This window comes from Notolepis coatsorum, assembly GCF_963971535.1.
Source record: "Notolepis coatsorum genome assembly, chromosome: 15".
NCBI classification, from domain to species: Eukaryota; Metazoa; Chordata; class Actinopteri; order Aulopiformes; family Paralepididae; genus Notolepis; species Notolepis coatsorum.
Window position 1 is genome coordinate 79,002,891 of NC_140179.1, and position 72,089 is coordinate 79,074,979.

General features: G+C 43.3%; 3 protein-coding genes across 3 annotated transcripts in view; 1 reads left to right on the forward strand and 2 right to left on the reverse strand.

Moving 5' to 3' along the window:
- Nucleotides 1–4,426: 4,426 nt before the first annotated feature.
- LOC311241768 (tetraspanin-7-like) lies at nucleotides 4,427–6,812 on the reverse strand. Its single transcript, XM_084330675.1, has one exon. It carries the CDS (start codon nucleotides 6,731–6,733, stop codon nucleotides 5,645–5,647), a length of 1,089 nt encoding a protein of 362 aa, XP_084186801.1. The 5' UTR covers nucleotides 6,734–6,812; the 3' UTR covers nucleotides 4,427–5,644.
- Nucleotides 6,813–16,400: 9,588 nt separating this feature from the next.
- On the reverse strand, nucleotides 16,401–40,743 carry LOC311241843 (uncharacterized protein). The gene is made up of 10 exons (XM_084330776.1): nucleotides 40,611–40,743; nucleotides 39,663–39,868; nucleotides 39,273–39,374; nucleotides 39,078–39,173; nucleotides 30,636–30,746; nucleotides 29,641–29,758; nucleotides 25,350–25,970; nucleotides 22,912–23,050; nucleotides 22,746–22,804; nucleotides 16,401–18,593 (listed from the first exon to the last, which is right to left on the reverse strand). Exons 1-10 carry the CDS (start codon nucleotides 40,642–40,644, stop codon nucleotides 17,056–17,058), a joined length of 3,024 nt encoding a protein of 1,007 aa, XP_084186902.1. The 5' UTR covers nucleotides 40,645–40,743; the 3' UTR covers nucleotides 16,401–17,055.
- Nucleotides 40,744–64,160: 23,417 nt separating this feature from the next.
- Nucleotides 64,161–72,089, forward strand: part of LOC311241418 (sortilin) — a 67,808-nt gene continuing 59,879 nt past the window's right edge. Inside the window, 3 exon segments of the mRNA XM_084330236.1 lie at nucleotides 64,161–64,534; nucleotides 65,438–65,500; nucleotides 68,739–68,815. Of these exon segments, the coding sequence (XP_084186362.1) occupies nucleotides 64,196–64,534; nucleotides 65,438–65,500; nucleotides 68,739–68,815 (479 nt within the window). The 5' untranslated portion in view covers nucleotides 64,161–64,195.

The window sequence follows — 72,089 nt, forward strand, 5'->3', positions numbered from 1 at the left end:
ACACACACACACACACACACACACACACACACACACACACACACACACACACACACACACACACACACACACACACACACACACACACACACATACATACATAATGTAGCAGCCTGAATATGTGGCTATTATTCAGAAGTGCTGACTTGCCTTGAGAGAGGTATTATCCATGGTACTAACCCAGACGTGGGTGATGAGTCAAGCACATTGAAGTATATTATCCCTGGTACTAACCCAGAGGTGGGTGTATAATATAAGTGTCTATAAGGTATTGAGTTACAAATTGAGTAATAGTAGGACTTCATTTTATTTGACCCATTCCTATTAAATCTTTGGAACTGAACAGTACAATTAACATAAAGAATTAGATGGGGTTCTGTGTGCGTGTCCATTCCTGAGCCTATTATTAACTCTTTTGGTGTGGGTAACGTTAATACAATTAACCCCTTCCTATCCAACGTTCCCCTTCCAGTCATTAAGGTTTCTAGTGGTCATCAAGGGAGGGTACTGCTTGCGGGGGGAACGAATCTATTTATTCATCTATCAGTCACTAGGTGTGGGAGGGTTACGGAGGTATTGGGGGAAGTGAGAGCAAGTTGGGGAGTACTGCTGACCGCCCCGGAGAGGCGAGGAAGACCAGAGTACCAGACCAGGTTGGTAAATCCCGGGCCCCATCCACTCTCACTGCCGGCCTCCAGTTTGACGATCCAGGCCCAAAGACGAGGGTGCAGTCAGACGGAGCTCTACTGTGTCCTGCTACCCAGTGACGGTGCACACCCGTTCCCACAAAGCAGGGATAATCCACCCTGCTACACATACATACATACATACATACATACATACATACATACATACATACATACATACATACATACATACATACATACATACATACATACATACATACATACATACATACATACATACATACATACATACATACATACATACATACATACTGTTGGCATTGGATATTGGGCCAATTCCAGGCTAAAATAGGCATTTAGTGTGATACTTTCCCCAATACTAAAAACTAATAGTACCAAGAGAGAAATTCCCCAATAGTAGCTAGCAACCAAGAGCCACATGCATGTCAGAAATCAAAGAAAATCATTGGGATTTTCTGCATCCTTTTACAAATAAATCACTATCTCTAATGGTGAACAAATATTTGCATCAATCATTTTAGTTCTCAGTCTATGACTCAGAAGTTATTTTAGAAAAAGGCAGTGTTTCACTTCCTTATGCAGTGATGTGTAAGAGTCTTCCTCTAACCAGATCTAATCACATTCGCCCCCTGCTGTTGAAATGAGATGTCATTTGCAATTATTACTCATAAATTGAATACTGCGTCTGGCCAGAGCTCTCAGTTGCAATAGCCTCCAGCTGCAGCACCGGAGCGATCCTCTCACGAGGCGCTATGGCAGCCACAGAGAGCGCGCGCTGATTGGCGGAAAGTACGGAAGTTTCTCTTAAGGGTTAGGTTTAGGCCCTCATCTAAGAGAGGTTAAGGCTAGAGTGACAGTCAGGGCTGGTAATCCTTCCTGTAACAAAGCAACATAGGACCTCAACCATAGAGGTTAGGGTTAGGGTTGGGGAAGTATTTTACTGTATTGTACCCATTCTGCAATCTGTTAATAAAGTTTTCAATCAATCAATTCCTGGCTGCGACCCTCTCTCCAACCGCACGTCTCAACCGAGCTTGGTCAAGGGGGAGTCAAGTCAAGTCAAGAGTTTTATTTGTCACGGCATACGAGTATACAATGAAATGCGGGTGGTCTTGCCCGCAACGATGTGCATAATACAATAGTAATAAACTAATAACATAATAGAATCCAATAGAACGACATTGTGCAATAAAACAAGTAAACAGAGTAGGGCATATCGGTATATGTACATAAGTTATTTACAGAGCATGGTAGGACATGCTAGGTCCTGTGGTAGTGCAGTACACTGTTAGCTACGGATGAGGCACTGGGTCTTTATGTACATGCTATATTATACAATCTCAAGTTATACTATACTATTCTTAAAGTGACCTTTCCTTAGTGGCCATAAGTGTGGGCGTGTGCAGCATGAGTGTGTGCTTGCTCATGTTAAAGTGGCTGCTAGTGTGTGAGCGTGTACAGTGTGTGTCGTGTGTGTGCTCATGTGTGCTTGTGTGTGGAGAGTTCAGTGTTCAAGGCTCTGATGGCCTGGGGGAAGAAGCTGAGCCGAAGTCTCTCTGTCCTAGTAGCTGGTGTTCGCAGGCGTCTGCCTGACCTCAGCAGCGTGAACAGGCTAGGCTAGGGGCTAGGCCCAATGTGGAGTGACGTCCCCTCTCCGCCAATCAGCACGCGCTCTCTGTGGTAGAGAAACTTCCGTACTCTCCGCCAATCAGCGCGCACTCTCTGTGGCTGCCACAGCGTCTAGTGAGGGGATCGCTCCGGAGCCGCAGCTGGACGCTACTCCTCAGTTGGAATCGACTAGTTGTGTGACACGGAGACAATAAACACTTTGGCATACTTCCAGTATGGGCATTCTCATAAAATAAAACCGCCAGCCTGCATCCGAGGCCCTTAAAATGCAGATGGGAGGTCTGTTGCATGGCCATCTGTGGGGATAAAGGATAAAGTCACCTCTTTACTGCTTGAAAAGCTAGGAAACGCTTGTTGTGCATCTGCACGCCAAATCACAATGTTTGCGGGTTGTCCACCCATCCTCGTGAACGCGATATCTCAGGAACGCCGTGAGGGAATTTCTTCTAATTTGGCACAAATGTCCACTCCTAGACAGACAGTACAGTCTAGGTTAACCACGCCCCCATGTGTAAGCCCCACCCCTTTTGTATATTGTGAACTGTCACGGGTGGCATCATTGGACTCAGCAGGGACATCCGCTTACATTGGTCTACATTTGCCTCGCTCTCTCTACACTTAAGCCCTGCTCCCTTTCATATCTCGTTAACCACTTGTCATAGTGGTTAGTGGACTCAGTGGGGAGATCCGCTTTGATTGGTCTATGTTTACCTCCGTCTGCTACTCTTAATACTGGCTACTGGTTGGCAGAGGCATACAACCATGAGGCAGTATTCCTAGTTTTAACCCTTTCACTACCACACTACAGAAGGTTAACCCTTTACTATCACACTACAGACCGTTAACCGTCTGTAGTGTGATAGTAAAGGGTTAACCTTCTGTAGTGTGGTAGTGAAAGGGTTAACCATTTGGTAGTGTGGTAGTGAAAGGGTTAAAACCTCAAATTAGATTCCAAAGGTGTCAGTCATTTGAGGCTAACAAACACTAGTCTGTCCAAAGTAAGATCACATCACACATAATGAATTCAATTAGTCATGTTGTCAAGCGACAGGTACTGTTTGTTTATTTTAGATCAAACATTACACAGTGTTTCTTTTTTCTCACCTGTGAATGTGTTGAATTGTTCACGCTCTTAAAAGACCCGTGTTGGAATACCACAGGTGGTGTTGTCCCCCACTGACCAAGGTTGTCCGTAACTGAACACATAATGACTGTGTTGGGAAGCAAAGCTATTTTCAACAACCCCCCACCCCCCCCCTGTAACACTTGTTATTCCAACTCATCTGTTTTAAAGAGTGTACTTATTAGACCAAGTCAACAACACGAGAATGCAGAGAACCAATGGACCTTGACATTCTTATTATAGTGTCTATTCACTGTCACCCTATATACATTTTCATTTCCCTGCTCATATATGTCTTTCGTTTTTTTCCATGCCTCATGTTGCTAAATATCCAAACAGATGATACACATTATAGTATGTGGAATATATAACACAAGCACAACACCGTTACAAGAGGAAACTAGATGTAATCAGTAATATGGACAAAGGGATAGATTACGATGAGTACAATTATTTAGCAGCGATGTTGATCCGGGTTAAGTACAATCATTCAACTGTGAAGGGGGGGGGGGGGGGGGGGGGCATTCTGTCAGAGACGGTATAACTTCAGTTCAATGGAAATGGAAAATATCAAAGAATGTCAACGCGTGGAACATATCAAGTTCATGGATATTAAATGCCTCTGTGTGAATCCATACTTTACAAATTATGATAGTTCTACATGAGTAAAAAGTAGAGGATGAGACCATTTTCTTTTAGACTATTGCCTACTGGTTCATGCTTCTACTGGCCTGCAGCACTAGATCTTATGCTTTGGGTCGTAATGGTTTATTTTCAGTGTATGTTCTGTGATCAAATGAAGGCATGGTGTTAATCTGTCAACATACAACATTGCAAAGAGGCAAGTGGCACATTTTCTATGAAGAACCTCAAAGATGAACCAGGGTTTTACCAAGTTTGACATACCAATAATCTGACTAAATCTCTCTCTAAGAAAAAGCTATACTTTAAAAAAATTATTGTTTACATTGTAGTACAATAAAATAAGTAAAATGTCACAGGAATGATATCACACATCTTCCTTCCTATCCCCAGGTGTACAATCTCACATGTGAAATAGATGATGATAGATTGATGACTGAACATTTGTACAATGATGTAGGTCAGGGGTCTCAAACTCGCGGCCCGCGGGCCAATTGCGGCCCACTGGATGATATTTTGCGGCCCCCCAGAGTTCCAAAAATAAAAAATAAAAATAAAATTCCAAAAAAAGTTTTTTTTTTTTTTTGTAGTCATGTCATCACAAACACTGGCATTTAAATGGTACAAATAAAACAATTCCTGCACCAGAATGCAGGAAATGAAGTCTTTGTAACACAAAATCTCCTGGTGGGGGACCCCCCGCTTAAAAAGTGGCCTGACTGGGGCTATATTTTGCACTATATTTCCTGGCCTGAATGATTTCCCCAGTCCGGCCCTGGTTAAAAGCCTCCAATGCTTATTAGTGTGTGTGCGTTTGAACGTTTGCATGTTTCAACCATACATTTCCATAAAAATAAAAATAAATACATGAAACCCTTTTTGTGTGGAATATTTGATGCGGCCCAGCCTCACCCAGACTCTACCTCCAGCGGCCCCCAGGTAAATTGAGTTTGAGACCCCTGATGTAGGTTGAAGGTTGAAGGTTTTTATTTAGACACAAAACATATACAGATTATTATTCTATTATACATTTTTGTCAAGGATAGGAACGAAAAAGGCGCAGTGACTTATTTACATCATTGTCCTTGGATGTCAAGGATGCTTGAAACAGACACATACAACTCATTACAGGAAATTAATCACAATTATCACATTTGCATAGTAATAATGGCACAACCCTAAATTTAACGTGAACCTGAAAGGGTTTTAAATGCTTTCATACCACTTATTGCACTGCGCGTATTACTTATGAATGGATGTAAGAAAAAAAAGAAATAGCATCTGTTTAACACAACCAACCTTAATCCTGGGCTAACAGCACTGCCCATCGCCAACTGAAGAAGAAAGCTGCCAGTGAACATTAATGAAAAAGAAACATTGAGTAGAGGAAGGAAATCCTGTATGAAATAGGAATTGATTTAACTCATTGAAGAATCCAAGTGGGAATTGACACCTATTTACATTGTAATAATATCCACAATGTATTAACACATAACATTGTTCAGTCCAAATAATAATAATAATAATCATCTACAAACTGTTTGATCCCTGGTGTGGATTGTTCCAATTTCCCCATTGATCATCAATGTGCCACATGTTGTCTCGGTGCCAGTCTGTTGGCGAGCAGGCAGGCCAGGGCGATGCCCCCGATCTGAGTGAGGGCTAACCCCAACACCGTGGCGGCGATGTGGAAGACGTTGTCATTGACAAAACTAAACACTTTCTGGAAACAGCCATGGGGATGGATCCCTACGGCAACCGCCTCTTCGCTGCCTCCCGCCGTCAGGGCGCGGTTCATGCACCCCTTGCGCCTCACGCAGCAGCTGTCTGGCAGCATTGCCGAGGTACCATTCGACAGGGGCGAGAAAGCCGCATCCTGATTGGCCCAGTCGGAGGTCAGCCAGTCGCGCCAACCCTCCGCGCCGCAGCACTCCAGGACCCTCTGCAGGCTGTCGAGAGCGTCGGCGCGGCCCTCGTCTTCCGCGTAACCCGCCACCGCGCGCTGGAGCCCGCTGCGGAACCCACCGGCAATCTCCTCGTGGTAGAAGAGGCCCGACAGTCCCGCGGCCAAGCCGCCGACGAGCGCGGCCAGCTGGAAGAAGCCGTACGCCCGGAGGACGCAGGGCAGGTTGGCGGCCACCCCCAGGCAGCCCAGGAAGCCCCAGGCGGTGACGGCGGCGCCCGTGGCCAGCAGGATGAATGGGGCGTTGGGGTAGCGGTTGGCAGACAGCAGCGTGTAGTCGACCAGCGAGGCCTGCGCCCACACGCCCAGGGTGAACACGGCCAGCCCGGCCGCCCAGAAGAGGCAGCTGAACGCCAGCAGGCCGAGGCGCAGCAGGTGCATGACGCCCACCGGCCGGCAGCAGGGGGAGGGGGCGACCGCGGGCGGAGGATCGGGGGGCGCCAGGGGGGCCTCGGAGAACAGGGACAGAGAGAGGCGCTGCTGCTGCTGCTGCATGTGGAGCTGCTCCGGCTGCTCCCGGTAGGGGGACGGGTACCCCGGGACGGCCGAGGGGCGACGGGGAACGGGAGGAGGCGCCAGGAGGAGGTCAAGGCCCCTCGGAGAAGACAGTCTCCTGGCGGCTAGCTTCTCACACTCCCAGCCCAGATCACGTCCGCCGCTGGGACTCAGCCGAGCGGGCAAGGAGTCGTACGGGAGTGCAGAGCTCATGGTGCCGTCTCCAGGCTTTATCTACTTCCCTCTCTCTCTCTTTAACACACTCCCTCTCTCTCTCTTTCTTTCTCTATCTATCTACGTCCTCTCTCTCTCGTTCCCCTGCAACCCCCCCCTCCCAATTCTTAATGACTGGTCGTTAATCCGCCACCAATGCCGCCTGCGCCTTACCGGACTGTAAATCTCGTTGATGGGCGTCACGTTGTGGTGTTATCTGCATCCGCAGCTCCCCTTTTTTCCGCCTTATTTATCTGTTTATTTCTGTCATTCTTTCCACCCGCACGGGCACCGATACTCCCCCCGAGTCCTATGTTGACGGGCCGGCCACATCCTTACACTGGCTTGTGCTCTGGCTCCCCCTCTCTCTCTCTGGTCAAGCTCAGAGGTATATCTGTGGTGGGACAGACGCACACACCCTCTCTCGGCGTGGAGGAGACACTTTTACTATGTTTTAGTAGTTTTTTTTTTTTTTTACTATGGTCCATTTGTGACATCAATGAGCCGGCAAAAAGTACCATTTGACCGATATATCGATATTTTTTATTTTCTTTCTCCACTTCCTCAGACCTCATCTTTTTATGACTAGACAACAAAACTAAAAAAGACAGCGCTTTTGCCATACATTTTCAGATGATGCTGTGGACATGGCTTTGTGGATCAATATCAGTTTATGATGATGCCAGAGTTTTCCCCACAAAAAAAGTGATGTACAGTATATTCTGTGTGCTGTGCATTTCACAAAATCTGAATCAAACTAGGGCTGAACAAGTTGGAAAAAATATCACATTGTGATTATTATTATTACTTTATTAATTTAATCCCCTTGTGGGTAATTCAGGTGTAGCATGGGGGAGGAGAGGTACAGGCAGAAGAGGTAATAATAGCAATGGTAATAGTAATGAATATAGAACATAATGACAGAACATAGTAATAATATTGATAGTAGTGGAATGGCAGGATTAAATCAGTAATAATAGCGATGATGGTATACACCATAACGGAGTAGCACACTGCACCAGAGTCTGTGCAGGGTTTAGTATTAAGAGTCAGACAGCAATATCATTTGCAATATTAGAGGAAATAGTGGAATGATAATCTTTGCGTCATTATTCAAATTTTCATTGAAAAAACAACGTTTCCTTAAGTCTGTAGAATAGGATTTGTAGGTCGAACATCTAGCATCACAATGCCTAATTTGTAAATTCTTATGGTATTTTGACACGGTTTACCAAATATTGCAGCCACCTGCGATTTTGATATTGCACTAGTCTAGTTGTTCAGCACTGAACCAACCATGCATTAAAACTTCATTCCACACCCTTTCTGTTTCACTACAAAGGGAAAGTGCAAACGGATGACACCATATTAAAAAAATAAATAAAAATTCATAATAATAACGTGACGTTATGTAGATTTCGTTGTGCTACTTCGTTGGAACTGCTTTTATTGGGAATTTCTGTCTGGGTTCTATTTCATTCTATCAAAGTGAAATGAAAATCTAATTTTTCGGATCAGATAACTCTAACCTACATCATTTTGGATTTCAAAATGGTCGATTTTACCATTTGAACCCATTGGTATTGTATTACAAAATTGCCAAATTTATCCATCCCCTTTCAAAGATTAAAAAATATATGGGAAATCATTTGGAACATCATTTTGGATTTCAAAATTGCCGATTTTACCATACCCTTTTACCAGGTCAGCTCCTGCCCCCTCCCCTCTGCCAACCCCTCTGTCAGTGGAAGAAAGCTAATGCTCTTTTCAAGTCACCTGTTGTCAATAAAAAGGTGACCATCATGACCAAGCTCAAGGAGATGTGGAAGCAGGCAGTGAGCTTTTATCTTGGGAGAAGCAAACTTGAGAGTTTAATTGTCAAGTTGGACAAGTTATTTGATATTTTAACTTGCAAGTGCCAGATGACTAGTTGTGAGGGGGCAGGTTGTGAGGGTTGTGTGATGCAAGCCCACATTAACTGTTGCTGCAGCAAAGACAAAAAGATTCCTGTGAAAGATATTGCCTACATCAAGGGACAGAGGGAAAAGGTTGGAAGTAAAGGACCACACCAAATGGCTGGAGCTGATCTGCCTGAGCACAAGAGACAGGTGAAAACATTGGAAAGGCAGGGGATAGAAAAGAAGGCAGAGAAAAGGAGAAGGGGCAAAGAAGAAAGCTTTGCAGCAGCAGACAAAGTCGCCAGGAAGGATGTTGAGAGCTTCCTTACAGTCCCTGAAGTTGAGCTCATTCCTGAAACTGACCCTGCAGCTTCAGCAAAGCTACGGAAAAATTATGATGAGATTCCAAACATCGCCCTTGCTAGTGTAAGGTATGGCATAGGTCTAAGGCCAACTGCAGCTATAGCAACTGCAGCTCTGATTGATGCAGGACTCATCTTAGAAGATGACACAAGTAAAGTGATTGATAAGAATGAGGTTAAGAGAGCACAAGAAAAGTTGATGCAAGAGCTGGGGGAAGAGTTTGAGGAGAAGTGCAGGGAGGAGGGGGGGATCTCCTGTATCCTCTTTGATGGGCGGATTGACATGACCAATGTGATGATGGAAGCTGAGGGCAGTGACCAATCTTTTCCTGCAAAGATCAAGGAAGAACACTATAGTGTTGCTAGTGAGCCTGGCAGCAACTATCTGTTCCACTTTACACCAGAGAAAGCAACTAAAGAGGAGTCCCATGCAGAGAAGATTGCTAAGGTCCTGTTTGCCTGGCTGAAAGAGAGAGGTTCTGATAAGACCTTGTGGGCCATTGGAGGAGACTCAACCAATGTCAACACTGGAGTGAAGGCAGGTGTGGCTTCCAGCATTGGTGGCTTAATCAGCTGGTCAGAAGATGTGCCAGAGCCACCTCTCACCTGCTCCCTAAGCACCTCCGAGGTGAAGAACTTCATCAACACCCCCATGGAGGTTCTCGACTGGCCTTGCCACACACAAAGCATCGAGAGGGTTGTTAAAATGGTGACTGAGGCCTCTGCGAAGTACTTTTCACAAGAAAAAAGGGATGGAGGGATCAGGGCTCAGGAGACCAGCAGGAGGCTGATGTCCAAGAATGAATCCAAGCAGGACTTGTGCAACCTGATCAAATTTAAGAAGATAGAGGATTGATGGAGCCCCATGGATTTTCTCAATACATTGAGACGTTTGTTAAAATGGTTACAGAGGTTTCTGCTGAGTAGTTCTGGAAAGAGCTCACCTATTTATGGCTGAAGTTGACTTTAAGTTTGTGTTTGTAGGTTGGTGGCTAAAGCTGTACAGTAGGAGACCTTGCTGTCCAAGAATGAGTCCAATCAAGATATTGGAACCTGGCAAAGTTCAAGAAGTCAGGAGATCGAGATTTAGCACTTAGGTGTTTGTGTGCATTACAAATACAATTTATTATTGTTATTATTATTATTATTATTATTATTATTATTATTATTATTATTATTATTATTATTATTATTATTATTATTATTATTATTGATCTTTGGAGTTGTATCCAGTTATATACAGTTCACTTGTTAATACATTTGATGGCTTTGTCATTATAAATGATTTCCCATATATTTTTTAATCTTTAAAAGGGGATGGGTACATTTGGCAATTTTGTAATACAATACCAATGGGTTCAAATGGTAAAATCAGCCATTTTGAAATCCAAAATTATGCAGGTTAGAGTTATCCTATCCCAAAAATGAACTCATATTTGAATTCCCCATTAAGAAACACATCATTTAGACACCTTGCATCAGGCCCGGACTGGCCATCGGGAGCACCGGGAGTTTTCCCGGTGGCCTGGCCTGCACAGATAAAAAAAAAATATATATATATATACATATACATATATACAGCATATGTATTGTATTGTATTTATTATGGGTAAATCTTTTAATCTACATTTATTTTGATTTAAGTACTGGACTGTCATTATTGTTATTATTATGTCAATCATAGTCCTGTGATTTATTGTGGATTTCTACTGTTTATGTATTGTGTGTCTGGTTTTATGTAAAAAAAGGGTAAATAAAAAACATTTGTTAAAAAAAAAAGAAACACACAGATCATTCAAACACACTTTCAAAACATGGTTAAGAAATAACTACACATGTGAACACAACAGCCATGCAGAACTCTAACCCATTATGCTTGCCTGTACCTAATATGTAGAATTATTGTTTGTTTGTACATTGTCTGTACATGTATGATGTAAATATTTTGCATGATGTGTTTTTAACCTGTTCTTAAGGAATTGTTTGACAGACAATGAGAATGACTGTTGTTTAAAAGAAGACATACGATGGTCTCTTCCAACATGCCTAGACATGTCTAGACAGAGGTTAACAGGAGAATGTTTCTCTTCTCACGTGCTTATACTTAAGACGCCAAATATGTATAAAGACATAAGTAATTACAATGTACAGTATATAATACTGGATAACTACATTTACAAGGAAAATGCTATTGAAGTGAACCAGGGTATCCTAAAAGGGTAGAATGTGTGTTGCAATGATGAATATGCTTTTGAATTAATAACAAGAATGGGATTATAATTGAATGTATTAAAGTAATGTAACTAATTGGACTGAATGATTATACAATGATGATACAATGATGATACAATGATTGATTGATTATTCTGTGGAATAAATAAACGTTGTTGAAAGACAACCGGGAGGACCCAGAGTCAGTAACATCGTGTCTGCACCTTCCTTTGTCAAATGACTGTTTCATAGGTTGAACATATATCTGCTATCAGGTGCCATATCCTGGTACCTGTAACACCTGCACCCCTCCTCTCCCTCTCTCCTGTTGCTGCTCTGACACCCAAAGTCACCCACACAGGGATGAATAAAGAAGATCCATCCTATCTGATCTTATCTTACCCTCCTATGCCGTTTGCCCCTGATGAAGGTTGTGTGGCGTGATTAAAGGAACAGGCGTGGCCCGACTGTCCAGAGCCTTCTCCTGTGATATTCTTCTTCTTCACTCTTCCGTGCACCTCAGCGTGTTCCATCAGGCTGTCCCCGAAGCCTGTTTTCGGGATTCAAACTTCGTTAGGGTTTTTCGAATGAACGTTTGAACCTTCGTTTTTAATAAAAATAAATAAATAAATATTCAAACTTTCTTTTCTTTTTCAAAATAACGTTTTTTTTTTTTTATAAATATTTTCAAACTAAATCCTCAATTTGAATAAAGTGATTAATCTGATTAAATGAGAATATTTTTTTAATACTATAATATTAGTGTAGCCTAATCTTTATCTGCAACTGTAAAGAAAAACCCCATGATTTTTTTTCTTTTTTTTAATAAAAAATTTGAATGTTGATTTCCTGTTCCATCCGTCACGAGTGCGTGGCCTTCTCAAAAGGATCACCTCGACCCTCCTAAATCCACACAGAGGATCCATTTACACCGACACTTTTTTACAGCCCATAATGTGAATAGTTTTAATTATCATCATCTCTAGAACCACTTTCTCGAGTTGTGCAAACTGACTCCCATTAGCGTTTTTTTTTTTACGTCCGCAGAAACATCCGTGATTATATGTCAGCTCTGCTGGCGCAGGTCAGGTCATCGCGACCGGTCCTGTCTGAAAGCTCTTACCGTCTGTTACTCACTAAAGCACTTTGACTCTGTGACTTGGAGCGTTGGACGTTTGGAAGTCGGAATGACATGCCAGTGAGTCATGCAGCGGCAGAGACACACCGTACTGGACTACAGATGTCGTCGGCGTTGCATTATTGTTCAGATATTAACACCACACAGTATGTCGATGAGCTTTCCCCTTTTCGTTCTGCATTCAGTGGGCTGTACTCGCGTCTAGGGATGGGTACCGAATTCGGTACTTTTAAAGGTACTTACCGAAACACGTCAGTACTACCGAGTATCGATTCACGTGAGATACCGTTGTCGGTACTGGATTTTTTTTTTTTTTTTTTTTTTTTTTAATTTTTTTAACACTTTTTTTTAATTTCTTTTTTTACGCTTTTCTTTTCATGTCAACGTTCACACGCACAATATACGCTTACCTAGGATTTGACTTGATTCAACAACAAAGCAGTTGGGGCAATGGCAAGCCGAAAACAGTCGAAAGTGTGGTTATTTGAAGTTTGGATTTTTCCCCCCACAACTGAGGTAGGTAGATTACATTTTTAGAGACTAAAGTAACGAAAAAAGGTACCGTTGGGTACCGGTATCGATTCACAGGTACCGGTACCGTATCGGTTCAAATGTGAACGGTACCCATCCCTACTCGCGTCCCCCTCGGCTACGGTATATCATTTGAGAGATACTGTGCAATGTGGAACTTTCAGACAGAGATACAAATAGTTCAAATCTAAAATTAGAATTTGCATTCAGTTCAGTTCAGTTCAGTACATTTTTTATTTCGGATATTGGACACATAACAATGGTCATTCCATAAATCGGCAACGTTTTACCAGCTGCTATTGCATTTTTATTTTTTTTACATTTACATTCCTGTGCATTACACTGCACTATACACATATATACCTGCAGATGTCTACATATATACACACCTACCCATATTCATGTCTATAGCATTGCTCTGTACTATAATATACATATATACACATACATATATATTCACCCAGCACAGCCTATGTCCTTGCTCCCCTGTCAGAAAGCAGTGCTAAGACACCAGTATGCTGATGAATTAAAAACCATGAATATACAGTATGATATTAACGTGTGTCTGGCGACCAGGGCACTCGCCATGCCTTGGCAAATAAAAAATTAAGATTTAAAAAATTTAAATAACAAATTTAATAAAAAATTTGAATGTTGATTTAGAATTCGAATGTCGAACATTATGAACAAAGCTTCGAAGCTCTGAACTATTCGGTACAGCCCTAGTATGTTTTGATATTGTCAATTATCTCACTTTTACTAGGTGACTTTTACTAGGTGACTAACTCAAATATGCCAAAAATTTTATTAAGGAAAATTTACAGACGTTTTTTAATCAAAGAGCAGCAGAGACAAGTGATACAGGGACACAGGTAAGGTCTTACAATGGCTTAGTGATGATAACAGTGCAGTTCAGCATTCAGTAACCCATACTTTTTGTGAACGTGTTTTTGATACTACATTCTAATTGAACACACACCTCAAAACCGTACCTAAGGAAAATTACCCCCCCCCCCCCCCTTGGCCCCACCCTCCCTCCTCGCCATACCTTAGCTTTTACTGAATTGACGCCACTGCTGACGACAGAAGTGAGGTGCTCCAGTGTACATACCGGGGTTTCCTAGTCTAGTTCTGTGTGTTTCATGTCCGCATAATGATGACACATGTAGTTTCACAGTGGGACAACCCTCTCCAGAGTCCCTAACTTTGTCCAGAGGTCTAAATGGTAACATCACCAGTGTGGTTAGTGGTAACGAGGCTTATGGAACCCAATCTGAAGCCATGCGTGTAAGAAAGATATGCCTAGGCTATACAGTACTAGTACAACTCATACAAATGGCTTCTTCATTGAAAAAAAGTATTACAATAATTCACACACTATGTAATATACTATATATATATACAGTATATACAGCAAATAATTCGATATAAATTATATTTCAGTGGTTTGCATAGGGATAATTAAATTCCAATAGTAAATATTAGGCTCCATTGTGGTTTGAACTATACACGAGCGCTTTAGTGGGCTTCCTCAGAGTACAGTCAGTCTTCCTCTGGTGTGTTTCACAGCTCTCTGTAGATAAGACTAAGGCACATGAGGCCGGGCCTATTGGCTCTCACCTCTGACATCACTGCACCAGGGAGACAGGACTTTTACTGCAGCTGGAGTTGCCTTCTGAAGTTGTTTTGTGTTGTGTTGTGTGTGTGTGTGTGTGTGTGTGCGTGCGTGTGCCTTGCTGGAGAATGCCCTAATACGGCTTGAGCAGCTTTTGTTTAGGACTGAAATATTGCCTCCCCAATTCCCTGAACAGAGTGACAAGGGCATATGCTGGCCCTTCTCTCTGTGTGTGTGTGTGTGTGCGTGCGTGCGAGTGAGAGAGATACAGAGAGAGAGATGGGGAGATGGGCCCTCGTTAGTGCATGTGTCTATGCTCCCATTTGTGGCTTGTGACCTTGTTTACATGTTACTGGTTAATTGCCAGCTGGTGGTTGCTTGCATGTATACTAGGGGTGGGGGGGAATATTTTGCGTGCCAATATTACATGGACACAGTCAAGTATCAATATAAAAAGAAAATTATAATAATTAATTTTTATAATTTCCCCTTGACAATCCCATTTTACTGCAATAAAAGATGATTGGAATGATGTGACCAGACTGAAAGCGTTATCTTTTATTAGATGAAACAGATTTTCATTGCAACGTTTTCTCGTGGGGACATAATTTGTAGTTGGAAAAAAGGTAAATCGCAATATATCACAGGCAGAGCGGTCGTCTGATAATCGGAAGGTTCCGGAAGGTTTGATTTAAGCTCCTCCTCCGTCATCGGTGTGTGAGTGAATGTGTGTGAATTGGTGAGTGAATGTGTGAGTGAAGTGTTAGTGAATGTGTGAGTGAATGTGTGAGTGAATGTGTGAGTGAATGTGTGAGTGAATGTGTGAGTGAATGTGTGAGTGAATGTGTGAGTGAATGTGTGAGTGAATGGGTGAATGTGAGGTGTAAGTTGTAAAGAGCTTTGGATAAAAAGCACTATATAAATGGAGTGTATTTTCCAATTAGTCTTTGAAAACGCCGTCTGGTGGCTAACACTCTCTCACACACACACACACACACATAATGTGAGTGTATTTCCCAGTGAGTGTATTTCCCAATAGGCTGTAGTGGAAGTAGCGTAGAATTAATTAGTGTGATGATTATTGCCATATCACGCCCGCAATGGTAGGATAAAGTATGTCATAGGAATGATGACGGGTTGACTTCAGGGTTTGAATATCCACAGAAACGAAGACCGTGTTCATGATGTTTGTAACTAATGACACGTTGGTCTATAAACAACAGCTCACTGACTCGTTACAGTTTTATATGCGTTCTGGACGGAACAGGAAGAGGAACATCAGCAGGTCACATGCTGCTCTGCGAGGTTTAACCGTTCTACCTCTGATGAACATGAACTATAGCAAAAAACCTCTTAGTATTCTTGTGTTTTTTTTTGTACACACTAGAGATTTACCACAGAAATATTGTATTCATAGATTTCTTGTGTATTTCTTTTTTTCTCCATACACGCTATAAATTTACTGGAGAAATACTGAAGTGATTCACCCCCGGTTTCAAAGTGACAACAATAACATTCCAAAAGGACCCAAGTGTATGTAGTTAAATAGTTGACAAGAAATACATTTGGGTCCAAACTGTTCCCTAGCAACAGAATTCCAGTGACACTGTCTATGGTGGAATATTACAAAAATTAATGGAGAATCACTATATAGTGCTCCGGTGTTTTTTCATACAAGTATACTACTATAGCGATTCACTATAGGTTGGTGCATACAAAAACCCTATGGATTTACTAGTTCATTTTGAACGGCACTGCTGTGCCTTTAAAATACGAGGTTACAATACAATCAAAGAGGCAAAAAGTCCTATTACGTTTGAGTTTTAATAGAGAATTACAAGAATCTACGTCTTCCTCTCCAGATGTGCTACACTTCAGTGTGCAAGAGGCCCTAGCTGTAAAATAGCTGGTTCCCATAAAATTGCATTTATGCAGCACCAAAGATTCCAGTCAAATGTATTTCCATTTAAGAAAAATAAAATATATAAGAAAATGTTTTATTCCATAGAAACTGTAGTAAAGGAATATCTTTTCCCATATGGTTTGCCAGCAACATATTTACTACATGCAATTATTCTATCTTATGACACCATTAAATCAAAACAAGATCATTTTGGAGGCACTGAAAACCAAAGGCTAAGCATAGTATCAACTAAATTGTGGACCCTGCCTTTGTAAACAACATAATTACTCTGGTAGATTTCTAGCTTCAAACTGTGTTTCCAGGGACCCAATGACCCAATTCCTCTGAGGGCAGTTTGTTTGATGAAAATATGCCTTCGGATTTCTTAATTCTTTCGACAAAACGACATACTGTAGTCCACCTTTAACAATTGAAACATAGTTAGCTTTAATCCTGATTGATTATTTTCTTCTTTATTTATTTATTTTTTTAATTTTTTGTTATCTTTGAACTTGATGAATGTACATTTAAAGCCATCTGGAACAAGACACTGTACATTATTATTGAATCAGTTCCTCTCAATATACATTGGTATGTAGCATGTAGTAATTTCTAAAGGCTTATCGTAATCCTTATCTCATAAGCTTCTAATTTCAAAATCAAGTCACTCTATTTGCACAGTAATTTCAGTGGTCAAAGACGGGGCTGCCCCTCCCCCCTCCGTATGATTCTCCATGTGTTTCTTCAGCTTAGCCTTGGACGTGAACGTCTTCATACACTGCTCACAGTGCGGTCTCGGCGGCTTCATCCCGGCGTGGCAGCGTTTGTGTCGCGCCAGCTCCGAGGAGCTCTTGAACTTGTGTTCGCACACAGTGCAGGGGTACGGACGCTCCCCGGTGTGCGTACGTTCGTGTAGCTGCACCTCGCCGAGGGTGAGGAAAGTCTTCTCGCAGTAGGAACAAGGGAAGGGCCTCTCGCCCGTGTGTATGAGGTTGTGTCTGGTCAGTGCGTACGGCTTGGTGAAGCCCTTCCCGCAGTAGGCGCAGGGGTACGGGCGGACGCCGGTGTGGGAGACAATGTGTTCCTGTTGGGTCTTCTTCCTCTTGAAGCGCTTGTCACACTGGTTGCAAGAGAAGGGCCTGTCGTCCACGTGGGACCGGTGGTGCTTCGAGAGCTCCCCCTGGGAGAGGAAGCCCTTTCCGCACTGCGAGCAGAGGAACGGTTTCTCCCCCGTGTGCATCCGCTCGTGTCTCGCCAGGATGGACACCAACGTGAACCTCTTGGGGCAGTGGGAACACTGGAACGGTCGCTCGCCCGTGTGAACCTTGAGGTGCTTCATGAGCATGAAGCGGAGGGAGAAGCGCTTGCTGCACTGGTCGCAGGGGTACGGACGTTCGCCCGTGTGGGTGGCCAGGTGCCTCTTGACGTCGGACCGGCGGGTGTACGTCTTGTCGCAGTGCGGGCACTTGAACTGGCGTTTGACCAGGTGGGTCTGCCGGTGCTGCGAGCGTGCGAGCAGCGAGTCGAAGCCTTCGCCGCACTGGTGGCAGACGTAGCACAGGCTGCCGCCGTGGCTCTTCCTGTGCTCCAGGAGCTCGGCGGACGTGGGGAAGCTCTGGCTGCAGATGGAGCACATCTGAGGGAGCTTGGTTTCGCCCGAGTGGGACTTCTTGTGGTGGACGGTCAGAGAGCGGAGGTTGACAAAAGTGTTCCCGCACAGCTGGCAAGGGAAAGAGATGGGCGTCCCGTGGTGCTTGCTCTCGTGTTTGGCCAGGTCCCACGAGTGCTGGAAGGTACGGTCGCACTGGGAGCAATGGAACGGTCTCTCCCCCGTGTGCGTGAGCTGGTGTCTCCGTACGTCCGACGTGCGGGTGAACACCTTGCCGCATGTTTCACACGTCAGCGCTTTCCTTTTGCCCGGGGTGTGAGAGAGATCACCGGTGCCGTCTGTGCCGGTTTGGCTATCGGGCTGTTTTTTGACCACGTCTCCTTCGGGGAAAACTTTAATTGAAGTGAATATTTCGTCGGTGCCGGAAGGAGACGGCGTAAACACAACTCCCTTTGGTTTCGCCGCTATTAGCGTCTTGTACTCCTCCGTGAGAATGGTTTGCATGTGGATGTGAGGAAGACTTTCCTCCTCCGAGCTATGGAAGGGACACTGTGGGCAGGTGAAGATGATCGAGGTAGTCTCCCCAGATTCATCTGAAATGAAAAATACAGAGCGTGTGAAGATAGCTCTGACACCGTTACCTCTTCAAAACCCACCTGTTCACACTTGCCTTCACGCAACACGGCCCTGCTCCCAAGTAGCCCACCCCCTTCCCCCCTAACTCTTTTCTTTTAAGCCACAGATCCCGTTTTTTAGTTGTTCGTTTGTTATTGTTAATTTTCTTGTTACCACTTCATCCAATTGGACGGCACCTTGCTTCCTTTTTTTTTATCTTATTATTTTTTTTTTTTTTTTACTATACACATAATTTTTTTTCACATTTTGATCTACCCATTCTTTTATATCGCTTCTCTCTCCGTGTACAGTGTCCTTGAGTCTGAGAAAGGCGCTTCTCTCTTCAAATCCAATTTATTATTATTATAGCTGCCTTTGGTCTCTTAAAAACAGTAAATCTACAATAACACTGTCACATCTATTAACGATAACGTATTAACAATAATAAGGGCAGGGTGGCCAGGTGGTTTAGAGAAACATGTTCGATCCCCTATGACAGCCAATATTGTCCATCCCCGTCACTGTTTCCTTGATGAAGATCATTGAACCCCTAGGTGTCTGGCCCTGTGCACGGACCTGGAATGGACACCTCCACCAATGCCCTTGAACTGCAACTACCAACACCCAAGATACAGTGGATTTCCTCCCTTATGCCATATTGTATTATCCAATACTCCATTTTATTAATATAGATGCATAGATACATTAATATAGATACATTATCGTATTTTCTATGAGTTGAGTGGATACGTGACCGGAGACCATCCTGATTCCTGAGCATATTTTATTCAAAACGTATATATATCATTTTTTGTATAATCTTATCTCCTGTGCTGACACAAACACTAACATTAGCTATATATCAGTAGCTGTAACAGAATAAATTCATTATTTAAGTTTCAACAGCGTCAAATTCTTTTGTTATTTTAGTAATGAAAATATAATTTCATAAAGAACGTTCCATGTTCTGTCATCTAATATTATATTATTCATAAATAATCACTGTATGTAAAGACTTTTCCACGTTCTCTCATCTAATATTCAATTCCATTACTTTTAGGTTCTTGCCGCAGTATCGTTTTAGAACCGTTATCGTGATACTTCCGATATCGGTATCGAAGTCAACATTTTGGTATCGTGACACAACACTATATTGTATACAGGATTCCCACAGACATTGCTAAATGAAATGGTAGGGGCACTATTTTTCATTTTAAAAGGGGCATTTAAAAAGGATACAATTCACTTTTAAATGCTGTTGTTTTATTAAAAATAAAATAAGTTTAAAATACTTATTTCTTCAAAAAGAAACAAATATATTATTTAACGTTAGTTCGCGTGTGTGTGTCGTGGGCCAACTACAGCATCGCAAAAACTACAGTTTCTAACTTTCATAACCCATCATAACAACAAATAAGTTAGATTGATGTTTAGCCAATGTTTACAAACTGAAACCAAACTTTGAATGCATCAAAATGGATTAAAAACAACATAAAATAATACTTTTGTCAGAAACTCGTCATTCAATCTGAGAATGAAAACATCTTTCCAATCCTATGGTTGTCAGAGGTGGGGCATCCCCTTTGTTTACATTTAAAGATTCCAGATTGCACCTTTAACTCATTGGCTGCCAGCTATTATCCTTATCCTGTGGTAGCTACTGCCACCGCTGTAAACGATGGGAGTTAGTCACCTTGTTTGTAGAGCTAAATCTATATTCTATATTATAGCCATGGATACAATACTATCAGGGTTTCCCATTAATTACCTAAACTGTGGCGGTCTTAATTAGTCCCGCCACAGTTGTATAATGAACCAAAAAGAAAAAGTTATTAAAAAATATATATATCTCTTTTTTTTACTATTTAAAAAAAAATATATAAATATATAATATAAATGTATCAGTAGTATTGGCAGTGGTAGTAGTCGTAATAGTAATCCACTATATTTTGTTATTTTCTATTAAATAATTTAATTTATTTTAGTGCTTCCCAATCCTCTCCTCGAAGCACCCCAGCCGTTCCATGTATTTGTTAAATTCCACCACCAGCACACCTGATTCAACTAATAAAGGGCTAGTTAAGTTGAATCAGGTGTGCTGGTGGTGGAATTTAACAAATACATTGAACGGCTGGGGTGCTTCGAGGAGAGGATTGGGAAGCACTGCATCTAGTCGATTTTGTGTTTTGAGCACAAAGTTCATCATAGATCTAGCCTCTTTATTTTGCTCTCAAAGTGCACCAGATTGATGCATTTAACTTTAAAATGTACAAACAAACAAAAAAACGGAGGTTCAGCCCCCATAGTCTCTGAAAATCCTGTGGGAAACACTGACTATACATTTGACATGGAGTTTCTTCCGGTCAAGATGCAAAAGAGAGAGAATTTTTCCATCCATACGTTCCCGTGTTATACCATGGTGAATATAAGCATGGTTTTAGAGCGGCCTAGGGTAATTCATGAGTTATAGCCCTACACGTCAACTACATTGTAGACGCTGCAGTTTCTTGCCTGAACCCGCTATTGTTCCGGAATCAAATCTACAATATAGGTATTATGTTCCATCATGAATCCATGAAAAGGGGGGGGGGGGGGGGGGCGTTTCTGATTATTTGATTGTCAGTAACGGCATTCGCATTGAACACTAAAAACAGTTATCAGCCCGATCGGTGTAAAAGCATTGCAGGATCAAGCTAGAATTGACGTCAAATCGCCCTTACCTGTGGTCGGGAGTAATCCAAAAAGAATATACCAAATTTCTTGATCGCCATCTGGTAGATCCAATGTCCATTTGCTTGACGGCATAATCGACCATAACATATGGATCGGGCATATTTGACGGGCTTCAATGTAACCGGCAGAACCGTTCGCCTCGCCCGAGAAGGAAAACTAAAACCCGTGACCTGGGGCCATCCCACAGCCCAGGATACAATGTTAGAAATGGTGCTCGATACCGCCGTCTAGCGTGATGCGGCCGGTATTGCACCTAGGCATTCTCAATGCGATTCCCAATGTTAACGCCAAGTCAGTGGGCCTGTAATGAATAGAAATATAGAATAAAAGAAATAACAATCAAATAACGTATATATACGTGGTTGGCGTTCAACAGTTGTCGGACAAACACGTATATAAACGTTGTCGGCATCCAATGAGTTAACACATTGGGCGCCAAAGACGAGTTAACTCGCTTTTTGGCGCCATGCGTTGAGCGCCAAAGACGAGTAAACTCGTTTTTAGATCCCTTTTTCTATTTTTTTTATTCATTACAGGTTCACGGACCTCTGTGTTACCATAGGAAATCATTCTGAGATTCGGAGAGTGCAATACCGGCCGCATCCTGCTAGATGGCAGTATCGCCCACCCTTTGAAACCTTATTTCACACTGTGTGTCACATCGAATTTCATCCAGGCGGAGAATTTTGGTCCAGGCAAGGCTAACGCTTCACCCAAGCAACTTGAAACGCATCTAGCACACTCGATCCATAAGCCAAATTATGTCCGGGACCAGATGGACATCAATACTGGAAATCGCGATCAGACAATTGGAATATTCTTTTTGGGATACCTCCTAGTAAAGGTAAGGACTATATCACATCAATCCTACTTTGATCCAATAATGATTTCACATCGATCGCAACGATCATATGTAACATACTCCAAAACGTATGCCGTTGCTGACGATCAAAGCATCAGAAAACGACCCCACCCCCACCCCCTTTCATGCATTCATGGTGAAACATAATAGCCATTATATACCTTTGAATTGGAAATAGTAGCGTGTCCAGGCGAGCAACGCAAACGCTTTTAGCTAAATTCACGTATTGCTCCATAACAGTTACCAGGAATTAGCCAGGATCACTCTGAAACTACAATATTCACCACGGTATAACACGCGAACGTATACATGAAAAAAATTATTCTTTTTCACATGTTGAACGATGGATAGTTAATGTCAAATGAGCCATAGTATTGTCTCCATAGCTATAATATAGAATATAGATATAGCCCTGCAAACACTGCAACGCACAGTGAAAATCCCTATCCTTTACAGCGGTGGCACACTGAGTACAAAGATGGCTAAAGCGGCTGGCGCCCAAAGTGTTAAGGCCAGAAAATAGTCTTTTGGTTACCTGTGTTTATTCCTTTGATGGCTACGACAGAGGGGGCAACAGAACTGTCAGCCTGCTTCCTGTGGAAATCATTTTAAAAACAATTTTATCTAGCAAATCGTTAATTTCCCATAAACATAAAAAGTAGAAAGGGATTATGCAATCAAAATACAACAACTGATCATACGTTTCCAGCTCTGCATAATGCTCTTCCGATGAGGTCGTGAATTTACACGACTGCTGCCCACTTGTGGAAGTTTTCGTGTTAAAACGTGTAGATCTGCGCACATTAGTCGGGGAGGTCGGCTGTTGGGTTTGAGAGACCGCTAGGAGAGTAAAACAAGGAGCAGTCAAGGCAGTGTCATAATAGGGAGGTGTAGTGGTTATGTCATTGTTGTTTCCCGCGCGGTCCACCCCACTTGAAATTGCAATGTATTCTCAATGGACACATTTCTAAATCGTCTCGTTTAAAACAAGTAAAGCATGAACATTGGCATGGTGTACCTTTCTGTGTGTATTCATCCACAATCTATAGCTCGCAATTAATCGTAAAAGTAGCAAAATAAGTAACAACGTTACACAATGGCCGTGACATGTATTAGGCGACAGCACTGAACGACTGGTAAGTGTAGTTCTTTTTTAACAACAAATTAAACAACCTTTTAACTAACTTTATTTCAACCAGAAATGCTTAAACAATAATGTTAGTGATAGAAGGGAACTCATTTTGTGCAAAAATGGAAAGCTTGCCAATGTTCATGAGGCAGAATTGTTACAATAGCCGATAATACATTTTCCCAATGATAAATCTCTAAACGGGTGGACCGCGTGGGGAACTAAAGTGACGTCAGACTACACCTCCCTATAGCGGAAGCTTACAAATGTAAACAAATTCATAGGACCAACTGGTGTGTTCATCTGTTAACACTTTGAGTGCCAGCCACGAGAAATCTCGTTAGTTCATGCCATACGTTGAGTGCCAATGACGAGAAATCTCGTTATTTAATCGTTATTTTTTTTATTAGCGATTTCCATTAATTTTTCATCAATCTAGCCCCACGTTACCATTGGGACTGGCTTTGAGCTCGAACAGGGAAAATACCGCCCCCTATCGTCTCCCGGATGGTAATGCACCCATTGGATTGGACTGAATGAAAATGCATGGGGAAAAGAAAATCCGGAATCCACATTTTACTTCTCAGGCATGTAACCCGAGCCGATTGCAGTCATTGTGGTCCCTCAGAACAGCGTGGAATGTGTTTCGAGCACCCAGCGTTGGATCAATAAACACGATTGATATTTGGAATGGCGATCAGGAATTGGAATAATCTTTTTGGAGAACATCTGATCTGAGGTTTATGATGTTTATGAGTTTATGATGAATTGAAAATGGGGGACCCTGATGTAAACAAGACGAAAGTCTTTCTCTGGTCTGCATCCCCTTAACAATTGTATGTATTGAGCTGTACTGTACTGTACCCATTCTGCAATCTGTTAATAAACTTTTCAATCAATCAATCAATCAGGTAAGGAATCTATTTTACCAGTCTTGGGGTAATCAGAGTTTTTTTTCACATATATATCAACATGTCCCCTATATGTGTATGTGTGTGTGTGTGCTGATCAGCGTTTTTGTGTATTCCACTAAAGGGCGATTCCTGCGGAATCTCTTTTTTTCTGGAAATTTCCAAAAACAAGCGTTTTTCAAAATGGTATAAAACGGAAATGTACAGATGAAAAAACGATCCGTTTCGTACATGTTGACTGCAAGCAAGTCATTGATAAGCGATGGTCGTATTAGACACATAGCCATAATTTAAGATATAGTTTATGCATTCGCAAAATGTGCTCGTCCTCTCATCGATTAGAGGGGTGGCACTCAAGCGCTAAATCGTGCGCCCCCTGCTGGCACTCAAAGTGTTAAGGGAGATTAACATTGTCAATTCATGCTAGCAGGTGATAACGTTTCATGGTGGTTTGTTAAAAGTAACACGATAGAACCAAATTAGTTTCATCACTTGTTCATCTACAAGCCAGATTATATTTAACACAGATGTCCCTTTAACTGCAAAACTACTTCTGCCCTTTTCCAAATTCCATAACTCCCAATTCAAGCAATTCCTCGTCTTCCCTGCACTAAATGATAGACTTATTATATTATCATTTAAAATAAATAAATAAATAAATAAAAAGGGGGCAGTAGTGGGGGCTGGATCTAGGCTAAGATTTGAATGTGTTAATTTGACTCCTATTCATTCCAGGTGTGATGATTCTAGTCCCATGTAGAGCAATCCATCCACATAAATGGAATTACAGTAGAACAGTGTTTTTTGAACTATTGGTCAGGACCCAAAAATGGCTTTACAGGCCGGTTTTGGGTTGGTTTGCTATGTGACCAGTGCGACTATATTTGAATGAGCCTGGGTCCCAGGGCTAGGCTAAGGTTTTAGAATCCATGAACTATAGGATACATAGCAGCTGTTGACTTAGAATCTCTTTATTTGCCAAGTAAATTTAGCATATACCAGGAATTTGTCCTCTAACTAATTTGTTCTAACGCCAGTGCCTTGGTCAAGGCCAGTGGCAGGAGTGTACGTTGTATGCATGTGTCTTTCATGGCAATACCTCCTTCCTTTCCGTGAGAAACAGGGACTTCAATGGAGGCATCCGTCATCTCTTGCTCCAAAAAAGAGGATTCATCTTCATCATCATCCCTCATTTGTGTGGAGGACTCCGTGACGCTCTCCGTTTGCTCGTCAAGTTGTTTGTGCGCTTGAGTTGTTGTTGCTGTTGTTCCTTCACCCGCCACCATCTCATCGTTCAAAGTCTCAACATTTGAATCATCAGTATGGCCTGCCGGTACATCTTCATCTGTGGTTTCCTTCTTTATTACAAAAGCCTTCGTCAGAGTTTCCAGTGCTTTGGCAACATTTACGGTTTCCTCCGCCCTCGAGCTCGCCGTCTCCGCCTCTTCACAGCCGTCCCCGTCTTCGCTCACGGACGCCGTCTCCGGTTGAGAGAGATCCGCTTGTTCCGTTGACTCGACTATCTCCTCGCCCGCTCCGACCTCTACTTCAGTGTAAACCGTCACTACGCTATACTGATCTGCTCCGACAAAGGTAAGTGGATTCAGTATGTTGGCATAGTTGTGCATTGATTCCAGTCCGATAGAAGCGGTTGTTTTTTGGGAGGGAGGGATGGATAATGCTGACATAATGCAGCTACCAATAGTGGATGAGGGTCCATCTAGCAAAGACAAAATAAACATTAAACAGTCAATATTTTTAAGCAAAAACAAGAGCAAAGTTTCCTACTGTAATCGGAAAATATTATCACATCTATAGATCCGTGTTAAATCTCTGTACAGCCTTGACTTTAATATAGGTTAACTAGGCCAGGGGTTCCCAAAGTGGGGGTCGTGACCCTGCCGTGCGGGGGGGGGGGGGGGGGGGGGTCGCCAGATGATATATTTTTTTTTATTTTTTTTGATTTCCCAAAAAAAAACAAAAAAATTTTTTAATGCAGTCAGGCCACTGAACTTAGAAGCAGGCCAGGCCAATAGTTAGATAACCTAGGTTGGGAACAACCAGGAGATCACTGCAACCCACACAAGTTGGAGAACTGTCTCTCTCTCTCTCGCTCACACACACAAAAGGAGCCGCATGTGATTGGTGGAAAAAATGTAAATCCATCAAAATCAGTGTTGTTGCTAATCATACATATGCTAGCCTGTTTTTTAACAATAATTTGTGATGCCATCACAAACACTGGCATTTAAAGGGTACAAATAAAAAAATACCTACACTAGAATGCAGGAAATGAAGTACCCCCCACTTAAAAAGTGGCCTGACTGGGGCTATATTTCGCACTATATTTCCTGGCCTGAATGATTTCCCCAGTCCGGCCCTGGTTAAAAGCCTCCAATGCTTATTAGTGTGTGTGCGTTTGAACCATACATGTTTCAACCATACATTTCCATTTATAAAAAATATATAATAATTATTATATATTTGTTTACCTCCTATAATAGTGGGGGTCGCGGCTCTCTGACACTGTTATTTCGGGGGTCGCGGCCTGAAAAGTTTGGGAACCCCTGAACTAGGCGACAGTCTGACAGTGTTCTTATAACAACGGCCAAGGTTTAGGAGATATGACATGTGGCTTTTTCTCCAGTTCTAGTGTGAAGACATAACAAAGCCCAGGCCTAGAGTCTAGACCCATCTTTTGTTTTCATTCTCTCACTAGGGCATTTTTGTTTACCTTTCTTGTAATATCTGGGCATCTTATGTACGTCATGTCAAACTATGTATTTATTGTAAGTCTGACCAGAGCTCTTTCTCACTTTCTGGTCAGACGTCAGACGACCTCAAAGGCGCTTAAAACAAAATTACAAACATCACAAAACAAACTGGTCAGACTACTACTTGACCTTACCCCCAGAACCCACCTCACCCCTGCCCACTTTGACAACCTAGGATGGCTTAGAGTAGACGACAGAGTACAGCAACTTGCAATGGGCCTGGTCTACAAGATACACTATACGACTAAGGTACCCATGTACATGTCAAAATACTTCCCAAAGGTCAGTGAATACCACAACCACTACACCAGAGGAAGCTCAACAAATCATGTTAAACCCAGATTCGGCTCAAACAAGGGACTAAATACGTTTTGCAATTATGCCACATCAATGTGGAACGCCCTACCCAAAGCTGTAAAGGAATGTGAATCCCTACCCACATTCAAAACCGCTCTTAAAGAGCACCTACGGGAGGCTGCAATTCGAAACTGGCCACCGTAAATGCCCAAAACCCCCACCACCTCCTAATAGACAGTCTCCTCCCCACCGCATGTATATATTCCCTCCCCGCCGTATGTATATCTCTCTCCCACCCACCCACCCCCTCCAGTACTGTATATTTGAATACCGTTTATGTCACAAATGTATCAGTACTAAATACCTATATGTCCCTATGCCATAAATGTCATGTATGTTGTGTATGTCATAAATGTCTATATGAATTGAAAATGGGGGACCCTTATGGAAACAAGACAAACGTCTTTCTCAGGTCTGCATCCCCTTAACAATTGTGTGTATTGAGTCGTACTGTATTGTACCCATTCTGCAATCTGTTAAATAAAGTTCATTCATTCATTCACGTTTGTGTGTCTGATTGTAAACTGAGCTCTGTGGCCAAAGAAATAATTCTAATTAATGTTCTATATTTTTTCATATATTGGAATAATCCATTTGGATACCATCTGATCTCAGGTAAGGAATCTATTTGACCAGTATTAGGTTAATCAGACCTTTTTTCACGGAGATATAAGCGTTTCCCCTATAATGTGATATGACTGTTTGACTGTAAGAGTGATCAGGAACTGAGAGAATCGATTTTCAGCGCGCGGCACCAGCGTGCACACGTACACATATACTATCGATAATCTAGCGTTTATTTGAAAACTATTCATAAATAGGCCGCAAAATGACAACATTCTAGAATATTACAGTAAAGGGCGATTATCATGGAACTCTTCTTTTTTCCGTGAAAACGAGTGCTTTTCAAAATGCTATCAAACGGAAATGAACCGATAAAAAAACAATCCGCTTCGCCAATGTTGACTGGAAATGGGTCATTGATAATGCGACGGGCAGATTAGACACATAGCCATAATTTAAAACATAGATTAGGCATATTAACGTTAACATTGGAGTGGTGCTGGGCATTCAAGCACTAAATGAGGGCCCCCTGCTGGGCATTCAAAGTGTTAAAATATTCCACAACAACACTACTCTTCCTCCATTTTGCCAGCACCAGAAGAAGGCAAAGCTGTATGACTTGTTTTTTGGGGGTCGATCAAAAAATATTTACTTCTTGTAAAGCCTTTGGCAGCCATGAATTTCTATGGCACTGGATGGAAACACCCATGCATACCCAACTAGGCGTAGCTCAACTGACTTTGTGCCAGTCAGATTCAGGAGTTCTATGGGGAAGGAGTCATTTTTATATTCTGCAGCTGTCTTTTGGAACAGTCTGCCCAGTGACCTGAAAATCGTAATCAATGCCGTTAGATTCAAGTCCAGCCTCAAGACATGGTTCAAAGGGGACTATAATTAACCCAGTCACTCAGCTAAAAGGCACCCTTACATGTTTTTATGCGTCTGTTATGTATATAAATGGTAAATGGCATAATGTGATGTGTTGTGATGTCATGTCTGTATGATGCATGTCTAAGCATCTCATTCCCCTACCCCCCTACAAGGACCACAATGGAAATAAGCTCAGAGCTTTCTTGTGTACATCCTTGGCAGTATCTCCTGACTGTGCTTTCTGTGCCTGCGAACCCCAGCTACTAGGACAGAGAGGCTTAGGCTCAGCTTCTTCCCCCAGGCCATCAGAGCCTTGAACAATGAACATTGAGTGTCACAGAACACTGAACTATCCACACACAAGCACACATTAGCACACACACGACACGCACGCTGTGCACTAGCAGCCACTTTAACACTTTAACATGAGCGGGCACACACTCATGCCGCACTCACCCACACTTATTGCCAAAAGGAAAGGCCACTTTAAATTAGTATAGCAACAGTAACAGTGTATTGCACTACCAAAGCTACCTAGCATGTCCTATAAGCTCTGTAAATAACTATGTACAGATACCGAGATGTCACACCATGTTACCCGTTACCTGTTATTGCACAATGTTGTTTTTATTGGATTCTATTATATGTTGTACCACTGTATTGCACATCGTTGCGGGCAAGACCACCCGCATTTCATTGTATACTTGTATGCCGTGACAAATAAAACTCTTGACTCGACTGTCGCATGTTATTTTATATTGTCAAATAAAGTCATTCATTCATTAATTCAAACAACAGTGAGATGAAAAGTGGGAAGAGACTCACAGGGTGTTTTCAGGAGGCCTGAGCTCTTGTGGTGGTGGTAGATGCACCTCAGCTCGTCGGTGACGGACTCCCCACATTCCTTCAGGCCTGAAGGGGCCGAGCCCAGCCACGCTGCCGTCTGGACACAAACACACCAGTGAGATGCATCCAAGATTCAAGATTCAAGAGGTTTATTTGTCACATACATACCAGGGCATACAGTGAAATGCGGGTGGTCATGCCTGCATCGGTTGTGCAATAATACTAATAATAAAATAGACATAAAAAAACAGGTAATAAGAAGACATAAGATGTGCATGATAAAATAGACATGCTAAATTCCTGAGAAGGCACTGGTTCCTAACTCTCTCATTATGCTATACTTACTATATCTAAACTATACTATACAAGTATACTATACTGTTCTTTCCCTAAAGTGGCTTTCATATTCCTCATTCCTTTTTGTTTAAAGCGATTGCAACATGTGTTGTGTGTGTGTGTGTGTGTGTGTGTGTATGCTCATGTGTACTTGTGGGTTGAGAGTTCAGTGTTCAGTGACATTCAAGCAGAGGACCACAATACTGTTGATATCCATTGAAGGATTATTGGGTTATAATCCTTTTATCACCATTAGAGATCTAACAGGCTTCTATGTTTAAAAAAGAAAAACAAATTTAACCTTTATTTATCCAGGCAAGCAATTAAGAACAAATTCTTATATACAAAAGCAGCCTGTGCCACGAATGCAGAGAATGAAGTTGCTTTGATTTCTCACATTACACGTGCCTCTCTAGATATTTAATCATTGGGGAAATGTTCAGATACGAAAACCTGTTATCTGGATTGTGCATTAACCAAGACAAGAAAAAAAAATTAACATTCAGTGACAATCTGAATTCTGTGACCTCTCGTTTTGCAACATGGGTACATTATGTGGAAGGAAAGGCTTGAACCATCTACATGCTCTCAGATGACCAAAAGGTGTAGACCTAGGAAAGGATAGTAGCGCTGAATACCTGTTTGAGGTCTGGCACTGGAAACAGCTTTTCCAGTTTAGAGAGTAACTCCCAAAGTAACGTATGCAGGGCTGCATCATATTTGGGCCCATATTCCACTGGGAACACCTCCTGTAAGACATTTGTTTGTTGCAAAATGACCGCATGTAGAAAGTATCCTAGGACAGTGATACCAATTTTAGACCAGTTTTAACAAGTGAGGTTCTATGGTTACATGGCCTGACCACTAATCCTAGGCTAGTATTCTGACTCTTAGGATCTTTATGCACAAAGGCCCACCTCTTTTTCAGAAAAACTGCTTTAGAAGATAAGTCTTAAGGTTCACTGGTAACATTTAGCAAGATCTAAAAACTCCATGAAATTGCATTGAATGTATATTTCTGTTCTCTGATCGGACGTATTTTCCAATTTAAAACGGGAACCTCAGGCAGGACTTACAGTAAAAGCTAAATTAGTTAGTCCTTTGGCAATGCATTAGAGACTGACTTTGTGGGCTCAAATTATTTTTGTTAGGGAAAATTCCAGCCAAATTAGTTTTAATTAAATGTGGGGCTTACAGCACTGCATTAAAAAAATAAATGTTTCACATTATGGGGTCTTTAAAGTCTATGTTCAGAATTTTGGACTCCTAGCCCAATTTACTACTTAAAGTAAATTGATGCTGTCGATCAGTAGAGTCCTTTCTCAGCACAATCCATACTGGATGGATACCCTCAGCTCTGGCTAGTTAACCTCAAAACGATAGGTTATGAATATAACCGTAGTTCTATGAGTATTAGTGATGCTCAGCGTCAACTGCACATATCTCACTCCAGTGACGTGCACTGAATAAAAACTTCACAATGTACCTTTACATACCAACATCCGTCTGGCCACACCCCCATCTGCTACCTACATAAGCAGGGGTGTGGCCACACACTCATCTCCTTCTCAATAATTTCACCACAAGGTAAGATCAAGGGCCGCAGTGGCGTCCATACGCTGAGCGTCACTAATACTCATAGAACTACGGTTATATTCATAACTTATCGTTCTATATCGTATTAGCTCCGCTCAGCGTCAACAGCACAACGGGAGCTGAGCGGGAGCTGAAGCTCGACAAATGTACCCCACTGAGGCCCCCCACAACCATCAGAACCGGGGAGGACCGAGCCCCCCGACCCTCCCTAATGGAGGGATACCCTCCCTATTGGAGGACGGGAGGGAGACGGATCCGACCGTGCGAAGAGGAACTCGAGCAACTCAACGCACAGGGTGTGCAGACCGTGGCTTGACCCCACGACTATGCACACGCACAACCCGCATGCCACAAGGGAACGAACGGAAGGAACAAATCTTGTTACTGCCCCCAAAATCACGGGGTCAAGAGCAAACTCAACCCCGTGGCAAGGCCATAGCAGCGGAGCGCGAAGGAAGACCCAGACCCAGAAGGGACTGGATCCCCCCGGAAAAAGGGGGCCCGGAGAGGCCAATGAGGCCACAGCATCAAGACCTCACCAGGCGGTCACTAGTGACACCGCCCCCCACATCGCCAGCGTATTCGGACAGGGCCCATCCAAGAGCAGGCCCTTCCCCCCACTAGCACGCCGCCTGGCACACTGACCCTGGCATACTCAGGCAGTCAGCATGGCTGTAACTCGAAGCACTCAAGAGGCTACACTACAGCGGGAGCAGGCAGCGCACCGGGGAGACGACCTCCAGAAGAGGCCGATCCCTCAATCCAGGCAGCAGGCACTTGACCCGAGCCTGGAGCACTGCGGACAAGACAGGCGCCAAAGGGGTCAACCGAAAACAGCACCCCGGCGGAAGGGGTGTATGCTGGCATTGTTTGAGCACCATGTCAAAGCCTCCACCAAAAAATCCCAGACGCTCTATAGGGGCCGAGGCAGAGAAGGCTGACACGATTGGCAGACGTCATGAACGTGCTGGGGCACACTCAACCGGGTAACCCGGGAGTTGACTCCGCTCCAACACATCAGGGAATCAACCACCCTCTTGGTTCAACATGCGGTGGTTGTTCCTATAACCCCTCAGGAAAAAACTCCAAAACACACCTGCGGGTATACACTGGCTATACCGCAGTACAAGTGTTTCAGTTTTCAAAAAGGGGTTATCCCAGGCCTACGGGTCGACGAAAACGACTTTGGACCGGGCCCGGCGGACCGGGACGTACACAGGGATGCCAGAGGAGTACTATAAAAACCACCTCAACAGCCCCCTCTTAGCCATGCGTAAGCGGAAGAGAGGGGCGAAAAGAATGGAGAACGAACATCTCCATAATATCAAACCCTGTGACACCCGGGCCGACCTGGCATTTCCCCCCCTGAAAAAAGCACAAGTCCCTCAGGGTACCAGAACAGAAGATCTGCGTCCCCGGCGGACAACGGGTTAACTGACCTGGACCAGCGTGACCAGAACCAGTCCCGTTCCCTAATCACGCCGACATCCCCAACTCCAGGAGGGGGGGGGGTAGGTACGCGTGTCGATCTAAAACATTATAGAGGGCGCCACCCAGACGATCCCATTCGTACCGCGCTCAGTGGCCCACCCCAAGGGCGTGAGACCCCTCTACCTATGCTTTGATCTATTCCGTTAACATCCCCCAGATATGAACGAGAATTCGTCGAGACAAACCTAGTAAACTGGCGCTCGGAAGAGAAAAACTCCATCCCAGTTGCCCTATAAAAACGCCGTTTTAATAACGAGCAACCAAGGCGCACCAGCCTCATGCGTGATTCCTATCAGAAACACCCAGGGCTAGCACTATGTACACGTCGAGACCCAAAACACATCAATGGATAATCTAACAAGACAGAAAAAAGAAAAAATAATACGGACATGGGTCCCATGCGACGCGGCTGAGGGAAACACCATCCCGTCAACCACACTTCATAAGAGGGGACGGTGAGCGACGTACCCCTATGACGGGGGGAAACCCATGACTCAACAGACCTGTAAGGCGAGGAGTCAGGGAAACCCTAAACAATACCCCGTCCACCTACTCCAAAAAGGAGAGGACGGGGAACCCCCAGAGAGACTTCCCACGCGAGCTGTATAGATTGAAAAGAAATATTGCAACATTGAGCTATGTAATACTTGGGTTAGGACTCTCCGAGGAGGAGGCTCTGAACCAATACACACTGAATAATCGAATTGAATCGAATACACATACAATAGAGCAGAACTCCTTTTTGAAGTTCTACTCACCTTGACAATATGAGGAGGCTCTGAAACTCTGAGGAGGCTCCCTCCTGGAAAGGAGGGTCCGAACTCACAGAAGGCTCTTCTCCCTGAGGAGGAGGCTCTGACAACTCCCTGAAACAGATCCATAACATGGAACCTGAACAACTCACGGAAGTCTTACCAATAGAAACGCGCTCAGTGACGTACTCTATGGCGGGGGAATTTCCGCAGTGCACACGCCCAATCTTTCAGGGCGTGGGACCAGGAACCCCCCCCCTACCCTGTAACGTGCCGAAACAGCAACGTGACAGGAACCCTGAAGGACAGGGGGTTTTAACCCCTGACCAATCAGAAAAGGGAAGGAAAGGTTTACCAGTTCACCCCTTTACGACCTCTCACCCCTAATACGATGTAATGACAAAGTAGAGCCATGACCCAGTCATAGCATGCTACATGAAGCATTTAACAGCTTCACATAGCTCATGTGCTAACCTGCTATCTGATTTTTACTAAGGAAAAAACACAGAACAGAGAGGGCCCCTTTAAGAGCCCCGGTACCAGACTTACACATGTGCTTCTGTGGGCCAAAACCTAACCCAGTTGTAGATCTCAACGACACACACAACCCTTCATCACAACAAAAAATGGCAAAAGTACACTCTTACTACAGAGGAACACCATTTTTCATAACAAGAGAGACATAAGTCCTCGATTACGTATTGGCCACAGGCCTTGCTAAGCACACATGATAGCGACCAAACAACCTTTTCCCTAGGAAAATAATCGTTTCTCAAGCAGAAGCACAACCCCAGCAGCTTAAGCTGAGGGTTACATGATACATCGTATCCCCACAAACACAGTGACACAATATATTGTAAACAAACATGTCTGAGAGGAGGGGGGGGGAAGTCCCAGGGAAAAACCGGGGGGGGTCACCCCTCCTACCTTACCCTTGATACGACCAGGTTGAACAGGTACCCCTGTTAATATGCGAACACGCTGTTCATTGTCATCACAGGCTGAGAAAAGGATTTATTCCTCAATCACATGTCACTAAGCATAGCTTCACAGGTTAATTAACCCACTTAGTTGTGAGTTCACCCACGTTACAAACGTTACATGAACACACATGTTCTCATCACAACTAACCAGTTCATTTTTACACATGTAAAAAACAACGCCGATTTTCTATACGAGATAAGCTATACCAGTGACAAGACAATTCACACACAACACGCATCGTATCCTCAATGTATTGCAGCAACACACGTTTTGGAAAACATCGTTATTACAAAACATTTAGAAGGGAAGGAAAGAAGAAGTGTTAAAAGTCCGCAGGACTCCTACCTTCACCCTGAGCGCAGGCCGAGAGGACTGCAACACTGGTTAACGGGACAACCGACGTCGAACCCGGCGTCTCCTGCGTTGGTGACTAGGGTAATGTCCGCTGCGCCACCCAGCCGCCGTTCTCCATGTTGACGAAGTCCTCGCTGGCATGGCACCCGGTGTAGGGTCGACTAACATCTTCTGTCAAAGATGACGTCGTAGTCAGAGTGTTTAAGGCTCGTCATACTCACAGTAACGTTCAACAGTGTAGCATTAAGCTAACAGCCGCTCCCGACTGATAACAACAAGCTAACGTTTCCTAGCCTAGTGAACACAACGAGCTAGCGCCGCAGCTAACAGCTGACTGGCTAACAGTAGGCCACAAACTAGCACGCAAGCTAAGCAGCTATCACCTGAACTGTACACAACGACATAACAAGCCACACTTCAGACAGGCCGCCGCCTGAAACCCTCCTCATCCTAAAGGCCTCTACATGCTACAGCAACTTCAAAGCAACTTCAACACAACATCAGCGCGATTTCAGCGCGGTTGTTTTAGAGGGTCTTGTAGACTGTGTTGTGAGGATGTTGCGTACCTTTCACCCAAATCTAACCTAAACAACCGTTGCGTTGATATTGCGTAGCAGTGATTGGTTGGTTAGCGAATGGGGGCGGGGCTGTCATATAATAATATTGGTCCCGCAGAGAATACCATCCTCCATTGTTGTAGCCAGCCAGCTAGCGTTGAACTTGATGCTATTCAATGCTCTATCATACCCAACTAACGTTAATGCCATTCAGAATTTACAAGTTGTATATTAATTTAATATAAACAGGTAGTTCGAGCTGCATTTTCGTGCCTACAACCACAGCCACAGGGATATATCCAGCTTTGACAAGCTCTCTCTCCTCCTGCCGATTAAATTCAGCAGCTCTTCCTCGACCTCGAGTGCCTGTAGCCATAGATATAGCTGCCAGCTAACGTTAAAACTAACCTAAAAAGTTACACAAGCAGAATACATCACAAATACTTCCGGTCGGGGATTTCAAAATAAAAGAGCGACGTCTAAAAGCACCGGAAATACGTTTATTTTGTACATTATCTAACGTTAACACGAACCTAAACTAACTTTAGTTAAACTAACTTTGCGCGTCGATGTTGCAGAAGCATAAAGGCAGAGTGTCTAAAACACTGTTGCTTTGTCGATGTTGTGGTGCAGTTGCTTTGAAGTTGCTGTAGCATGTAGAGGCCTTAAGAGAGAAGAGAAAAATAAATGTCAACTGTTTTCAACTGTGATTTACCAGACATACAGCGGAGTCTGCACGATTCCCATACGGGCTGCAGCCGACTTGAGCATGGAACTACCGATAAAGAAGATCCAGACCCACATTTCCTCGTGTTTAGGGTGTACTCTCACATTCATGTGAAAGATGGGGCCTTCACGGGACAGAGAAGCATCCGCTTGTCCAGAGAATCCCGGGTTCAAACCAGATCTCGGTCGCGGCCCACTAGTTTGACCATCATGGGCGTCAGACCAGGACCCTCCGTCCGTCGCCTAAGAGGCAGAGCAGAGGACCCCAATCTGGGGCCGGCCTTCGTAAAATTGTCAGCCAACCCCCATAGCATTAGCAGACAACTGGCGCTCGCAAGCAAAACATTACTCACCCAGCCCGAAAGCAACCAATTTCTCACAACAGCCGGTGCCTCCCACAGTCAAGCTGTAGAACCGGAGGTTCAAACCTATCCAGCCGCAGCAAGGAGGACTGCAGGTGGGGAGTATATCAGCGACGCGATCCCCTAATACGAAAAAGCCGGTGGAGGTCAGAATGATCATCATCTTCCAGACACCCCAGTGACGAAGACATTATCGCCTTATTTTCTCGAAAATAGTGAGAGAGAAAATAAAGATATAACGTCAACGTATCTCCTTGTTCTTCTGTTTTCCTTTCAGCTAAATACTTTCTTTTCCCACGTCAAGTGATTGGTATACAGGCACTCTCTTGGGGTGAAATTTGAGAAGGAGATGAGTGTGTGGCCACACCCCTGCTTATGTAGGTAGCAGATGGGGGTGTGGCCAGACGGATGTTGGTATGTAAAGGTACATTGTGAAGTTTTTATTCAGTGCACGTCACTGGAGTGAGATATGTGCAGTTGACGCTGAGCGGAGCTAATACGATATAGAACTAATGTTAAGTGATTGGGCCATGTTTGAGTCTATACAAGCCCTGAAATAAACTCTGAACCTACTCCACAGTGCATCCAAAGCAAAGACGTTTGTTTCTGAGGATGTGCAAGTGCTTTTTTTTTTGCAGTGGCCCCATTCACTTCATAATAGTTCTGTAGCTAACTAAGGAGCTGGGTATCCAGTATAAACACCTTACCAACTGTTTCGCCTGTTTTATTGCAACACTACCATCACCGACATCTAAGAAGGGAGATCCCCCCTTGAACGGCCCTTCTAAGGTTTCTCTCCTCCACATTGCCTGTGGTGCATTTCTTCCTATTGCTAGGTTTTAGTGAGTTTTTTCTTACTTTCCCGTGGGGTATGTCTGGGAGTGTTGCATTCATTTATTTTATTTATTTAAAATGTTTTGGACTTCATGGTGTTTTTGTTTTGTTCTTGATTTATTGAGATGTTTCTTCTTGACTTGTTTCTCATTTCTCGTTTTTCCTTTTTTTTATTATTATTATTCTAAACAGTCACGCGGACCTTGGTGTGTGTTCCTGGGACCTCTGAGTAAGTTAGAATTGAAATGACGACCGAATCCCGATAGGTGGCAGTATCACCTACCTTTTGAACTGGGCTAGTTTAGTGTGGGGCCCCCCCACGCCGCAGTTGAGAGCACTAGAGCAAGCAGTGAGTAGAGAGGTACCAATGGCGATCGCGACTTTTGGAGATTATTATGAAGAGGACAAAACGATCACATTTATGGATGATAACGTGCGTTTTCACCAGACTACATTGGACTCAGCACTTCTGGTAAATCATAAAAATACTATAGTTAAACCGGCCGAGGAGGTAATATTATATGTCGCAGAGTTGAGAGCACCCGAGACTACAGCCAACTAACATTCGGCAATGGCGATCGCCTAGAGCGAACTATTGGAGATTATTATGAAGAGGACAAACAGTGAAGATCCATCCATAACATAAGGTGTGTTTTCACCAGACTATGTTGGATGCTAGTATTTTCAAACAGGCTGTTTGGATGTACGTTCCTGGATGTAACGTTACCCTGGTGCTGCTAACAGGCCAATTAACGTTATATTTATTGATCCTGTTCTGAACAAAGACACTTGGAACAAGAGTGGACAGGGTTTTGGTCTATTTTACCGAACCCCATGATAAAACATGCCTTTGTAATTATCCCAGCATCGGAAAACGACCCCCCCCCCCCCCCGGCGAGCAACCTGCACGAATCACGTCATATCTCGCATTACAGAAAACGAGACTGGATTATTATTTTTAGCATGGGGATAGCACACGAACGAAGGCATGAAGAAATAAAAGTTTTTTTCCCTATTGGAGTATAAATAGTGCCTGTCAAATGAGCCATACTATTGTCTCCATAGCTATAATATAGAATATATACGATGGGTCTGCAAACATCGTGAAAATGGTAAAAAAAAAAAAAAAAAAAAGCTGTCTCCAGGGAGTAAAGATGGAAAAACAGCGTGGCAGTCAAAGAGTTAAAGAAGACGTGTCCGGCCCATGGGGACATTAACGTGTGTTGTCGGGCCTTACAAATACATTTGATTTGATTTGATTTATAAATAGAACAGCATGGATTTTGTGGAGAAAAAGGACTTGCAACGCAACATGATTGATAAGTAGGAAATGGGACAAGGGGTCAAACATTCTGAACTTACACTTTCAAGTATAAGACAAATATTCTCAGTCAAACCATCGCTTTGAACATTAAGGGTCTAACCTGAAAGAAATATGCTCTCTCGTTTGGTTCCTTCAGCAGGCTTTGAACAAGAGCCACAAATGTGTTTTCTGTCGTTTCCACATCTGCATCCCTGTACTGCAAGAGAGTGAATCGGTGTTGTTGTACACATTTTGTATAAAATACCTATGATTCTTATTTTGAAAAGCATGCATTCATGACCCCCTCCCCCCATACTTCGGTGTTTGCAGAGGATATAGGCAATCTATCCAGATAGCGCTGGATGGACTGAGGATCGACTGAGCCTCGACATGACCCTTTGCATAACTCCAGAATCAGCTGAAACACACAAACATAATTTAAATTGTTAAAACTGTTTCTCTTATAAGAAATGTTTAAGTATATCGTAATTGTTAACTATAGATAATCAAGTCAAGTGTTCCTTCATGAATCCCCTTGATGAAATCCCGGTGTCATAGCAGCATGGGGGAGGGGAGGTACAGGCAGGGGAAAATATATAATAATAGAGTAGAACATAATAATAATAGTAATGGTAGAATGGCAGTATATTATATTCATAATAATAGTATACATATGCTCCTATCACTATTGTTGAACCATACCCACCCTTGCTCTCAGGCCCAAGACGAGCTGAGCTCTTTGTCTGTGGTTTATCAGGCCTGGAACCACCTCTGTCACCATTACTACAAACTTCTGTAGTTTCTCATAATTCATCACATCCTTCTGCTTGGCCACCTGCCACATAGCAGCAGACAACAGCCGCAGTGGAGGCACTAGGAGGCGCAGAGAGGAGAGGGGCAGACTGCTGGGATCTGAAATGATAATGAATGAGGAAAGGTGATGATCGCAGACGCTGTTGTTTGGAGAGCGGTCGCCTAATCATTCTGTTTGGAAACAACAATTGCATGTTTGGGGACCTACTTTGAACCAACCTACCCTACTACCCTAGGCTAGTGTCACATGAGCATGCACCCGACCGACCCCCTGACCATTTTGCAAGTTGCAACGATTTTCTGTTGTAACTTAAGTCTTGTCATCATAACACGGTGGGCTAGTGGTATTACTACAGTGGGACAAAATGGTTCATATGAGATGAGCAAGTTGCAGCCCTACACTGTCATGTTATACTGGAGTTATAAAGTGATGTCAGCACACACTCAGAGCTGCCTCTAACGTCACTGGAGTTATAAAGTGATGTCAGCACACACTCAGAGCTGCCTCGAACGTCACTGGAGTTATAAAGTGATGTCATTGTCAGCACACACTCAGAGCTGCCTCTAACGTCACTGGAGTTATAAAGTGACGTCAGCAGCACACACTCAGAGCTGCCTCTAACGTCACTGCGACGTCGTCCAACATTCTGCGTAGGAGTGTGCATCAAAAATATGACGTGCTGCCGACCGACCATCATAATAATTATGGAAGAATACGCGCTTCGTATGGGCTAGTTGATGTTTTAATTCCATGAAATAGTCTGGGCCAGCTAACATGGCTAGCTAGTCGATTAATAAATATAGCCCATTCTAGATGTATCACGTCTTTCGAATTACATACCAATGATTCCGTCAATTGGTCCACGGGCTTCCATGATTTAAAAAAATATATATCCGCTCCTTCGCCGTTCAAATGTGTGTCAAATTATGAATCTAAATGGTTTGCGCTGTAGTTTCGTGGTGACTGACTGGCTACATGCGCGCTCGGAACGCAAGCAGCACCCGATTCCTCCACTTCTCTTCCTCTTCTTCTCTCATTTAATGGCGGATCGAAAAACAGCGCGCGTAGGTGCACACTGCCACCTACTGGGCCGGAGGGGTCGGCAATATATCTGCATGTGATGATTAAGGATGTTATGATTACTTTGCACCACTAGGTGTCAGTATGATAGGCTCTGATAAGTAGAACATCCAGGAAGTAAGAACGACCATCTGGAGATAACATGTAACTTGTGCTGTGGTAGTAAAATAAAGTACTGGTGTTCATGAGCAAGGACTCAACTCATAATTGAACCACTGAACAAAACATGGTACCAGGAGTAAAAACTACATTGTGACAGGTGGCATGGATTCCTTAAAGCCACCGGAGAGTTTGAAACTAACTGGAAATGTCGACAGCAACTGGCGTACCTTCAAACAGCAGTTCCAGCTATACCTTGTGGCCTTGGGACTGGAAAACAAGTTGGATTCCAGGAAGGTAGCATTACTTCTAACAATAGCAGGCCCACAGGCCATAGAAGTGTACAATACATTTGTGTATGAAGAGGAAGCGGATAACATAAATTTGGATAAAGTGTTTGAGAAATTTGATGCTCATTGCTCTCCAAAAAAGAATGAAACATATGAGAGATATGTGTTTCGTTCTCGGATGCATAGACGCCTACGTATAAGAGCAGGCGAAGCGGGTGCTCTACCAGTATTGAACTTGGGGGAGCAAATTTGTCTCTTTGCTCCCTCACTTTTTGATCATTGATATATCCCCCCCCCCCAATATATAAATATTATCTAACCATAACTACGTAATTTCAATCAAATTAATAATACGCAATGACACTTAATAGCAAGTTTTTAAGTTTCCAAAGATTGTGTGACCCCCCACTTTAATGGTTTGATCCAGTGCCCACGGGCCACGGTTCGTCGGCATGACGTATACGACATGTTGGGGGAGGCGGCTTTTTCGAAAGCCCTTGAAAAATTCAGGCTGGATATTGGATAACATTGTGTGAGGATTATTCTTCGGCGTTTACATCAAAATGGAGCAAATCATCACGTAAGTCGAACACTGTGACTGTATACTAAATGCGCAAACAGATTGAAACTGAATATTTCTCGTATGGTGAGCCTCGGCGCTGCAGCGAGTGAATCCAGAGATACGGGATGGTGCGCAGGCGCTGTGATCACCCAACGGCGGAAATAATGCCGCTTTGAGCAGTTTATAAAAAAATATTAAAAATATTTATTAGCAACGCCGAGCTTTCAAACCATCCCGTATCTCTGTGCGAACCCCTCGTGCAACTGTGAGCACCTTTGTAATGTCTCTGTGATACTTGTATAACGAACGGTTCGGCCAGAACCAGTCCTTCATGGTAAATCTAGGTTGGTTTCCCATTGAGGAGCAAGTGACTGTGGATTCACTCGGTGCAGCACAGTCACGAAAGGGGACCCTGATGTAAACAAGACAAACGTCTTTCTCTGGTCTGCATCCCCTTAACAATTGTGTGTATTGAGCCGTACTGTATTGTACCCATTCTGCAATCTGTTAAATAAAGTTTTCATTCATTCAGCCGCCGCGCTCACTGGGGCTATTGATAGCGTCAATTAGTTGTTGTTGTTGTTGTTGTTGTTGGTGCTGCGGATGTGAACGGGGCTGGAGGGGCTTTGGGAGGATGGGAAAGTTATTATTATTATTATTATTATTATTATAGTAATTGGCTATCATACGTGCCTAGCTAGCGTTAGCTAAAAGAGCCCTCGCAGTGAAGTTATTATTATTATAGCTATCATACTGCAATATAAACTGAGTTTTATAGTGAAAAGAGCAGCTTTATTTTGGTCAAGATTGAAGGCTCTATATTGCAGGAAATTGCACATACAGGTGTTCATTAAATGTAAAAAAAATCTGCCGTGGAGGGGGTCGTGCCGGACCCCCTCCAAACCACCCCTTGCAAAAAAAAAAAAAAAAAAAAAAAAAAGTAAAAAAAAGTAAAAAAAAAATTAAATAAAAAAAAATCTTGCACCCCCACTTTCAACTATAACTAGGCGGCCATGCGGATGCAACAACAAGGGGAACCTTTTGATGTTTTTCTGACTGACCTGAAGCTTAAAGCACATTCATGCAACTTTTCAACACTGAGGGATTCCTTGACCAGAGACCAGATTGTTTTTGGAGTGGAGGATAAAAAGGCCAGAGAAAGGCTACTAAGGGAAACAGAGCTGACACTAGAAGGGGCCATCAAGATCTGCCATGCGAGTGAGCTGTCCCAGATGCATGTGAGGACATTCGGTGAGATGGCAGCAGGCACAGAAAATGTGGGTCATGGTGCAGATGTGGGTGCCATTTCAAGCACAGGAAAAAGACACACAAAGACACGGCCTGCAGTGCACAGCGGACGGACGACAGAGTGTTCAGCTGCAAGCGCTGTGGCTCGCAGCACAAGCCAAGGCAGTGTCCAGCCTTTGGTAAGAAATGCTTTAATTGCCAGGGGAGCAACCACTTTGCTACACAGTGCTTCGCAAAAGGAAAAGAGAAGGGGGACAGGAAGATGTGTAAACAGAGTGGAGGACACTGATCTGAGTGACTGGTGACTGGTGTTCATGAGCAAGGACTCAACTCATAATTGAACCACTGAACAAAACACTGCAGAGCCACAGATCCCAACGTCTGGGCGGGGCTTCGTGGCGTGGACGGGTTTAAGGCGGGGCTTCGTGGCGTGGACAAGTATTGTCATAGGGTTAGTATCTATAGAACACTAGATAGCTTGCCCGCGCTGCCGGCCAATGGAGAGCGACATCACTGAACCGCCGCCATCTTGGGGCAGTTAGCCTTGAGTGAGAGTGAGTGAGCTGCACAGACAAAAATACTCATAACTCGCTGAAATATTGACGGATTTACAAACGGTTTGGTTTATTACAAGCATTATTAACGTGGCTATGATTCAAGCGGTTTGTAAAAAAAAAACATCTTTAAAGTTTTTTTTTTTTATAAGTATGCAGTATCATAACTACATCTTTGATGTTTATAGCAAACCAAACCGTTTGTAAATCCGTCAATATTTCAGCGAGTTATGAGTATTTTTGTCTGTGCAGCTCACTCACTCTCACTCAAGGCTGACTGCCCCAAGATGGCGGCGGTTCAGTGACGCTGGTGACTCCGCCTTAAGCTATCTAGTGTTCTATAGATATCTATGAGTATTGTGGCCTGGACAAGTCTTTGCACTACTGCGCATGCGGATGAGGGGGGGGGGGGGGGGGGGGCTCTCTCGCTCGCATGGGTACAATACAGTACGGCTCAATACACACAATTGTTAAGGGGATGCAGACCAGAGAAACCACTGTACCACCACATGCATCACAGAATGAAGGTGATTGTGACATGTACTATCCACCGAAAGACAAACTGCAGAGCATGGTTGAGTACATGCAGGAAAAAAAGATGATCCCCGCTGTGCTCCCAGAAAACTTTTTGTATCACAAACAGTGCTGTATATTTGTAGATCTGGTATGTCATAAATGTCTAGTATATTTGTAGATCTGGTATGTCATAAATGTCTAGATGTAACATTACTGTCTATCTGTATGTCATGTTATGATGAATTGAAAATGGGGGACCCTGATGTAAACAAGACGAAAGTTGTGTATGTCGTAAACGAGAGAGAGAGAGAGAGCGAGTGATGAGACTACCATTGACCTCATACTGACCTCTGACAAGTCCAAGATCTCCAATAAAGGGGTTATAGCATGTGGGTTAAGTGATCATTATATGATATTCTGTACCCGCAAAAAGCTAAAACTAAAGGCTGGCTGTCACAAAACAGTCACATCTAGAGACCTCAAAACCTACTCTAGCGAGGCCTTTAACCTTGAACTGGAGAGTCTGGACTGGTCAGATGAACTCAATGGTACACTGGTTGAAGAAACTTGGCTTGGCTTCAAAACCAAATTTTCATCAATACTAAACAACATGGCCCCCCTAAGAACCACCAGGGTAAAAAATCGCGCTGAGCCATGGATTGATTGATTGATTGATTGATTGATTGAAAAGTTTATTAACAGATTGCAGAATGGGTACAGTACAGTACAGCTCAATACATACAATTGTTAAGGGGATGCAGACCAGAGAAAGACTTTCGTCTTGTTTACATCAGGGTCCCCCATTTTCAATTCATCATAACATATATGACATACATGACATACAGATAGACAGTACTGCTACATCTATACATTTATGACATATCAGATTTGCAAATACAGTACCGTTTGTGATACAAAAGTGTCCAGAAAAGGAGTGTATATACATTTGGCATAGAAACTGTACATTGGAGGAGGTTGGTTGGGTGGGGTGGGGTTGGGTGGGTTGGGTGAGGGCTGTACATTGGAGGTGGGGGGGGGGGGGGGGGGGGGGGGGTTGGGAAGGGGACACACACACATTTTACACTGTACATTGGAATATTGACAAAGCCTTACTTGGTCATTTACTGTACAACTAGGTTAGGACATTTGTAGGGGCCAGTTTCGAATAGCAGTCTCACGTAGGTGTTTTTTGAGAGTGTTTTTGAAGGTGGGTAGTGATTCACATTCCTTTACAGCTTTAGGTAGGGCGTTCCACATTGATGTGGCATAATTGCGAAACGTGTTTAGTCCCTTGTTTGAGCCGAATCTGGGTTTTACATGATTTGTGGAGCTCCCTCTGGTGTTGTGATCGTGGTATTCACTGACCTTTGGGAAGTATTTTGACATGTACATGGGTACCTTGGTCGCGTAGTGTATCTTGTAGACCAGGCCCATTGCAAGTTGCTGTACTCTGTCGTCTACTCTAAGCCATCCTAGGTTGTCGAAGTGGGCAGGGGTGAGGTGGGTTCTAGGAGTCAGGTCAAGTAGTAGTCTGACTAGCTTGTTTTGAGATGTTTGTAATTTGTTTTTTAGTGCCTTTGAGGTGCTTTGGATGCACACTGAAATACTGACCGCTATGAAAGCCAGAGACAAAAAATGCTCTGAGTTTCGTAAAAGCCAGTCAAAGCTTACCAAAAGCACGAGCAGTGAACTCCAAGACCACGTGACTGAACTCAAACTAGAAAGAAACAGACTAAGAAATGACGTAAACTCCATGATGAAAACTGCTAAAAAAAAATTCATCAACGACAAAACCGAGGAAAACAAAAATAAACCACGTGAACTTTGGAAATTACTCAACAATCAACTAGGCTGCAGTAAAAAACTTAAAACTAGGTTCTCAAACATAAACATAAAGACGGACAACACGCTCATCACAGACAAGCTGGATGTAGCCAATTACTTAAACACTTTCTTCACAAACATAGCCACAACACTGGTAAACAAACTACCCTCCCACTCAGGGCAGTATGGGGTAGAACACATAGTAGCATACTACAAGAACCTAGGCGTCCACAAAGACGACTTCAAACTGGAAATGGTAACTACAGATGAGGTACTCAAAAAACTGAGCGCCCTCCAACCAAACAAGGCCACTGGCCATGACAACATCCCCTCCAAATTCCTCAGAGACTCAGCAGCAGCCATCACCCCAGTCATCACACACATAATAAACCTCTCCATAAAACAGGGACACGTCCCCAAGGACTTTAAAATTGCGAGAGTAACACCCCTGCACAAAAAGGGCAGCAAATTAGACCCGGGTAACTACCGCCCTGTTTCTATCCTTACATCCATCTCGAAAGTCATGGAAAAAATAGTATACGAACAGATCGAAAAGTACCTTGCGGAAAAAAATCTAATCTACGAATTCCAATCTGGCTTCAGAACATCCCACTCCACTGACACATGCCTTCTCTACTTGAACGACCACATCAAACAAGAGGTGGACGCGGGCAAATACTGCGGCATGGTCATGCTGGACCTACAAAAGGCCTTCGACACTGTCAATCACACCATTCTGATTGACAAGCTAAAAGCAATTGGTTTTGATAGTTTATCAGTGAGCTGGATACAATCCTACCTGGAGGGGAGGGAACAGATGGTGGAAGTAAACGGTACCCTATCCCCCCCCCTCACAGTGAGCTGTGGTGTTCCACAAGGAAGCATACTAGGACCGCTACTATTCCTAATTTATGCAAATGACATGTCGTCAGCTTGTGACTGCAACTTGTTCCTGTTTGCGGATGACTCAGCCCTGCTGGTCTCTGACAAGAACAAGTTACAGGTTGAAAAAGCCCTCAGCTCGGAACTAGGCAAAATCTGCATATGGCTTGCCGACAACAAACTATCATTACACATGGGCAAAACAGAGTCCATTCTCTTCGGTTCAAATAACAAACTCAGCAAGACCGACGGCTTCTCGGTTACAGTGGGTGACAATATTATCACAAGGAAAGATGAAATTACCTACCTGGGTTCCATCCTAGAGGCTAATCTTTCCTGTGACAAAATGGCATCCAATGTAATAAAAAAAGTCAACCAACGAACGCGTTTCTTGTACCGGATCTCCTCTCTGGTAAACAAGAATACCCTGAAGACTCTAGCAGGAGCACTCATTCAAGGGTACTACGACTATGCTTGCACCTCATGGTACCAAAGCACCTCAAAGGCACTAAAAAACAAATTACAAACAGTCAGACTACTACTTGACCTGACTCCTAGAACCCACCTCACCCCTGCCCACTTTGACAACCTAGGATGGCTTAGAGTAGACGACAGAGTACAGCAACTTGCAATGGGCCTGGTCTACAAGATACACTACGCGACCAAGGTACCCATGTACATGTCAAAATACTTCCCAAAGGTCAGTGAATACCACGATCACAACACCAGAGGGAGCTCCACAAATCATGTAAAACCCAGATTCGGCTCAAACAAGGGACTAAACACGTTTCGCAACTATGCCACATCAATGTAAAATGTGTGTGTGTCCCCTACCCAACCCCCCCCCCCCCCCACCTCCAATGTAAAGCCCTCACCCAACCCACCCAACCCCACCCCACCCATCCAACCTCCTCCAATGTACAGTTTCTACGCCAAATGTATATACACTCCTTTTCTGGACACTTTTGTATCACAAACAGTACTGTATTTGCAAATCTGATATGTCATAAATGTATAGATGTAGCAGTACTGTCTATCTGTATGTCATATATGTTATGATGAATTGAAAATGGGGGACCCTGATGTAAACAAGATGAAAGTCTTTCTCTGGTCTGCATCCCCTTAACAATTGTATGTATAGAGCTGTACTGTACTGTACCCATTCTGCAATCTGTTAATAAACTTTTCAATCAATCAATCAATGAACGGTGGGGCTAATCTAAAGGACTGGACACGGACGCGTTAAACAGCAATCAATTAATTTAATATAACAGTCCGGTTCTGTGCTTGTTTGTGTCTGTAGATTGTTGGTTAACAACTAACTTTAGGTTAGTTTAACGCGTCCGTGTCCAGTCCTTTAGATTAGCCCCACCGTTCATGACAAACCAATTACATAATCCAACATATGTGTAAAGGCACAACATATTCCAGTTAACGGTATATTTTTTTAATGATTCGTTACGGCGTAATCAATACTTCCATTTGTATAAATTGCGTTAAGGGGGAGCTTAGTATTCCTGCCTCTGAGGAGCGCGTCGCGGCTCATGCGCACGCTCGGCCAATCAGAGCAACGCGGAAGGGCATGTTGGTTGCCGAAAGTATTCACGCGTCCGGGCCTGAGATGATTTAACAGCATGTGATTAGTGTCTCCAGGTCCGGGCCTGAGATGATCTAACAGCATGTGATTAGTGTCTCCAGGGCCTGAGATGATTTAACAGCATGTGATTAGTGTCTCCAGGGCCTGAGATGATCTAACAGCATGTGATTAGTGTCTCCAGGGCCTGAGATGATTTAACAACATGTGATTAGTGTCTCCAGGTCCGGGCCTGAGATGATCTAACAGCATGTGATTAGTGTCTCCAGGGCCTGAGATGATCTAACAGCATGTGATTAGTGTCTCCAGGGCCTGAGATGATTTAACAACATGTGATTAGTGTCTCCAGGTCCGGGCCTGAGATGATCTAACAGCATGTGATTAGTGTCTCCAGGGCCTGAGATGATTTAACAACATGTGATTAGTGTCTCCAGGTCCGGGCCTGAGATGATCTAACAGCATGTGATTAGTGTCTCCAGGGCCTGAGATGATTTAACAACATGTGATTAGTGTCTCCAGGTCCGGGCCTGAGATGATCTAACAGCATGTGATTAGTGTCTCCAGGGCCTGAGATGATTTAACAACATGTGATTAGTGTCTCCAGGTCCGGGCCTGAGATGATCTAACAGCATGTGATTAGTGTCTCCAGGGCCTGAGATGATCTAACAACATGTGATTAGTGTCTCCAGGGCCTGAGATGATCTAACAGCATGTGATTAGTGTCTCCAGGGCCTGAGATGATTTAACAACATGTGATTAGTGTCTCCAGGTCCGGGCCTGAGATGATCTAACAGCATGTGATTAGTGTCTCCAGGTCCGGGCCTGAGATGATTTAACAGCATGTGATTAGTGTCTCCAGTCTTGCTCAACATCCATTTATGCATTTTTTTGTGTGTATGCATTTATGTTCATTTTATACTAATTGCTGTGGTGCACTCTGGACTGCGGTGTGCGGCCCATGTGTGAAGATATAGATAGTTATTCATATTTATTAGTGTAGAAATGTGTGTAAAGTCTCGACGACATTGAAAATGAGGGTGACCTCAATTGTATATTCGAGAATAAATAAAGGTTGATGATGATATGGCATTGTAAAAAGTACCCAGAAATTATACTTAAGTGAAAGTATGGGTATGTCTCAAAATCTGACTCAAGTAAAAGTCAAAGTATCTGGCTAAAAACACACTTGAGTAAAAGTAAAAAAGTCCAACTTTTAAATGTACACACAATTGTTAAGGGGATACAGACCTGAGAAAGACTTTCGTCTTGTTTACATCAGGGTCCCCCATTTTCAATTCATAGTGACATTTATTAGTGTAGAAATGTGTGCATTGAAATGTCTGTAAAGTCTCGATGACATTGAAAATGAGGGTGACCTCAATTGTATATTCGAGAATAAATAAAGGTTGATGATGATATGGCATTGTAAAAAGTACCCAGAAATTATACTTAAAGGATAACTCCACTATTTTGGGAAATTAGCTTATTTAACATCTTCCCTGGAGTTAGACAAGAAGATACATACCTTTTTTTGTCTCTGTGCGTGCATTTTAGCTTTGGGAATAGATGCTCCGTTAGCATAGCTTAGCTTCATCACTGGAAGTGAGGCAGGACAGTAGCCTTACAGTGCCTTACAGTGTATTGCAAGGTCTGACATTGACCAAACTTGATATGCATGACCTTGGTGGGCTCTAGGTCAACTCCTGAAAAGGGGGTCAATGTCAGACTTTGCAATCAAAAGTTAGGGGGCTAATAACCCTTGCCATAATTTCAGTGCGCCCCTAACTTTTGATTGCAAGGTCTGACATTGACCCCCTTTCCAGTGATGAAGCTAAGCTATGCTAACGGAGCATCTATTCCCAAAGCTAAAATGCACGCACAGAGACAAAAAAGGTATGCATCTTCTTGTCTAACTCCAGGGAAGATGTTAAATAAGCTAATTTCCCAAAATAGTGGAGTTATCCTTTAAGTGAAAGTATGGGTATGTCTCAAAATCTGACTCAAGTAAAAGTCAAAGTATCTGGCTAAAAACACACTAGAGTAAAAGTAAAAAAGTCCAACTTTTAAATGTACTTAAGTACTAAAAAGTAAAAGTAATTTTTTTTTAAAGGGATAGACCAGGGGTCTCAAACTCATTCCATCGTGGGCCAAGTTTTCATTTTAACTATACATTGCACCAGGTGAGTTAGTTGAAGAGGTGAGCCAATTAGTGAAATCATCAGCTGGTGTTTAGGCAAGGCTGGAATGAAACCAAGCATACACTCTGCCCACAATGGAATGTGTTCTGCGATGATAGACAATGCTGAAATGAAAGAACAGAGGACAGAGGACTTTTTTTTGCATTAAAATTATTTAATGCACTTCTCCATTGAAGGTAAACTAACATGGACGGCATTCACATCACAGCATGAATAATATCACAATATTAAAAACAGAATGGTGTATCCTGCAATATTAACCACAGCATACTGGATTATCCTGAATAATATCACAATATTAAAGACAGAATACTGGAGTACCCCGAATAATATCACAATATTAAAGACAGAATACTGGAGTACCCCGAATAATATCACAATATTAAAGACAGAATACTGGAGTACCCCGAATAATATCACAATATTAAAGACAGAATACTGGAGTACCCTGAATAATATCACAATATTAACCACAGCATAATGCGGATCTGACTGTCTATTCTTCTGATAGCAGGTGTTTAATCAAAGATCCATTGAGGTAGCTGATCTAGGTCTTTCTTCATTTTCTTTGAAAACTGTTGAGCCCAAACGAGAACCATCAGATAATTGAGAAGAAAATGTTGTTTTGGCGTGAAACAGGTTTATAATATCATCGGATATAAACTAACCTACAATACACTACACCACGTCTGAACTCGGCAAAATCTGCACCTGGCTTGCTGATAACAAACTATCATTACACCTGGGTAAAACAGAGTCCATTCTCTTCGGTTCAAGTAACAAATTCAGCAAGACCGACGGCTTCTCAGTTACAGTGGGTGACAATATTGTCACAATGAAAGATGAAATTACATACCTGGGTTCCATCCTAGAGGCAAATCTTTCCTGTGACAAAATGGCATCCAATGTAATAAAAAAAAGTCAACCAACGAACCAGATTCTTGTACCGGATCTCCTCTCTGGTAAACAAGAATACCCTGAAGACTCTGGCAGGAGCACTCATTCAAGGGTACTACAACTATGCTTGCACCTCATGGTACCAAAGCACCTCAAAGGCGCTGTAGAAAGAACGAGAGGTAGGCAGGTGGGCGTAGATGGGTATTTAATACAAGTATCTTACAGGGACGATACGTTACAGTCTAGTGCTATATGACCAGTGTTTACTTCCTGAGTGACGTCAGAGTAGTACGGGGGCCGTCACGTCTCAAGCTTGTGTATCAGACTAGCACAATGATCTACATCCTTCCTCTTAAGTTGTGCTCTAATGTAAATACTAACAATGCTCTACAGGCTAGTAGGCTATAACAAATTACGCCATGAAGTGATTACTATTAATATCTAGCATGTGGCTATTTGAACAAACCACAGGTTAACTGTACTTCAAGTGGTAATACACAACAGGTGTATAGTATGAACATCATTACTCCTTTTTTTTTCTTTTTTTTTTTTCTTAACAGTCCTTGTGACAAACACTACATATATCTGCTGTTTGGCCTGCAGACGCGGCCTGCCCGTGAGATGTACGGAGACTGAGTGTGCGGGTTAGTCTTTTGAACAGTCTCTTGTATCTGGGCGTGTTGTTGAGCGTCTGCCTTCTCGGTGACAGGGTGACTGTTGCCTTCGGGTTGGCCAGTCGGAGGTTGGAGAGTGATATCGGGGTCGCAGGGGTCGCTGAGGTCACCCTGTGGCGGTTCCGGTTCCGAGACGGGAAGAAGGTGTCTCCGATTCCTTCTGTACTCTCCTCCTTCTGACTCCACGACGTAGGACCTTGGTTCCTTACAGATGCTCTTGATTGTGCCCATCCGGTCGAATCCACGTGGAGTCTGTAACCTCACTACATGTCCCTGGGCCAGTGGCTGGAGGGGCCTGCTTGATCTGTCATAGCACGACTTCTGAATGTTGCGTTTCTTCTCGAGCTGTGCTTTGATCATCTTGTTGTCCTTCGCCTTAGGAACCAGTAGTGTCTTGCAGATGGGTAGGGTGGTACGTGTCTGTCTTGACATGAGCCGCTCAGCCGGTGACCCAAGTGACTGGTCACGTGGAACGTTACGGAGGTTGAGCAGATTTAGGAAGACGTCCCGTCTGGACCTCTCCATGAGTTGCTTTGCGCTGCGCACAGCTCTCTCTGCTAGTCCATTCGCCTGCGGGAACTCCGGGCTACTGGTCACATGGTCGAAGTCCCAGGCCGAGGCGAACTCCTTGAAGCGCTGGCTTGTGTACTGGGCCCCGTTGTCCGATATTACTTTGTGTGGGGCTCCATGCACAGCGAAGTGTCTTTTCAGTTTTGTTATCACTGTGTTGGATGTGATGTCACGCAGCAGGTCCACCTCGAACCAACCTGAGTATGAGTCGACCAGCACTAGGTGGTGACGTCCATTCCACTCGAAGATGTCGGTCGCCACGGTTGACCACGGTAAGTCTGGAATGGGATGCAGCTTGAGTGGCTCCCTTTGTTGGTGTTGTTTTGTGCTGTTGCAGACGTGGCATGATGCCGTTTTCTCCTCGATATCCTTCGCCATGGCAGGCCAAAACACAATGTCCCTCGCCCTGCGCTTGGTCGACTCTGTGCCAGGGTGGCCTCTGTGCAGGATCGTGATGTAGTCCATTTGCAGTGATTTGGGAATGACGGCTCTTGAGCCCTTCATGATGACGCCATCGTCGATTGTGAGCTCATCTCTGAATGCAAAGTATTGGCGAGCCCCTGCCGGCAGTGTCGACTCCCTCGCAGGCCATCCGTGGTTGATGATGTTGCATATTTTCTGCAGGGTTGGGTCCCTTTCTGTGTGTTCCTTGAGCTCGTTCAGGCGTGATGAGGAAATGTGTCTCACTGCCATGACCTCAAAGTCTGTCTTTTCACCACTAAGCCGGTCTGTGGTTTGTCTGGGAGCACGTGACAACGTGTCCGCGAGATACATGTCCTTCCCCTTCTTATACCTCAGCTCAAAATCGTACCTTTGGAGTCTAAGCATCATACGCTGCAGTCTGGCTGGAGCCGTGTGTAGGGGCTTTGACAGGATGGTGACCAGCGGTTGATGATCTGTTTCGATTAGGATGTGCTTTCCGTATACGTAGTCATTAAACTTGGAGCACGCGAACACTACTGCGAGAAGCTCCTTCTCGATCTGTGCGTATCGCCTCTCCGTCTCCGTCAAGGTGCGGGATGCATAAGCGACTGGGACACCGTCCTGTAGACACGCCGCGCCTAGGCCATACTGGGAAGCATCGCACGTGAGTGTGACAGGCTTGCGGACGTCGTAGTACATCAGCGTGGGTGGGTTTGAGAGACATTGTTTCAGCGCATCAAATGCGTCTTGGTGCTGCTTGTACCAACACCATTCCGTGTCATGGTGCGTTAGGTGTCGCAAGGGGGCTGAGATTTCACTGAAGTTTGGGACAAACCTGGCCAAGTAGTTTACCATGCCGAGGAATCTCTGCAGAGCCGTTACATCTTCTGGTGCAGGCAGCTCGCTGATCGCTTGCGTCTTTGATGGGTCTGGCTTAAGACCCTGACTTGTGAACAGGTGTCCAACGTAGCCAACTTCTTTCAGTCTGAACCTGCATTTCTTGGAGTTGAGCCGTAAGTTGACTTCACATGCTCTGTCGAGGACTTTCTTGAGATTTTCATCATGCTCTTTCTCGCTGCTTCCTCCAACGATAATGTCATCGACTATCACTGCACAGGGGTATCCTGCGAAAATTTGCTCCATTGTGTGTTGGAAGACTTCACTGGCGCTGCTTATGCCAAAGGGCATTCCGAGGAAACGGAATCGTCCGAATGGCGAGCTGAATGTAGTCAGTAGCGATGATTTGTGATCCAGCGGTATTTGCCAAAAAGAGTTCTTGGCGTCCAGTGTTGAGAACACGGTTGAGTTTGGCATGTGCGCTGCTACTTCCTCCACAGTGCGCATTGGGTGATGTGGGCGTTTGAGCGCCTTGTTTAGGTCTCGTGGATCAATGCAGAGGCGTATGTCGTCTGAGTTCTTCTTGTGGGTTGCTACCATTGAAGATACCCACTCAGTGGGTTCTGAGACTGGTGTTATGATGCCTGTGCTTGCCATTCTGTCCAGTTCCATCTTAACCTTCTCTCGCATAGCGACTGGGATCCGGCGTGCTGGCCTGACGACAGGCGTGGCCTCTCGGTCGATTTTCATGGAGTAGGTGTAGGGGAGCCTACCCACCTCATCCTTGAAGAGGTCTGAATATTCCGAGAACATCTTGTGTGAAAAGTTTTCCTCGTCTGTCAGATGTAGCTGGTGTATCTCCTTACTGAGTGTGACCAGTCCCATGCTAAGGCTGTCTTGTAAACCCAGCAGCGTCTGGACGTCTTGTTGCACCACGTGGAACTGTAGGGAGTGGGACTTATCTGTTATGTAGCATGCTAGGGTTGCTGTCCCCAATGTGTGTATTTCATTTCCTCCGTAGGCAACCAGCCTCGCTGTCCTGGAGCGATCCACTCTCTCTTTGTATTTCACTTGGTTGAACGTTTTGCGAGATATCACGTTGCACTTGGCTCCAGTGTCCACTTTGAGCTCGACGGGGATTCCGTGGACCTGGACTCTGCAGAATATTTCACTCTTTTGTGTCGCTGGTGATCCCACAGTATTGACTGTGTTTGTCACTACTGTGACTCCATCACAGTAGAACGAATCGTCGCTGTCGCCTGACGATATTGTTCTGTCAACCTGGTTCACAGCGTGCTTTTTTCTGTATTGGTGCTGTGGATTGTCTCTGTGATTCCCTGGAGTGGATTTGCAGTACTGCTTGAAATGATTCATTTTCTCACATCCGTGACACTGTTTGCCGAATGCAGGGCACCTTTCTCGTCTGGGCTCATGGCTGCCTCCACAGTTGCTGCAGCTGGCTATGGACCGAGTTGAGTGTTCTGTATTTGGCTTCTTCTTGTAAACACGTTCTTTTATTCTGTGCCGTAGGCTATCTACATTGGTTGTGCTTTGCTTTGGTGCAGCCAGTGTCCTAGTGTGTTGTTCTGTCATTTCGTGGATCTGACATGTCTCCACTGCCTTGGTTAAAGTTAGTTTGCTGTCACGGAGTAGTAGCTTCCTCATGCCATCATTTATTATGCCACACACAAGTCTATCTTTGATTAGCTCTTCGCGCAAATCTCCAAATTGACAGCTCTTTGCTTTGATTTTTAAATCACTGACATAAGCTTCAATAGTCTCATCTTGTTTCTGGCTCCTTGTATTAAACTTGTGCCTTTCCATAGTGACGTTTGTTTGTGGATTGCATAACTCACGGAATTTCCTCTTCAAACACTCCGGGTCTTCTCTTGATTGGGCGGGGACTATTTCTTCTCCCTGCTCGTCATCTCCATCGTACAGGGCTGGTCCATATACGAATGCCCGTTCCCGTTCTATGGCTTCAGAGCCAGCCAGGTTTAGCAAGATGAAGGCTTGAGAGCGAGGCGGCTTGTCATAGTGTGCGGCAGCAATGAATATATCATACTCTTGCTCGAATATTCTCCAATTCTCCGCGACGTGGCTGTCAAACACGAGTGGGCCTGGTTTGCGGAATCCTTCCGCCATGCTGAACGTGAGTCCTCGCGCGTTATTCCTCGCACGTTATATATACTAGTTATAGGCTACCTCCTAAACCTTCGCTTTTCACTTTCGGACGCGGGTTGACTACTGTGTCCACAACGTCTGACACCATGTAGAAAGAACGAGAGGTAGGCAGGTGGGCGTAGATGGGTATTTAATACAAGTATCTTACAGGGACGATACGTTACAGTCTAGTGCTATATGACCAGTGTTTACTTCCTGAGTGACGTCAGAGTAGTACGGGGGCCGTCACGTCTCAAGCTTGTGTATCAGACTAGCACAATGATCTACAGGCGCTAAAAACAAAATTACAAACATCACAAAACAAACTGGTCAGACTACTGCTTGACCTTACTCCTAGAACCCACCTCACCCCTGCCCACTTTGACAACCTAGGATGGCTAGTAGACGACAGAGTACAGCAACTTGCAATGGGCCTGGTCTACAAGATACACTACACAACCAAGGTACCCATGTACATGTCAAAATACTTCCCAAAGGTCAGTGAATACCATGATCACAACACCAGAGGGAGCTCCACAAATCATGTTAAACCCAGATTCGGCTCAAACAAGGGACTTACTCACTACCCACTTTCAAAAACACTCTCAAAGAACACCTACGGGAGACTGCAATTCGAAACTGGCCCCTACAAATGTCCTAACCCAGTTGTACAGTAAATGACCAAGTATGGCTTTGTCAGTATTCCAATGTACAGTGTGTGTGTGTCCCCCCCTACCCACCCCCCCCCCCCCCCCCCCCCCCCCACCTCCAATTTCAAATCTGTTTATTTAACAGATTGCAGAATGGGTACAATACAGTACGGCTCAATACACACAATTGTTAAGGGGATACAGACCTGAGAAAGACTTTCGTCTTGTTTACATCAGGGTCCCCCATTTTCAATTCATAGTGACATTTATGACATACACAACATATATGACATCATGACATTTATGGCATAGGGACATACATGACATACAGGTATATGTTACATTTGTGACATATACGATATGCAAATATACAGTACTGTTACCCATAGATCCTAACAGAGAATATATATGATGGGGAGGAGACTGTACATTAGGAGGAGGGGCTGGGTGGGTGGGAGAGAAATATCAAATATACATACAGAAATATAATATACGTACAACATCTGCAATCAAATTGTTGAGATGTCCATTCTCTTTTTTCTTTGTTAATAGCCATGACTCATGGCCCATGACTATACTGTATTGTGCGGTGCAGGAAATTCCCAGTTAAGGCGTGATCATGTCATCATCATCATCATCATCATATCAGTCTCTATAACTCTGTCTCCTATACCGAAGCGTCACATGATCCCTCCTCGCAACGGCACAGAGTGGACTTTTAAAGCCAGGAGTTTCGCCATTAACAAAGTCGGGGATATATAGTAATATATCTATAGTTTCACGGAAAACAAAACATCAGAATGTAAGCCAAGCTCTTGGGGAATCGAGCAAAAGGAATCGTAAAAGAAAATCGCCGTCGGGAATCGAACTAAAGACATTGTGTGAAGCGGGTGAGGCTCGATCAGCTTTGTATTTTGTATGCGATACTAAAATATTGATTGGCAGTAGCTAGTACGGACCATAGTCATACTTTCTATAATATAAACTGTCCGTGCCATACTGTTAAAAGTTAAACAAGACGCGGTGGGTGTGTTTCCACGCAGACGCTCGTCATCACCGCCACTGGGCACATGCTCCTCTGATCGATCACCGAGAAGGAAGACGTTGATTTAAAAGTATAACAGTATTAATAACACGACAGTCTGCTACTCTGCTGGTTAGGCTATTTAAGTGCCGTAAGTAAAAGGCCACACATCGATCACGTGTTTTAAAAATGCATGTGTAATACTAATTGTGTATGTTTGATTGATTGAAAATGTTATTAACAGATTGCAGAATGGGTACAATACAGTACGGCTCAATACACACAATTGTTAAGGGGATGCAGACCAGAGGAAGACTTTCGTCTTGTTTACATCAGGGTCCCCCATTTTCAATTAATCTTATGACATATAATGACATTCACAACAAGGGGATTAATGGATTGATGCTCATTCATATGCTAAATAATTGCTTCCTCTTCAAATTGACCGGCCCACATTTCAGAAATATCTCATCTAAATGCTTGCTTTTTTGTTTTGTCTTTTTTAACCCATGTGTTTGGGTCTGTGGGACCCGTTTCCAATGTTTACTAAAAGATAAATTGTACAACGAATGATTTTTTTTTTTTACCTAAAACCCCTTCACATTTATATTACATATAATCCGAAAGTGTGGAATTTGATTGTAATGGGGAAAAACGAACAAAAAACAAATAGCACATTTATTGATGTAACATCTGTTAAGTATTTGTACATGCATTGTTATGGCTTCATTGTTTAATACCCATGTTGTGGGCCCACCAGACCCAGACATATTCACATACACCCTTGAAGAGTTTGATCTTCTATCATGAATGTATTTGGAGTAAAACAGCAGGTGGAAATAGGCATATAAAGCTCCTCTTGACATCAATAGGTCTACCACTAAAGTACAGTAGGCTCTACCTGAGGGAGAGTACTAGAGGCTACTTGCCACTTTTGCAACCAGGGATGTAATGAAGGGTTAACCCACAGAAACACAATTTACCCGCCTTTTTATTTGTCAAGAGTTTCACTATTTTTCAACACAGACCTTATTAAAATGTTGTTTCCAATCGTTTATAATCGTGCATGGCACAACCTCACTGATGACTTTAGTATTGTGAAACGTACCCCACTGCTGCAGCTTCTCGGTGAGCTTAAAACATATACTTTTGGCCGTCACAAAAACATGATGAATCTACATTTCAAAAGCAAGAAACTCACAGTATACTCACTGGGACATGTCACATGTTCTGCCGAAAAAATGGCCACAAAGCATCCTTTCTATCAGGTTTTATTGACATAATTGTGCACTTCCGCAAGTTTGTTCTCTTGGAAGTTGTGTTCCTACATTTTAGTTGAAATAAATTACACAGGAAGTAATCTACTGTAACACTAGCAGTCCCGTTGATGATAGTTAACTTTTTTTTTCTTTTTTTTTTAAGTAGATTCATCATGTTTTTTGAAGGCCTAGACGATTGCCCCATTGGACTGTGTTTATGTCCACATAGGAAACTGCAGTGGTGAGGTAGGCTTATCAACAATAACGCTGTGAGGTTGAGCTATGCACAATTAAAAATGAAGGAAAACAATATTTTAATAAGGTCAGGATAGGGAACCTATCCTTCAATAAGCGTATATACATTTTCATGATTGAAATTCATAGTGGTCTATAGTACATTATTGTATGTAGGATTTTTTAAAGAAATGGCGCACAAAACATTTTTATCAATGTGAGATCTCATAGGCTTAGTGATACTGAAGGCAGTGTGGATCTTGTTCACTTTTTATATTTATTTATTATTATTTTTTTTTGATCCACTTTTTCTCCCATTTTTTCTATATTTTTCTCCCATCCCAATTTCGTATCATCCAATTCAACCCTCCCCTGTCATGAACGCTGTTTCTTGCCTCCCACAAGCCAGCTGCAATGTGGACTAAGTCATACATAGCACAAGTCCCCTCCGGTACTTGAGGTAACAGCAGTCGCATCTTTTCACCTGCGCAGCTCGATCTCTCAGTGGCGAGGAGTAACGCGTGGGAGGCTCACGCTGCCCCCGACACTTCCTGATTCTACTGCGCAGGCGCACCAACCGACCTGTAGGAGACGCGGTCCACAACGCCCAGTCCCCACCCATCAGTTTCCCTCCCCGTAATACGGCCAATGTGTATTACTGCGGACGACCAGCTAAACTGAAAACAATGTGGAGAGCTGGATTCGAACACGCGAACCCAGCGTCTCCACATTGGTGGCGAGTGCCTTGCCCACTACACCACCTAGCCGCCATATTTATTTATTATTATTATATATTTGTATTTTATATATTTATATTGGTGGTTGTTGGCAATAACCCCTTCACTGCCACACGACAGAAGGTTAACCCTTTACTATCACACAACTGACGGTCGAAAGGGTTAACCGGCTGTCGTGTGGCAGTGAAAGGGTTAACCTTCTGTGTATTGTCGCAGTGAAAGGGTTAACCGTTTGGTGGTGCGGCAGTGAAAGGGTTAATAACTATTTAGTTTTACCACTGCATCCGTTTGCAACTTATTTATTTAATTGTATTAATAATTTTTTTCTACAGGGGAAACATTACGCTTATACACTGCGGAGCCATGATGATGACGGATCTCCTCAAGATGTACTTCATCGGGACGGCACTGACGGTCCTCGCTGCCATCTTTGGAATGGTGGATTCGATCGGCGGTCTGATGTATGTCCAAGGCGACAGCTTGACGTACCACACGACCGACCACCAGACACAGAGACGAGCCCCCTCCTCGTGCAGCAGCCGTCAGAGGAGGTCGCCTGTCACCAAACGCACTGGTTCCTGAGGGACTGCGTTGTCGTGTCATCTGTTTTCCCAGAAAAACCTTGAAAACACACGGGATGGACCTGTTGGGTGGACGGACACAGGACTCCCCTCGCCCGCTGTGGACCTGGACCCAGAGACAGTTTAATATGAATGGTTCAGCAATGGCTGTTGCCTCTGTTTCTACAGAGATGTAGTCACAACCGAAAAAACAAGAACTGGTAGTCGAACTTGTTTTATTTGAAGAGCTAAAACAATAGGAATGTTTACTTTATCAATGCGAGGTCTCATAGGCTTACTGATGACATCATATCTTACTGATGGCAGTGATGACATCATATCTTACTGATACTGATGGCAGTGATGCCATCATATCTTACTGGTACTGATGGCAGTGATGACATCATATCTTACTGATACTGATGGCAGTGATGACATCATATCTTACTGCTACTGATGGCAGTGATTACATCATATCTTACTGGTACTGATGGCAGTGATGACATCATATCTTACTGATACTGATGGCAGTGATGACATCATATCTTACTGATACTGATGGCAGTGATGACATCATATCTTACTGATACTGATGGCAGTGATTACATCATATCTTACTGATACTGATGGCAGTGATGACATCATATCTTACTGATACCGATGGCAGTGATGACATCATATCTTACTGATGGCAGTGATTACATCATATCTTACTGATGGCAGTGATTACATCATATCTTACTGATGGCAGTGATGACATCATATCTTACTGATGGCAGTGATGACATCATAGGCTACAGTAACCAGAGGCCTGTATGCTGCTTCCTTTCTGTGTTGCATAATGGAATACTTAACTAAGTAACTGTCAACTTTTAATCAACTTTTAATCTTCCATTTGAAGATTTGTAACCAAGTGCAAGTCTTCTTAACTCGCAGGTAGAGAGAGGTGACCAGAAGATAGATGACCGGTTAACCTTGATCATATCGGCAGGATTGTTGTAAGAATCTTTTGTACAAATGCGATTTTACAAAATGGGTCAATATTGTCAAGACATGCACATCCTCTGACGGTTGAGTGGTAACCAGTGTGCTGTAGGGGGTCACAACACAACCTGTAACCAGTGAAGGACTCATCCATCTCAATTAAGGGAGAAATTAACTACTTATTTGTTTTATAAACAAAATCCTTCTTAGTGTTATTCTGTTGTTTCACTTGCACTTTAAGCAGCATCCGCTCAAGGTCACAAAAAAGGCAGCTCTAAAATCGTGCAACACAATGGACCTATCTCAAACCCTGCCCTCTTTTCTTGATCCTCCAATTACAGCTGTCGCTTACCTCAGACTTCCTCGTACAAACAAAGTTTGTCTGAGGTAAGCGACAGCTGTGATTGGTGGATCAAGAAAAGGGGCAGGGTTTGAGATAGGTCTATTGGCCATAAAAATGCAATTGGACATATTCCAATTGTGCTTTATTTGGTTTGTGTTTTTTTTTTTTTTTTTTACAGTACATTTGGGGTATAGGCCTCTTCACATTCTTAAAGAGTTTGATTTGTTGATGGAAAATGTGCTTTTCATAATGTTCCTAACCATTGAGAATTATAATATAGGTGCATCTTTTACATAAACATCAAACCTTCTCAAGATTCACATCCATAGGAATAGGGGTGTAAAGGTACACATATCCGTACCGAACCGTTTCAGTACTGGACCTAAGGTTCAAAACTCGATTATTAATTTCAACATTGAATATTCGTTGACAGCCCTACAAGATTAGTTACTGCACACTACATCACCCCTGAGTGGAACATGGAAAGCCAAACTTTCCCCCACTGTACCGAAAACCTGTACCGAACCTTGACTTCAAAACCGCGGTACGTACCGTACCGTGGTTTTGTGTACCGTTACACCCCTAGTAGAAAAGGACTGTACTCATTGCATGTGTGAACAAGTGGTCTTGCGAATTGAACTGGTCCATCTTACTTCTGTGTTTACAAACATTACCAATGTAAACAACAACAACAACAAAATTTGCCACAGAATGCAAAAGAAGAAAACCAAAGGAGAATAAAAAACTATTTCCATTGCTATTTTTCTTTATTTATCTTTTGGTGGTGGGGCTACCTGTTTGTTTACATTTGGATCACTGATTGGGTCCAAGATCAGCCTGTTATCAACCCAAATCAGTCTGATATCAACCCAAATCAGCCTGATATCAACCCAAATCAGTTTGATATGAACCCAAATCAGTCTGATATCAACCCAAATCAGGCTGATATATTGCTGCATTCCTAGTGGGTATCCAAAGCGACTTATACATTCTGTACAACAAGTCAACAGGAAAAGTACGACTCTGGCAGCTGAGGGTAAGTGAATAAAAAAAATAAGAGTTGTCCTTTTGTGTCTAATTATGTTTACAGACTCGCTACACTGTTTTACACTTACTGTGTACAATGCTAGCATCATTGCTTCCCAGTGACAGGCAGGTTATAGTGACTTCTGGTTTGGGTGGGAATGTTGATGGTGTGATATCTCAGGCAAATATTCAACCCTGACCTTCACTGGCCCAATATTCTCTTCAAGCTCAGAGACCCTAAAGAGAGCACTTCATTGTGAGGGCTGTGGCAATGGCTAATGGGGATCCGAATAAACTAAATTAAACTAAACCGTATCGCCATGGCAACACTTCTCTGTGTGGCACAAAGCACTGGGTTTTATGGTGACTTTCACAGGTTTATGTGGCGACACATTTTCAGATACACTCGTCTATAATGGCAGTGGTATTATCGGCACAAACAAAAAAAATGACCACATTTTCAGTAGGCTATAATAATGGTATAAAAGCTTCTGGAAAAGAATGACTGATTTCTGTTATCAAGGCAATAACTTGAAAAACCCTCATCATGTCAATGGCGCCCTCTACGGTTCAGATATGTCCACCACCACTAACCTGTTTAGGTTTAGAAGACGATGGATAATAAACGTCGATTTATTAATTAATGACCACAGGCAGTTTATTATTATTATTTATTTGTTTGCTTCTTCTACCGTTTGATTATTATAGCCATGTGGTGGTGCATTTCGATTTCACTCCAACTCCTCCAACTGCCTGGATGATGCGGGCTGGAGCACCTGTTATTATGTTAACCCTTTCACACTGCGACAATACACATAAGGTTAACCCTTTCACTGCCACGGCGACAGCCGGTTAAACCCTTTCACTGCCACACAACAGAAGATTAACCCTTTACATCACACAACCCTTTACTATCAAAACACAAGTTGTGTGATAGTAAAGGGTTAACCTAACCTTCTGTCGTGTGGCAGTGAAAGGGTTAATGACCTGCAGGTCCCGCCTCCTAACTACTTTCACTGCGACACTTATTATTATTATTATTATTATCACTCAGCGCCCCGGAGCGGTACAGCAGCATCAAGTCAGCGGCTCATTAGAGATTATTCACTGGAGCGCGTTTTTGTGGGACCCCCCCCCCTCCTCCCCCAGAACCAAACCGACATGACCTGCAGACTCCCGGTGGTCCTTAGTGGCGTGATGTGCGTCTTTCTTCTTCTTCTTCTGGGTGCAGCCCGGGGTCAGGGCAGCAGAGATCATCACCGAAACAACCGGAGAACGGTGACTTTCCACCGGACTCAGCAAGATGAGGAGGAGGGCGAGGCGGGCCACGATGAAGTGCGCTCCTCCTCACGCGTAAAGAGGGACACCGGGGACACCGGCAGCCCAAAAAGGGACACCGGGGACACCGGCAGCCCAAAGAGGGACACCGGGGACACCGGCAGCGCGGGCAAGGCTTCCCGTGGTCCCGCTTTCCCCTCCTGTCGGGTCGCTCTGACCGCAGCCCAACACCAAGTGCTGGATCACAATACGCATGAGGTGAGACGGCGCAAGATGCGGCCTATACGGGGTTTGTCAGTTGATTTAGGGAATGTGTTTAGATGCTATTATTGGATATCATGTGTGGCAATACCCAATATATACCACGAATGAATGAATGAATGAATGAATGAATGAATGAATGAATGAATGAATGAATGATGACCACACATGAAGTTTACCTAAAGTTACTTTTGTATGGGGAACAAGTTATTTCTTATGGTCCATATACTTGCAAACGTGTAAACCCACTTGAGTTTAGATCAGTCTATCACTATTATAACTTTGGTTTAGATTGATTGATTGATTGAAAACTGTATTAACAGATTGCAGAATACAATACAGTACGGCTCAATACAAACAACTGCTAAGAGGATGAAGACCAGAGAAAGACTTTCCTCTTGTTTACATCAGGGTCCTCCATTTTCAATTCATCAAGACATTTAAAGACATACTGTACAAATATATGGTACTAATGTAAGATATACGGTACTACTATGTAAGATGTATGTGTGTGTGAGTTTCTCTCTCTCTCTCTCTTCCTCTCTCTCTCTCTCTCTCTCTCTCTCTCTCTCTCTCTCTCTCTCTCTCTCTCTCTCTCTCTCTGTCTGTCTGTCTGTCTGTCTGTCTGTCTGTCTGTCTGTCTGTTCTGTCTGTCTCTCTCCCTCCCCCTCTCACTCCCCCCCCTCTCTCTCTCTCTCTCTCTCTCTCTCTCTCTCTCTCTCTCTCTCTCTCTCTCTCTCTCTCTCTCTCTCTCTCTCTCTCTCTCTCTCTCACTCTCTCTCTCTCTCTCTCTCTCTCTCTCTCTCTCTCTCTCTCTCTCTCTCTCTCTCTCTCTCTCTCTCTCTCTCTCTCTCTCTCTCTCTCTCTCTCTCTCTCTCTCTCTCTCTCTCTCTCTCCTAGACAGGGTTTAATGGTGATGATGGCTCCAGTTTTACTCTGACCTGGGTGGGTGACGGCACAGGGGTGAGTATGGTGTTCATCATTATCATCACCTATCTGTAGCCTACACTACAGTATGGAGGTCACATCATGTTTACTGACTTTGAAATAATTATTTCTGATGTTAACAACTATTGTCACATGTTAGTAATGTATTACATAGGCTGGCCCTACACTATACAGTATTTATTACATAGGCTGGCCCTGCACTATAGAGTATTTATTACATAGGCTGGCCCTACACTATACAGTATTTATTACATAGGCTGGCCCTACACTATAGAGTATTTATTACATAGGCTGGCCCTACACTATACAGTATTTATTACATAGGCTGGCCCTACACTATAGAGTATTTATTACATAGGCTGGCCCTACACTATACGGACGGTATTGTCTTGTAACAATAAGTCTCTGCAAGTGTAATTTTAATTTGCACCACAAACTTCCCATTTCTTGATGTCTCAAGTGCAACTAACAGACGGTGTGATGCAATAACTTCCTCTGTGAGAGAGAGAGAGAGAGAGAGAGAGAGAGGGAGGGGGGAGTGGAGAGAGAGAGAGGGAGGGGGGGAGTGGAGAGAGAGAGGGAGGGGGGAGTGGAGAGCTAGAGAGGGAGGGGGGGAGTGGAGAGCTAGAGAGATGGAGAGAGAGAGGTATCGGATGAGTATCGGAGAGTAGAGGACTCGAGGCCTTTATCTTTATCATTGTATAGATAAGAACATCTCCACACACAAGCACACACACACACACACACACACACACACACACACACACACACACACACACACACACACACACACACACAAGCACACACACACACACACACAAAAAGGTCACGTTAAAAATACATATTATTGCACATAGTGTGTTACAATGCTTCTTAGCTTAGCTTGTGGCTAATTCTTAGTTGTTAGATGTACATTTTTCAGGAAATCACAACATAAAAACAACTAATCAAGTAACAAATGTATGCATTAATCGGCAGCCGTATAACGTTTGGAACAGACAACATACCATGACCTTTACAACATACATGTAATACCTGACCCATGTTCCATGACCTTTACAACATACATGTAATACCTGACCCAAAGGTACACAAACTCTCTGGTCATTTACAGTGAATCTTACACTCTCAACATTAAGGCTTGATTGATTGATTGAAAACTTTATTAACAGATTGCAGAATGGGTACAATACAGTACAGCTCAATACACACAATTGTTAAGGGGATGCAGACCAGAGAGAGACTTTTGTCTTGTTTACATCAGGGTCCCCCATTTTCAATTTGGGTAGGCAGGGTGGGGGAAACTGTACAACTGTACAAGCAAAACTGTACATTGGAATATCGACAAAACCTTACTTGGTCCCAAGAAGAGGGTCTTGTGTATTATTGGGTTAGGACATTTACTGTACATTTACAGGGGCCAGTTTCGAATTGCAGTCTCCTGTAGGTGCTCTTTGAGAGTGGTTTTGAAAGTGGGTAGTGATTCACATTCCTTTACAGCTTTGGGTAGGGCGGTCCACATGGCTGAGACCAATATCGATGTATCAATAATTATGGATAACTGTGTGAAATCGATAAGTGGCATTGCTTGTTGTAATTAACAAAGAGAGGCAGAGTTGATTTTGCAAAAAAAAAAAAACATAATCGAATTTTATTTTCATATTCGAATACCATGCCCATCGAACGAAGCTTCGAAGCTTCGAAATATTTAAGACAGCCCTACTGGGTAGTGTAGCGGTCTAAGCACTGGAGCGGCTGGGTAGTGTAGAGGTCTAAACACTGGGTAGTGTAGAGGGCTAAACACTGGAGCGGCTGGGTAGTGTAGAGGTCTAAACACTGGAGCGGCTGGGTAGTGTAGAGGGCTAAACACTGGAGCGGCTGGGTAGTGTAGAGGTCTAAACACTGGAGCGTCTGGGTGGTGTAGAGGTCTAAACACTGGAGCGTCTGGGTGGTGTAGAGGTCTAAACACTGGAGAGGCTGGGTAGTGTAGAGGTCTAAGCACTGGGTAGTGTAGAGGTCTAAGCACTGGGTAGTGTAGAGGTCTAAGCACTGGGTAGTGTAGAGGTCTAAGCACTGGGTAGTTTAGAGGTCTAAGCACTGGGTGGTGTAGAGGTCTAAGCACTGGAGTGTCTGGGTGGTGTAGAGGTCTAAGCACTAGGTTAGCTGGGTATATAGTGTAGAGGTCTAAGCACTGGGTTAGCTGGGTATATAGTGTAGAGGTCTAAGCACTAGGTTAGCTGGGTATATAGTGTAGAGGTCTAAGCACTAGGTTAGCTGGGTATATAGTGTAGAGGTCTAAGCACTAGGTTAGCTGGGTATATAGTGTAGAGGTCTAAGCACTAGGTTAGCTGGGTATATAGTGTAGAGGTCTAAGCACTAGGTTAGCTGGGTATATAGTGTAGAGGTCTAAGCACTAGGTTAGCTGGGTATATAGTGTAGAAGTCTAAGCACTGGGTTAGCTGGGTATATAGTGTAGAGGTCTAAGCACTGGGTTAGCTGGGTATATAGTGTAGAGGTCTAAGCACTGGGTTAGCTGGGTATATAGTGTAGAGGTCTAAGCACTAGGTTAGCTGGGTATATAGTGTAGAGGTCTAAGCACTAGGTTAGCTGGGTATATAGAGGTCTAACACGCCTACTGTACCACCGCAGAGACCCTGTACCTCCGGCTCTGTCAGTCATCCCCACAAACACAATTGTCAGTGTTCGTGGATCATGGGACCACAGCGATTAAAATATTAAACTGGGAAATGAGCGTAATATTGGTTCAATACACGCATAATTGTACAATTCTTATCATAGATGGTCAAATAAAAGTCCACGCCTTTGCACGGATCCATGTTCGGTCTACCTCCCAGCCCTACATGGATCCGTGACCTTAACCCTTTCACTACCACCCTACCAAATGGTTAACCCTTTCACGGTGACAATACAGAAGGTTAACCCTTTCACTGCAGCACAACAAAGGGTTAACCTTTTCACTGCCACACTACAGAAGGTTAACCCTTTACTATCACACTACAGAAGGTTAACCCTTTCACTACCACACTACAGAAGGTTAACCCTTTCACTACCACAGTACAGACGGTTAACCGTCAGTAGTGTGGTAGTGGAAGGTTAACCTTCTGTAGTGTGGTAGTGAAAGGGTTAATAGTCGGTCTACCTCCCCAGTATACTCCTTTCTTTCTTCACTGGAATGTGATGTTTTCATGAATTAGATGACGGTGATTTCATCTTGCGTGTTTTCACCCTGCAGGTAATCCTGGTCTTATCCACCATCAGTGCTCCGATCGACTCCTACCTCGAAGGGGGTTCCTCGCGACTCTATCGCAGGTAAGTACTTTGTTAATATTGGGAAGAGTAGCTTACATTGAGCTGCCTGCGTACGATTGTTAGATTGTTATATTCAAAGCTTGATCTAATAGGGAGGTGTAGTCTGACGTCACTTTAGTTTCCCGTGCGGTCCACCCGTATATGGATTTATCATTGGGAAAATGTATTATCAGCTATTGTAATAATTCTGCCTCATGAACATTGGCAAGTTTTCCATCTTTTGCACACAATGCGTTCCCTTCTTTCACTAACATTATTGTTTAAGCACTTTTGGTTGAAATAAAATTATACGTAATTATTTTACGATTAATTGCTAATTGTTTCATGTTGAGCTATAGATTGTGGATGAATACACACAGAAAGGTACACCATGCCAATGTTCATGCTTTATTTGTTTTAAACGAGACGATTTAGAAATGTGTCCATTGGAAATACATTGCAATTTCAAGCATGGTGAACCGGCCGCCTGAATTCTTTCCCCAATATATTTCCAGTTCCGCGTTCGCCTTCTGCGCTCTGATTGGCCACTGACGTTTCTGGTCATGTGACATGTGCGCCCAATCGTGTGCCGGCAAGTTCTTTCGCGGGTTAAGCTTAGGCACTCTTTCGAAGTTGGTTAAGGTTAGAGTTTGTCTTAGAGCAGGGCGATAGAACACCAGCCCTGATTCCAAACTCTAACCGTAACCAACTTTGAAAGAGTCGCCTAAGCTTAACCAGTGATAAACTAGGCGTTAGGTAGTTTGCAGGCTGTTAGACCCGGAAATGGGCAAAGACACAGCTCGTCACGCGATTGGGCGCACATGTCACATGACCAGAAACGTCAGTGGCCAATCAGATCGCACCAGAAATGTCCGTGGCCAATCAGATTGCAGAACGCGCACGCAGAACTGGAAATGTATTGGGGAAAGAATAGACGCGAACCGGCCAGAAACAATTTGGGTCTCATTCTCCAAGGACTTACGACAAAAAGGGCTTTCTCTTAGGGCCATTTGAGACCTTTTCGGGACGATTTTGGGATTCACCAACCGTCCCAATAAAACATATATAATTAATATTATATTATAATATATTGTCTATATTCATGTCTTGCCCGAAAAGGTCTCAAATGGCCCTAAGAGAAAGCCCCTTTGGTCGTAAGTCCGTTGGAGAATGAGACATTGACGTAAACACTACACCTCCCTATAGCTGTTTGAATAAATGTAATTTTTTTAGAGTCACTGTGAGATATGGGGATCCATCAGTGTTTCCCCTGAAAATAAATTTCAACAGCGGCGCTGTTCTGCGCGCTGCTGGAATCCATATTAGCGCACGCTGTCGGAGAAATAACTTAAAACTACCTTAGAATTGTTGGAGATAGGTTATTCATGTTCATGGAGTTATGTGCGTGTGAATTTGCTAGGATGTTTTTGGTGCGTGTGTCCGCTGACACTAGAAGTGCTCTGGAGGCCCAGGTAGCTGCATATTTGTACACTGCAAAAAATTTAATCTTATCAAGTAAAAATATCTTGTATTTGGTACAATAAGTCCAATATTGAGTAGAATTATCTTGAATTATCTTATTCCACTGGCAGATAATTTAGCTTATTCTTTTCCTGATTTTGGTCAATGTAATCTTGTTTTCTTAAAACAAGGTTAAATTGCCAAAAACCAGAAAAAAAACTAAATGATCTGCCAGTGGGATAAGATAATTCAAGATAATTCTACTCAATATTGGACTTATTGTACCAAATACAAGATATGTTCACTTGATAAGATAAATCTTTTTTGCAGTGTAGTTGTAATCAGGGTAAATGTCTAGATTAATGACATGCCTCAACACTTAAGAAAATGTACACTATATGTACTGAACATAGATATAGATGATTTAATAGATAATATAAATAGAAAACATAGACATAGATACATAGAACATACTAACTGTCTAACATACACAAATCATAACACTACAACAGCACTTTACACCTAAGAAGTCTCAGTGGCATAGGCTACATTTTGCCTTAGAGCATTTAATTTTCCTGGGCTTTTGAAAGAAAAGCTTGGGCTCTTTGGTAGTGAATTCACTGGTAGGGGCCCATTAATGCTGAGACGCATACAAGCGGCCAGATGGTCTCCCTGCAGCCTGTTCCTCAGGTCAGTCTTCACCTGTAAATACGGACTCAATCACTAGACAATAAGTGGGGTGAGATTTGTGGCAAGTCAAATAACAAATCTGATTACAAATTACTAGTGCTGACCACGACTCAATCAATCGAAAGGAGCCGTAGTCAATTGCCAACCTCTTAGTCGAATGCAAAAGAAAAATATATATATATATTTTTTTTGTCAATCTTTCCAAAAGCAAAGAGGCCTATAAGTGTGGCTAACGCTAATGGCGTGCATACCAGCGAGGCTAACTGCCTAAGAAAACAGGCACAGAGGCACTGAAAGAGGATTTCCCCGTCTAATGAACACACTAGACTAGACAAATATCAAGATGTATCCATCAGTGGACCAATTGCATGCTTTCGCAGAGGACAAGAAGCCTTCAGTCGACTCCTTCAGACATTAAGCACCCCCCACAGCCCAAATGGAATGATAAGAAAAAAGAAAATATTATAATATATATATATATATATATATATATATATATATATATATATATATATATATATATATATATATATATATATATATATATATATATATATATATATATATATATATATATTTTTTTTTTTTATTAAATTCTTTTAATAGTCTAGTTCATAGCAGCGGCGTCCTGATTCAGGAGTGTGTACCTGAAGGCAGGTACGTGTTGGTGTTTTAAATGTTATTTTTGGCTTCCTACAGTATAGGCTGTGGTAGTCGACTATCCCCCAGAATGCAAAAACAAATTTAATTGACATTTTCAATTTCTTTTGTTAGTTTAGTTTAGTTTCTTTATTAGTTGTCATACAGAAGTACAGAATACTTTTATACAAAATGCTTCTTTCTGTTACGCTCCAGAGATATTTTGGCTGGATCATTCCATTTGGGCCCTGGCGGGTGCTTAATGTCTGCAGGAGTCGACTGAAGGCTTCTTGTCCTCTGCAAAAGCATGCAATTGGTCCACTGATGGATACTGTACATCTTGATGTGTCTAGTGTGTTCATTAGACGAGTGAAATCCTCTTTCAGTGCCTCTGTGCCCGTTTTCTTAGGCAGTTACCCACGCTTCTAGGCCTCTTTGCTTTTGGAAAGAATGATTTATATATAAAAAAAAATTTATTATAACCTTTTTTCTTTTTTTTTGCATT

Excerpts from the sequence above, each read along its gene's own strand:
- LOC311241843 (XM_084330776.1), bottom strand. The coding sequence starts at position 40,644 with ATGGAAGCCCGTGGACCAATTGACGGAATCATTG. Across the intron at positions 39,375-39,662 it reads TCTTGGGCCTGAGAGCAAGG|CTGATTCTGGAGTTATGCAA; the intron begins GTGGGTATGGTT and ends TGTGTGTTTCAG. Across the intron at positions 30,747-39,077 it reads AGAGAGCATATTTCTTTCAG|GAGGTGTTCCCAGTGGAATA; the intron begins GTTAGACCCTTA and ends AATGTCTTACAG.
- LOC311241768 (XM_084330675.1), bottom strand. The coding sequence starts at position 6,733 with ATGAGCTCTGCACTCCCGTACGACTCCTTGCCCGCTCGGCTGAGTCCC.